We start from the raw sequence: 72,089 nt of genomic DNA on the forward strand, positions 1-72,089 counted from the left end.
GTGTGCCCTTTTTAACTTCTCTGGCCAGCTTTTTAATTAGCTTTTTCTTTTCGTATACATCCTTGTTAAATACGTGTTTCCTTATGAAAACACTTTTTAAGCCATTTCTAGCTTTGACCTGAAACATTTTCAGGGCTGCTGGATAATGAATTGGGTGTATAATATTGCCAGAAGCATCTCTACTTTTGCCATTAAACAGGGACATAGTTAATTTACTGATGTCTTTGGGAGATATTCTTAGCCGGTTAAGGCATGGTGTGACCTCTATGTTGGTAGTATTAAGTAATTATAAAGGCTTCCCAACCTTATCTTTGACATGGCTTCCTACCATCTCCAGTAGGTTGTGATCACTATTATTACATGTTATCACATTTAAATCACTCATCTGGGCTGATCTAAGATCTTAGTGTGGGCACCTCTTTTTCATGTTGCTTTCGGCGGAATGTCACCCCTTGTATTGCCGTTCATCCAATTTATGTTTCTTTTTTGCAATTCTTCTCTCAAGCTTATGCCCCTTAGTATCTTCGGGTTAGCATTTTTTTGGTGGGTTAGTTATCAGTTCATTCCTGCAGTCAAAACATTCCATGTTCAAGTCCCCGCATACCAGGACATCAATAACGTTGTAAGTAGATCTTGCTTTGTTGATGTAATTCGTGACAGTATCTAGGAGGTTGGCTGCAAATGGTGATGCAGGGTTCCAATAAATGTTACATATCAAAAGATGGCAAGTATGTTGACCGTAACATTTTATTAGCATCACAAACTGAGTCAGTGGCGTGGGATTCTGGGCCCAAAGTTTTGTCCAGCCATTTGATCTTTTACATGCTGTGATCAATCCTGCCATGGGTCGCCCAAGGTTCCCCTTAACCGCTGGATTCAAGTGTACTTCATATCCCTCCAGAGAGGGTTCGTCATTCAGCCAAGTCTCCTGGAGGCACAATATGTAGTATTTCTCAAATACGAGGCCCCCTTCCCCAAACAGGTGCGTGAATCCCGTGGTGTTCCAGGAGCAGATGGTCAAGGTCTGAAAGAGGACAATTTCTAAGGGCTTTTGGTTTTGGGAGGTTATGTCTGTGAGGCACAGCTTACTGCTCATGTACTTTGTAGATCCCACCGGACACAGAAACAAGTCCCCTTCTCTAGGGGTCCAATAGGAACAGAACACAGGCATCATGACTTGGGGTTTCACAGAATATACTCAGAATAGCTCTAGCACAGATCACCAGTGGAGGTGAACAGCAGCCGCAAATCCCCATCCACAACCTCAGCCTCCTGCACTCATGCTGGGATTACAAGCGCGCACCACCACGGACCAGGACGACTATCTAGGGTACATCTCTCATGAGAGCATCACGCTCAAACAAACTCTAGTCTCTCCCTCCTCTGCTAACCTCTTTCTATACAGTAGACCTATGTTCTGTTCTAAGGTAGAGTACTTTAAGGTTCTGGAACGAAATGGGACGAAGAAGAACAGGAACCTAAGTAACCCAAGTTGGCCCCATGGAGCAATAAAGATAAAACATGTGGAAGAAATGAAGGACTTATACAATGGGCCCGGACACTGCCGGCAACACTCTATAAAAAGTGACAATGGACTAAACATTGTGTCTCGTGCAGCAGCGGTGGACCGCAGGTGTGTTGTGCACCAAATGCAGAATATTCCATCCTGTGTCGCTGATCTGGAGGGAGAAAACACCAACGATGCTGGCAGTCTGCTACACCTGATGATCAGAGCAGACTGGCACATAGAGAGATCAAGAGAAGGAAGGTAAGCAGAAGTCAGCCAGGAATGCTGTCCTAGAGCTGCAGGGAAAGCAAGATGGCAGGCAAGCCGAATGGAATCCCTGCCATCAAAGGTGTCCCCGGCAACATGCCAAAACCCTCAAAATGGTAAAGGGTGGCACAGCAGAACCAGAGAAGACATGGGCTAGCTTAGCAAGAGAGTGCATGCAGTTATCCTCAGGCCCCTTTAAAACCATAATGCTTAGGTGGCAAGGCAGGGGCAGAAAGCCTACACATGTGTCCTCCTCCTCATCGCAGTGGCGGAAAAAGCCTGTTGATCACCAAAGAAAGGTTGAGTACCCCACTTACCATAAAGAGAGCTTGAGAGCGAGAGACCCTCACATCAGAGTGGGGATAAACCAACTAAACGAGATACAAGTCAACTTCCTCGTGGCAGTACTTAGCAGGGAAGTAAACCAAGTAGGCCAGCACAAAGAAGAAGAGAAACCAGGGTCCCGGAAACTACTGCCACTCAGAGTGTGTGTTGTATGTGTGAATCCTAAGCAGAAGAAAGATCAGGGGAAAGGAGTCATTCCCCCTGGTTGTAAGGTACTGCTTATAGGATACCAGGAGAAGGGAGTCATTCTCTTGGTAACCCATACCAGGAGGAAGGTCCACAAGGTATGGGGAAGGGAGCCATTCCCCTGGGCTATTGGTCAGGAGAAGGGAGACATTCTCCTGGCCCAAATAAGAAAGTATTGTGTGGAACTTTACTATCAGGTGAAGGGAGTCATTTCCTCTGACAACGTGTGCTGAGACTGGAATTGATAGCAAGATCAAGGAAATAGGAGTCATGCTCCTGGAAACCTGGACCGGCAGGAAGGTCCACAAGGCCTGGATAAATTAGCCATTCCTCTGGGCTATTGTCAGGAGAAGGGAGACATTCTCTATACCCACCGTGAAAGTATTGTATGGCCCTTTGCTATCACGGGAAGGGAGCCATTCCCCCTGACAACGTGTGAGACACGAGACTGTTCTAAGATTAGGGAACTGTTTCAACTAACCAGGAACCATAGCCCAGTATAAGAGAGTCATTCTCCTGGGGCCAGAACAGAACTGCCTTATTCTTTAGTTTCTAGTGTAAGGAACAGAAGCTGTGTTTTCTTGACAATTTTGAGTTGACAAAGCATCGTGACAGACACCTTATCTTTAGTTGAGACAGGGGACCCCAACCCATATTAGGAATGGGATAGACATGTTTTCTCTTGCTTTCCTCTTTAATGAACGTCTTTAGCCCCAAATATGCCACCTTCGTGTCAAGTGTTAGGGAGAATTCTCATTTATGGCTAATTTCCCTCACCTAGTGAGTCCCTCAGCAGCTTTGCTGGATTTCTGGGGTTTATTTTTTCCACCTGGTAAGAGTGTGAGCCTTTTTCCACTCTTACATGTGTTTTGCCATGTATATTTCTACTGTTTATGTGATCTTGGGCTCTGGAGCACACCACTCCATGAGCCCCACTGTTTGCGTGTGTTACACAGCACCTTCAGTACAGTGACACAGGGGTTGTCTTTTAGACTTCCCACTGACTCCATTTTTCTGGGGCTTACTGCTGTCCCCCAGAAACATGTAAAGCTGCCATTGACTTTATATAGTCACTTAAAAACTACAGACCCAGTACCCCCCATCTTACATGGAGTATTGGGAAGGGTTAATTCCTACCCCTTTTTGTCTGTGCCTCTTTGAGCTTTGTTTTGCTCTTTTAACATTTAGACTTGGCTGGTGGCAGTGGTATCTACCCTAACTTTTCTACCGCGATTATACTATATAAACGTGGTACTGTTCCAGGCTATTGTGGTAGCCTCGAACTTAAACCCGCTTGCCCAAATACTTTTCATTTCAGCTCCGGTCGGATTTAGTCGCCATTTCTTTTTGTTAAAGTCCTTCTTGTGTCTTACTTTGCACGGCAAACCAGGTTTGCCTTCTTTATTCACCGTCTTTTGGTGGGTTTATACAGAGAAGCCCTCCTCTTGGCACCTGGCTGTCTAGGTGGGCTGAATGTGAGGGAGGGGTGTAGTCACCCCCTGCACAGGGACTCCATGGAGACCCACGTCACACTTTGTGATGATTGGCTGAGGTGGTTGTCCGGGCCGGACAACCCCCCTGCTGAGTGATTGACAGCCAGGCTGTGTGAATTGGGGATTTTCGCATAAAAGGCAGGACTCTTGGACTGGAAGTCAGAGTCAGTACTGGAACTGCAAGGAACCGAAGAGAAGTGGAGAAGAAGACGGCTGCTGCAACCCTTAGTCCTGGTGAAGCCCTGATGCAGTCCTGAACTATCTACCCTTCAACTACCAGAGAAGATCCAGTCCGGAGTCTTCTTCCCTTGAGCCTGGTGGGGTCAACCAGCTCATCTTCCACAGCCAGAGGAACCTCTTTGTGGTCGAAATCGCTGCACACTGCTGTAGTGGTACAGATAGCCATCTGAAGAGCCTCTCCTGTTTTAAAGGAGTGCACCTTGTATTCACCGTCGCTTCTGCCGGCCTCATCCCTGGGTAGTGCACATCGCTCCACACATCCTCCTTCTTGTCTCCACGACTGAAGCTCCAGGAACCATGAGTCTGCAGGAAACTACCAGGAACAACTGCTGTGGCACCAGCTTCTTGAAAGAATAAGGTACTGTGTCCGACTTCGAGGAACTAGGGTGAACCCTTTTCTCCTCACCAAAGGCTTGTCCTTTCTTCCTTCCCTCTTTTAACTTTTGCCTCCTCTCCTGACAATATCTGATGACTCCTGGCAACCTTGAATCGTGAACTATCTGACTGTGTGATCCTCGACAACAGGAAACCTGTTCCACCACCTAACACTGGCGCAGGCCTATTGACTTTTATCTTTGTGTTAGAAAGTGTTCTCTGATTCTGTCTGCCTTGACAAAAGTATTGCCTATGATTTTGTCCCCAACTCTCTTGTGTTAACTCAGGCGCTAAGTGTGTTTTTACTCCGGTAACATTTCTTCCCGCGGATACGCGTATCTTTGGTAAGACTGAACTGTCATTACTGTCAAAAAGTGATTGCATATGTATTCCCGGTAACGTCTTTTGTTTCATAACACCGGTCTGTCAAATCCTAAGGTACTTACCTTGAGTTGTTCTGCACAAGGAGAATTGGTTGTGTGTAGTGTATTTGAAGTGTGGTTTTTTTTCTAGAAGTGAAGTGTTTTGTGAACAGATGGTTTAAAAAATAAATGTACTTATATTTTTTAACCAGAAACCTTGAGTCAGTGTTTGCTTGAGTCACAGTAATTGTAGTCATTTGTGTAATCTCTACTACTGCTCATTTGCTCTTGAGATAAGTCTGGCTGCTCAGTCACTGCTACCACTCTAACTGTGTAGTACGGGCTTGTAACAAAGGTGAACTTGTATTACCATTTGTAGTCTTAACTCTGTGCAGTGGTCCCTAAGAGCACTGCATTGGATTCTGCCTAACATCAGGCTCCTTCCTCTGCAACATTGCAACAGTTATTAAACTCATGTGCTGTAAAAGGGGTTAGCACTTGACCACAACGGTGGTATGAAAGCTTAAAGGTTTCAATGTGGGTACTTAAAGATAATAGGCTAAATGAGGTAGGCCACTGTAAAGTTGCTTTGAAACTTGTTGCATCAGCAGTGATAGTCATTTTCTATTTTATTGTTAGCACACTTGTCCCTAATGACAAAGTCAACTATTTTTTTTTATTTATTTGCTTTTATCAAATCAATGATTTTGCAAAAAGAGAAAGTCTTGAAATGTATTTATTTATTTATTTATTTTGGGGAGTTTTCTGTCCAGCCATGTATACATTTTTTGAGCTTCGCCTTCTTTCTTTTTTCCTTTTTTTTTTATTCCTCGTGTTCAAGAAAAGTTCAAAAACCTTTAGTTAGTCAAACCTGGTCACTCGTCTCCATTGTGTTTGAAGCACATTTTTCTAGGGCTGCCTTTAAAACGTTTGCAGTCACTATTGACCATGTTGTCCTCGATCCACTCAACAGGCGGTTCCACCAGACTTCTTCTTCGTACAAGAGGCTATGTTGAATCAGCGGACCCAGGTACGCTCTTCTCCATTTTTTCGTTTGAGAAAAATGCATCAGGAGGTGCTTTACTGATTAAGGCTCGTAATCCGACTCGCATAAGCGACAGTGGTCTGTTTGTGACTGGCCCCTTAAGGCCCTTATTTCGTTAGTCGGAAGTAGGTTGAGACGGGACCTCAAAAAGATGGATCTTAAGGTTTTGTCTGGGAACCTTTTTAGGACTTCAGTGGTTGAATGCAGTTTTTTGGGCTGGAAGTTTAAATGCGTGAGAAATGTATTTTTTCCTGCTGATGTTAAAGTCTCTATCCAGTCCAATTGATCAATTTTCCGTTTTATTTTTGTGGGGTTTCGGATCAGTTCGTCTTCAGAACAACCAATGTCATCCAAGTGAGCTCGCTGCTTGGTCGCCCAAGTTGTGAGGGTGTTGCCCCTTCTGGCTGACATTTCGGTTTTGATTATGTTGTACAGGGGAGGCGAGTCCTGCGTTATTACTTTTCTGAACAGAGCCATTTCTCCTGCCTCGATGTCGGCTTTCAAGGAAAGTGTTCCAAAGTTCTCTTCTAATAACCGAGACCGATGTGGAATTTGGAAGCTGAAGAACTTTCCGCCAGAAGTAGGCCTCCAGTTTTGGCCATATTGTCGTGGGAATCGAGGGCATTGCCTCGCATCTATATGCCAAGCTTGGAACTACTTTGCCTTTATAGAATTTTATGGCTGGTAGAAGCGAAAAACGACCGTATTTCCTATCGATTATTTTCGCCTGGGTGGTGAGTTTTCGGACCTTGTCCCACAGATGGTTTTGCCTCGATGACTCTGACTTTGAACTGTCTATCATCACGCCCAGGTATTTAAAGGACTTCACCACTTCTATGGTCGAGTTTTCGATGTGCCATCTGAAGTTTTTTGAGTTCTTTTTTCGAGATTGTCCGAGAATCAGGATTTTTGTTTTCCCTTTGTTGATCTCTAGGTAGTTTTTTGAGATGTATTTGGCCAGATTATCAAGCTGTCTTTGAAGGCCAATTTCGGTCTGGTCAAGCAGGATGATGTCATCAGCGTACAATAGACGGGTCACAGAAGTCTCGCCTATTTTGTTGGGGAAAGATCTTATATTGCTAGAATTTTCTTTAAGGTCACCAAGAAAAGAGATGAACAGAGCCAGGGCCAGTGGGCAGCCCTGTTTGACCCCTCTGAGTGTGGAGATTTCTTCGGACAGTGTACCTGTTTCGTTTAGCTTGACCCTGATTGACGTCATGTTGTGAAAAGCCTTTATTGGGTCAAGGAGTTTGTTTGGACATTTCCATTGTTCCAGTTTGGACCACAACAGAGCTCTGTCTATTTGATCAAAAGCTTGGCTGAGATCTATAAACGCCAGGTGTACTTTCCCAGGCCCTGACGTAAGTTTGTTCTTTATGACACTTAACATCATGATGTTATATGTGGTCCATGAATTTTTCATAAACCCTGCTTGAAAGGGGTCCTGGCAAGGGGCTGATTTAGCCCAGGCTTGGAAGCTCTTTAAGAGAAATGATCCGTGTAACTTGCCGATTGTGTCCAGAAGTGCAATGGGGCGATAATTCCCCGGATCAGCTCTGTCGCCTTTTTTGTAGATAGGGCCAATCACTGCTGAGCACCAGGACTTCGGGATCGATTTCATGAGGCAGCATTTTTTGAGCACCTGGCCAATGAAGCTCGCCCATTCCTCTGGTGATTTTTTAGGTCTATGTTTGTAATTCCGTCAGGGCCAGGAGCTCTGGAGGATTTAAGATGCCTGATGGCCAACACGATGTCCTCTTTATTTGAGAAGTCTTCCCATGTTGTTCGTTTTGACTCGGACCCAATAAAGGGACTGGTTTGCCTGGGGAGCTGGAATATCTTGGAGAAATGCAGTTTCCAAGCTTCTTCTGAGACGTTGTTGGTCCCTATAACGGTTGAACCGTCGTCTGAATTCCTGATCAGTTGCCAAAATGCCCCTGAGTTCTTGTCTGGCAATTTTCTAAGCATTTCTTTTGCATCGCGTTGATAGAGAAGAACTCTTTGGAATCTTAACCAGGATTTGTACAGTTTTTGTTTGTTCAGGTAAGTTTTCATTGGACCATCAGATTCTGAAGTTGCTTCCTGTTTCTTCAATTTTCTCAGAATCCGGCGTTTCATTACAAACTCCTTATCATAAGTGTGTAATGGTTGATTGTCATGATGCTTACCCCCAAGGAGCCAGACCGGGCCCAGCAACCCCAGAGGCAGACATGATGTTCCCCAGGGAAATCCCAGCGGCCCCAGGTAGGGGCCCTTTGGACTCAGTCCTGGCGCCTTTGGCGCCGGCTCATGTAGAACAACAGTCCAGGTGCCATAGGCGCCAGGCTCATAAAGGATGACTTTGTGTTAAGAAGTGCTTGGTGTGAACTTACCTGATGCAGACCGTGCTGCAACATCCAGGCCACCTAGAGGCCTGAATGGGACTATTTTACCTATGGAACTACTTTACCACACGGGTGTGGCCGGAGGAAGAATACATACCTTAGAGGAAGAATACATACCTGGAACTACTTTCAAGGCTATTTAAGCCACGCCCAAGCAGCAACTCACGCTTCGCGTTGTTCTGCACCTAGCAGCTGGACGCTCACCGTGTCTGCTCCTGCATCCGGACTCCAGCCACGCCCAACAGCATCCTGGAACACCTGTAAAGGGAGAAGAGAGGAGAACAGGAGAAAGAAGAGACATTACCTGCTTAATCCGCATTCCAGAGTCATCTCGCCGACGATCCTAAAGGGAAGACATTCATTTTTAAAAGCACGTCGCATAGCTCGCTGCAGCGCAGCATTCCACTCACCTTTACTAGGCGCCTTCTTGCCCATCAGCGACCATCTGGATCTTCCGCTGCATTTCAGTGCCTAAAGGAGAAAAAGACAAGAACAAAGGTGAGCTAGAGAAGAGAATAGGAAAGTCTTAATTTCCACCATAAGACTTACCTGTTGGGTCAATCCCTCTTCACTTCGGGTCAGCGCCGTTTCTTCGGCATTTCCGAACCCCAGCCCCTAAGGGGAAAAAGACATTAGCATTAGTGAGCGAATGCAAGGACATTAGCGGAACGCTCATCAAAGACTTACCTGATATTTATTGGGACATCTCTTCTCCCTTCGGGTCGGCGCCGTATCTTCGGCATTTCCGAACCCCGGCCCCTAAGGGGAAAAAGACACAAGCATTAGTGCATTAATGCAAGAACACTAGAGGAACCACTCATCAAAAACTCACCACAAGTTTCCTTCGACGGTTCCATTCCCTAACTCGGAATCTTCATTCAGCACCTGAAATAGAGAAAACAGACAATGATTATTTAAAGCTTGAACTTGCAACAGAATTCTTACGATACCTTACCGGAAAAGTCAAGCGAACTTGAACTCTCACCAATCCGAGATCCAGTGAAGTACCTGGATAACAACGCGCCCCTGCATCAGAAGCAGGATGGAGAGCTCGTCCTTTCAGACCCTAAGGTGAGACTTCACGGGGAATCGCAGAAGGGTTTCGTGGAGGGTGAGAAGGGGAGTGGGAGGCCTACGCATTATCCCGCAGATTGTTAATACTCCCTTTTCACACACAGAAGGATATTTCCACGAGCCAGACAAGCCAGATTTGGGGGTCCGGTCCATTCCATCTTCCGAGTCCTGCGCATCACCCAAGAAGAGGCCACAGCAATCCAAACCAGGCCAGCGCCTCCGTGGGAGTCAGGTGAGCGTTACAGAACGCGAAGCCTACCTACAATTTCCTACCCGGGCGCTATGGATACTTCCGAGACAGACCAGCTGGCCCAACTTTTGGGGGAATTACGGGCAGAAGTACATTCCGCCTGCCAGGAGACTAACGCTCTCAGGAGAGAACTGATCCTATCCAAGGAACGAACTGATGACCTGGCCAAACAGCTGTTGCAAGGTCAGGCAGGACAAACTCCGTTACCTGGTTCCGGGGGTAATCCTACTCCTGTGGTTTCGAATAACCCGGTACAAATCAATCTACCTGGAAATATGCCACTGGCCCCGCCTGAATGTTTTGCTGGGGACCCCAAGAAATATGCCGTTTTCATGAACCAATGTTGCTTACACTTTCTATGCAGACCTGGGCCTTCCCTAATGAGCAAACCAAGGTAGCTTTTGTATTATCTTATCTCAGCGGCTGTGCTGCCAATTGGTCAGTTCCTTTGGTAAGTCAAGATGACCCAATTCTCCAGGATTTTCAAGGCTTCCAGGCAAGCATGGAAAGATTATTCCCTCGACACTCCCAGGGACAGGCCCTGGACAACAAACTGCTATCCTTACGACAAGGTAACCAGGATCTTTTATCCTACATCGCCACCTTTAATAGGTTGATTGTGGAAACAGGGTGGTCAGAAAATAAATAAAAGGATCACATTATTTCATCGAGGCCTGCGCGGAGAACTTAAAGACGTTCTAGCTCAAATTGTAAATCCGCCCCACGCCTGCGCGGAATACATAGATTTAGTGGTCCAACTTGATCACAGACTTCAGAATAGAATAGCAGATCGGTCTAAGTTTGAAACCCGAGTGTTGATCAAAACTCACACTAACCCCAAGGGTTAATGAGGCAGAACCGACGTTTCAGAACCTATGCAAATCGGTGGGGTTAAAGGACCGTTAACTCAGAAGGAACGAGAAAGAAGGCGGCAGAAGCAATTATGTCTTTATTGCGGGGCTTCTGCCCACTTTTTATGAGATTGTCCGGTAAAACCACCCAAGAAGGTGGTTGGAGCCACTGACAACAATCTAAAGGAACCTGATTCGGGAAACGACCTTAGAACTTGTATTGACTACCGCGCCCTAAATCAAATAACGATTAAGAATCGTTATCCTCTGCCCCTGATCCCTGAACTTCTCGACCAGGTAAAAGATGCTTGTATATACACCAAGTTAGATCTTCGGGGAGCTTATCACCTGGTGCGTGTAAAAGAAGGCGACGAATGGAAGACTGCTTTCCGCACCAAATATGGACTCTTCCAATACCAGGTGATGCCTTTTGGATTGTGCAACGCACCTGCTGCCTTTCAATACTTTATGAATGATGTTCTTCAGGAACTTATCGATGTTTGTGTCATCGTATATATCGACGACATTCTGGTGTACTCCTCTTCGGAATCCGATCACAGAAAACATGTCAAGGCAGTTCTTGAGAAATTGCGCCAGCACAAACTGTTTGCAAAACTCGAAAAATGTGTTTTTTATGCCACAGAAGTCGAGTTTCTTGGATTCATCCTGACACCAAAGGGAGTCCGAATGGACTCACGAAAAGTGGACGCCATCCTCAAATGGCCATCTCCTAGCTAGGGTGAAGGGTATTCAGAGCATGCTTGGTTTTGCCAATTTTTATCGAAGATTTATCCCGGAATTTTCTCGGGTGGTTCAACCCATCACTGCACTCTTACGGAAAAATAAACGCTTCGAATGGACTAATGAGGCAGAACAGGCCTTTCAAGAACTAAAAACTAAATTCACCTCCGCACCTGTGCTGAAACATCCGCGCCCAGATCTCCCTTACATTGTTGAAACCGACGCATCCAGCTTAGCCATGGGAGCTGTCCTGTCTCAAAGGGATCCTATAACTAACCAATTGCACCCTGTAGCCTTTTGGTCCAGAAAATTCTCGGCTCCTGAAGTTAATTATGCAATCACCGACAAGGAGTTATTAGCTATTAAGTCCGCCTTCAAGGCTTGGCGTCATTACCTTCTCGGCGCAAGACACACCATCACAGTGATTACAGATCACAGAAATTTGCAATATTTAAAAACGTTCAAAGCTCAATCATCACGTCAACTCCGATGGGCTTTATTCTTTGCGGGGTTTGATTTTGTAATCACATACCGCCCTGGCTGCAAGAATGGCAAAGCGGATGCTTTATCCCGGATTGGGATGGGAGAAACAAATTCAGGCTTAGAACCAGTACCGATTATAACTGAACAGAGAATTTTGGGGTTGACCTCTTTACAAACTATTGAGGACATTCAAACTAAAGTTAAACAACTTTTAGACCCTACAGCCTTGCAAGAATGGAGTCAAAAGGGTTCACACTTTTCTGTCATTAATGATCTACCCTACTTCCAGGGGCGATTATTTCTGCCTCATAAGGAATTGCAAGAACTCGTTATTGCCCATTATCATGATACATTAATGGAAGGACATCCTGGTATTGCTAAAACTGAAGAAAAGATTACAAGGCAATTCTGGTGGCCCTCCTGGCGAAAGGATTTAAAATCCTTTGTGATGTCCCGCAGAGTTTGCGCCCAAAATAAAGGTCAAAAGAAAAGACCAGCCGGCCTTTTACAACCCTTGGATATCCCACCGGCACCTTGGCACACCTTGTCGCTGGACTTTATTACAGACCCGCCTCCTTGCTATGGATACAACACTATCCTGGTGATTGTGGACCTCTTCTCCAAAATGGCCCATTTTATCCCATTAAAGGGGTTACCTTCAGCCTCCATCCTGGCCAAGGAATTTCTTGAGAATGTCGTTCGTTTACATGGTTTTCCATCCATACTGGTCTCTGATCGAGGAAGCCAATTTATTTCCCATTTTTGGAGAAAGTGTTGTCAACTGGCACAAATCGATGTACGACTATCCACTAGTCACCACCCCCAGACTGATGGTCAAACCAAGAGAACAAACCAGACCCTTGAACAGTATCTTCGGTGTATGTTGCACCAATCTGAATGCAATTGGAAAGACATTCTTTGGATTGCAGAATATGCATATAACAATTCTGTACATTCTGGAACGGGACAAACCCTTTTTTATACCTTATATGGCCATCACCCCCAAACCTCTGACCTTGACTCCCCTCAAAGTCTTGAAATGCCCGCTGTAGATCATTTGCATTCCACGATAACTCGAGCCTTCAAAGAAGCAACGACTCATTTACAGCAAGCCAAGAAAAAGTACAAAGAAAATGCTGATTTACATTGTAGTGAAGCACCTCCGTACCAAATAGGGGACCAAGTGTGGCTAGCGACTAGACATTTACCACTCAAAGGACCGCGAACTTTCAATCCAAGACATGTAGGGCCCTACCCAATAAAAGCTATAATCAACCCGGTGGCCTTCAAACTCGATCTACCAGCTAACATGCAAATCCATCCCGTTTTTCACGTATCACTGTTGAAACCAGTACAACCTGGAACCAGACTAATTAAATCACCAGAACCAATTCAAGTAGATGGGGAGATGGAATTCGAAGTTAAAGACATATTAGATTCCAAGGTGTCAAAGTCAAAACTCTTCTATTTAATTGATTGGAAAGGATATGGGCCTCAGGAAAGGTCTTGGGAACCAAGTAACCAGGTACATGCACCTCGGTTAATACAGAAATTCCACCGGAAATTCCCAAACAAACCGAAACCTCCGGAGAGAGCAACCTTGGGAGGGGCATTGGGAGGGGGCACTGTCATGATGCCTACCCCCAAGGAGCCAGACCGGGCCCAGCAACCCCAGAGGCAGACATCATGTTCCCGAGGGAAATCCCAGCAGCCCCAGGTAGGGGCCCTTTGGACTCAGTCCTGGCGCCTTTGGCGCCAGGCTCATGTAGAATAACAATCCAGGCGCCATAGGCGCCAGGCTCATAAAGGATGACTTTGTGTTAAGAAGTGCTTGGTGTGAACTTACCTGATGCAGACCGTGCTGCAACATCCAGGCCACCTAGAGGCCTGAATGGGACTATTTTACCTATGGAACTACTTTACCACACGGGTGTGGCCGGAGGAAGAATACATACCTTAGAGGAATAATACATACCTGGAACTACTTTGAAGGCTATTTAAGCCACGCCCAAGCAGCAACTCACGCTTCGCGTTGTGCTGCACATAGCAGCTGGACGCTCACCGTGTCTGCTCCTGCATCCGGACTCCAGCCACGCCCGACAGCATCCTGGAACACCTGTAAAGGGAGAAGAGAGGAGAACAGGAGAAAGAAGAGACATTACCTGCTTAATCCGCATTCCAGAGTCATCTCGCTGACGATCCTAAAGGGAAGACATACATTTTTAAAAGCACGTTGCATAGCTCGCTGCAGCGCAGCATTCCACTCATCTTTACAAGGCGCCTTCTTGCCCATCAGCGACCATCTGGATCTTCTGCCGCATTTCAGCGCCTAAAGGAGAAAAAGACAAGAACAAAGGTGAGCTAGGGAAGAGAATAAGAAAGGCTTAATTTCCACCATAAGACTTACCTGTTGGGTCAATCCCTCTTCACTTCGGGTCGGCGCCGTTTCTTCGGCATTTCCGAACCCCGGCCCCTAAGGGGAAAAAGACATTAGCATTAGTGAGGGAATGCAAGGGCATTAGCGGAACGCTCATCAAAGACTTACCTGATATTTATTGGGACATCTCTTCTCACTTCTGGTCGGCGCCGTATCTTCGGCATTTCCGAACCCCGGCCCCTAAGGGGAAAAAGACACAAGCATTAGTGCATTAATGCAAGAACACTAGAGGAACCACTCATCAAAAACTCACCACAAGTTTCCTTCGACGGTTCCATTCCCTAACTCGGAATCTTCATTCAGCACCTGAAATAGAGAAAACAGACAATGGTTATTTAAAGGTTGAACTTGCAACAGAATTCTTACGATACCTTACCGTAAAAGTCAAGCGAACTAGAACTCTCACCAATCCGAGATCCAGTGAAGTAACTGGATAACACCGCGCCCCTGCATCAGAAGCAGGATGGAGAGCTCGTCCTTTCAGACCCTAAGGTGAGACTTCAAGGGGAATCGCAGAAGGGTTTCGTGGGGGGTGAGAAGGGGAGTGGGAGGCCTACGCATTATCCCGCAGATTGTTAATACTCCCTTTTCACACGCAGAAGGATATTTCTACGAGCCAGACAAGCCAGATTTGGGGGTCCGGTCCATTCCATCTTCCGAGTCCTGCGCATCACCCTAGAAGAGGCCACAGCAATCCAAACCAGGCCAGCGCCTCCGTGGGAGACAGGTGAGCGTTACATTGATGGGTTCCCTTCGGGTTTAACTTCCTTGGCAGCTGATATGGAAGCAGTAAGGATTGGTAATCAGCTGAGTATATTAATACCCCTCTTTCATTCCGCGAGCAGTGTGTAGCATAGTTTTTTGAGAGTTCTTTAATTCTCTCCGCCGTGAGTCTTAGGCGGTTTCCTCGGGAGTTAGATTCGATTTTTTCAGGCATTTGCAGTCTGCCTCCTCCTTCAGTCAGCCAAACAATTTGCAGGATGTTGTGGTCACTTGCCTCGGTCCGTATGACCTCAAAAGAAATATAGTCAATCGTCCCTTCTTGTGACCTTCTTTCCCATGTTGGAATGTACGAGGTCAGAGGTAGGGTGTGGTCGATATTGTAGAGATTTCTGGAATCCATGAGCGATTGCCATAATTTGCCACAGGATTCCAGCTGGCTTGTCAGGCGTGATGGAAAGCTTCTTGGAAGTCCATTCGGGCATTTGGCATTCAGGTCCCCACTTAAAATTATAAGAGGGTTGTTTTGTGCGTTCATGATGCCGTCAATCTCGGATTCGATGGTCGCTAGAAAGAGCCTGTCTGAGATTACTTGAGGGTTCCAATAGGTTGTGATTATGGTGATCAGAGAGGACATCATGGAAAGAGTCTCGGCGTCCAGTCGTTCCCACTTTATTAGTACTGCAATATGTGTTTGAGTAGCAGTGAGTATTTTCAGGATTGAGAGGCCTGATCCGGATCGGACTGCCACAAAGAGGCCAGCTGATGGGCGGCTCAGACGGCCTTTATTTGCTGGTGAAACCACAACCGAGAAGCCGTCAATTGTAGGGGGAGCGAGAAGCCACGTTTCTTGAAGGGTATGATGTCAAATTCCCCTAAATTTACTCCTCCCGCTTTTGTGAGGTGAGTGTAACCCCTGGTGTTCCAGGACATCATTTTAAGTGTTCGATTTTGGTGGTCTGGTTCTGAACTGAGATCTTTTGTGCTTTCTGCATCTTTAAGAGTCTTCGGCGTTACACCGGATGGTATTTGTTGCTATTTGTTCGTGTGGCTTGATGAAGTTTTCAGAAGCCAAGCCAAGAGCTGCTTGATTGGGGCAAATGTTGCCAAGTTGTTCTGAGTAGAAGAAGATTCCACGTGTCTCGGGATATTGAGGTTTCTGTTTAACATGTTTTGTTAGCTTTTAGTTTCTGAGTGAGACATAATCCTTGATGGGGGATCTTTCATCTTGGGTGCTTCTTGGTCTGTGCTGGTTTCTTTCAGTGTGTCTCCTTGTCGGAGAGTGCCGACTCTCCCGCTTGCCAGTGATGGCCGACATTCGGACCCGGCCCCACTTTGGTGTTTGGGTCAGATTTTGGGAATTGAATTCTGTTTTTGACCTGTAGTGGGTTTTCCCTATTGAGTAGGTATTCCCCCTGTGTTGAAGTTGTTGGTCATTTGTTACTCTTTTTACCTCAGTGATGTAATAACCCCTTTTCAGGAGGTCCGCTTCACCTTCTTTGGACCATCTGCCTTTAGCTTTCACTCTCACATGTAGGTAGGCCTTTGCTTTATGGTCTTTGTGATAAGTTTCTACTAGTAACAAATCCTCTGTCGTCAAGTCTTCAAGGTCTCTGATGCGTTTCAAAATCTTTAGAACCGTTCCCCTGTTTAGGGTTATCTTCTCAGAGTTTTCCGGGATCTGTTCCAACTTGAAAACTGTAGCCAAAGCTAGCCTTTGTTGTTTTGCTATTTTTTAGGCTTAAAGTTCTATCTCTAAAATGGTTGTTTTCTTTCTGTTCAGTGGGTTCCTTTGATCTTTTGTGCGGGTTAGGACTGTGTCTTCGGTCTTCGTCGGTTTTGTTAGGTGATTTTATTTCTATGTAGTTTCTTTTTAGTGTAACAGGTTTCACTCTAGAGAGTTCCGCCCCTCTGGGGTATCTCAAGTTAGATCTTCGCAAGTCCGTCTTCGTATTATCGCTGGTCTCCCTTCGTTTTTTTGATATTGGGGAAGTGTCCCGGTTGGTGTTCGAGGACAAGCTTTTGCACTCAATTTCATCATTATAGCTTTGGGTACAGCTCCCCGGGATGAGTGGAGGGTAATGTTCATAGAGGCCTTGTCTCTCAGGAAGTCTTCCGTGGTGATTGGCGAATGCATTGAGGAAGTCTGTGAGGGACTTCTAACGAAATGACAAACCTGGATGGGAGAGTTTGAGGATCCGCTGGGCTCACTTGGTTTAGGTGCCGACTCTCTTTTCCTCAACTGTGGGACTGAGTAATGCTGGTTCTTTTGGATCGTTTTTTTTTTTTACCCCCATTTGTTTTAGTTAGTTGGGCTGGTGTTCCTTTGGACAAGCTTTTAGCTGTGTTCACCAAAAAAGGGAGGTGTGTTTGTTTTGGAACAGACTCTTTCAAGCATGATTTGGCCGCTCCCTTTTTGGCCCCTTCAAATAGAAATTGGCGGGTTGGTTCCATGGTTTCCTTCCGTTTTTGATTTTTTGTTTGCTTTTTTCTGAAATCAAAGCAAATTTTGTTGGCAGACAGCTTGTCTGCTGATTGCGTCAGGTCCCTTGGGTCAGTACCTTTTGGGGTAGTAGAGTCTGTTTGAGACACACTATCTCTTGAGTCTTTGATTAGAATTGGTTGGGCCAGAGGAGTTGCAGTGGCAAGTTTGGCTCGTGCTGGGTCTCCTATAATTTTGTTGTATATCACGCTGTCTACTTTTTCTTTAGCAGTTATGTACCCCTCAAAGTATGTCATCTTCGTGTGGATCATTGCGATCAGAGTGGTTTGGTCCTTCAGCGTGTCATTTATGGCTTCATACAATTTTCCAAATGGAGCAAGCGCAATCGTTAATGCTGACATTAAAGTTGTCAGGTCTAGTTTTTTGGGTGGTGTATCCTTTTGAGCTTCCTCTGTTTGGCCCGCCCCTCCGCTCTTCCTGAGAGGTGAGATGTGAGAATGGCTGTGGGGGGGGGGTTAGATGGCTGTTGTAGAGGCTTAGGAGAGCGCTGTTCTTTGCCCAGCAAGGAGGCAGAGAGGGCGGGGTTTGGCTGAATTTTAGCTGGCGACCCGGGTAAGAGGGTGTTCTGCCTCGGGGCGTGGGGCTCTTTCGCTCCCTCCTTTGTTTTAGTACTGGCTGAATGGTCATCAGTAGTTTGGGGTGCAACGGGGGGGCACAAAGACCACGTGGGGCTACACCCCTGAGATGTTTCAGAGGACGAGGGAGATAGCCCCATTGAGGAAGGATTGAAGTGGGCGGCTCCCGGGCCTTCAGGCGGTGCTGGTGTAACATCTTTCGAACTTTGAGGTGGAGTGGAGTTCGGAAGAGTATTTTCGAAATCGTCGGGGTGAGAAGGACTTGGTTCATTTAAAGTTCCCTCTTTTGGAATGCAAGGGAACTTGCAGGCTTTTGGACCTCCAGAAAGGTCGGACATTGCATCCAGCAGTTCTGCATCTGTCAATTCAAGGAGGACGTCATATTTTCGTTTTCCTTGGCTGGCAAAGTATGCTTATAGAGAATTGCAAATCGCTGAATTTGCCAGGAGTTTTTCCGAAGATTTCTTTTGCTTATTATGCAGTGACTGGCCAGCTGTGCCTTTCTTTTTCCTGTGAGTTTTTTGATTTTTTGAGGAAGAATTGTTTTGGGAAGAGTAAATCTGGGGGGAGAGTCAGTTAAAAGTGCTTCACTTTCTTCATTCGACTGAGTTTGTGGTGTTTTAGATTGTTCGTCGTCTTTTGATCTGGTTCCTTCACTGTGCTGATCCTTTGCTCCACCCCATTGAGGAAGTGGAGCCTCGGTCTCAGCGGCGTGTACCAGGACGTACACACCCTTCTTCTCAGATGACGCGCTCGGAGTTTGTTGGGCTTCCAACGTGCTCCCCTGCGGACTCGGAGCAGGGGAGTCGGGCAAAGGCGACTCCTCATAGTCGCTCGAGGGGCAGGCCTGACTGAGGCTCATCGCGTGGTCCTGTGTATTCGCCGCCGTGCGGGACTCCTCATTCCCAGTAAGTGTTGGAGAGCTGGTCGGGTTGATTCTTTGTGTGCCCTCTTTGTTCATTGCAGGCGTCCCGGGCCTGGGAGCCCCATGCAATTCCCTCGCAGCCCACCCTTCGGTCGGTTGCACTGGGAACTTTTCCGCACGTGGATTCCCGGGCTCCCGCGCCAATTTCAACTCGCGGACCTCCAGGTCCAATACGGATGGATTCTTCGCAGGGGTGAAACAAGTTGGCTCGCGGACCTCCTGGTCCACGGTAGATGAATTCTTGACAATTGTGGAACTAGTTTGCAGTTCTTTATTGCTGGCCGCGTCCTTTCTTGGGCAGGTCGTTAAAAAGTCACAGGCGACCTGGGACGAGTCTTCACAAGGCGCCGCTTGTTGAAATTGTTGGGAAATACTAACGTGGTCAGACCCCATTTTTGGTGGAAACCTGGGTCGAGATGAGGGGCGAACTGACGGGGGGCGGGGGAGATCGAATCTGTGGAGAGCAAGCCTGGAGCTTCACATGCACTGCACCTCCTCGTCTTCGCCACCCAATGATGGAGTAGAGGGCGTATCACCTCATCTTTCTTCCCCGCCTACTCACAGACTGCCAAAGTCAACAATTCCTTTTCAGCAAGGAAAATCGCTCACCACAACAACAGGGTGTTGTCGGGGGGGTTCATTAATTTCCTATAGCTTCTACTGAGGACCATAATTTTAGATATTTTGTATTTATTTATTGATACCACATTTTAACCCATACATCTGGAGAAGGATGAACATTCAAATCTAGCTCCCAGTGTTCAATAGTATCAGAGTTGAGAAGAAGTCTAAAATTAGATTGATTAAGAATTGAGTACAGCATGGCTGCTTTTGTTAATGGGGAGTGTATTAAGAGCTCAATACATTTAAAGGGAATTATTTGAGAAGTAATAGGCATGGAATTGATAAAACGTTTAGTAAGAAAGGAAAATAATTTAAAATCATATTCAATAAGGTAAACACAAGCACATAATTGTGGAAATGGTATAACAATATAATTTTAACATAAATGATTAACTTGAAAAATACCAGTAGAGTACCACTTTAGAAGTAGAGAAGCTTTTGGTTTGAAAGGAAATCATGTGTTAAATTATTCTAATGCATTATGGAATTCCACTGCAATATGTGAAGCCTCTAAAACAAATTCCATGCATTTTTGAAAGAATGTAAAAAGGGATATTATTTAATTTCAGGACAAGACGTAGTTCAAAGAAAGTGAAGAAGACTGATGGGTGTTATTAAATTGGATCCCAACTACTCAAGTAGGGCCATTCATCAATTGTGATTCATTATTCAAAGAAATTACAGTCTGTCATAGTAAGAAGGCTTTATGGTAATTTGAGAAATCCAGAAACTACACTTCACCATTATCTTTGGCAACTTTAAGTTTATTTAATGCTATTTGGGGAGTCTTATTATTCCAAAAAAATGGTGTAAGTAATCTATCAGGTTTTTGAAAAAACAAAGAACGAAAATATACTGGGATCGTAAAAAGGAACAATAGAACCATAAGACTCAAAGTCATTTTAATAGACTCCAGACAACCCCACCAAGTTAACAATAAAGGGCACCTTCGAGAGATGAATGAATTAACATTATTAATAATTATATTTTCATTAAGGGAAATTGTAGTTGAATTATCTTTAGTAATATGGCTACCTAAATATTTGATGGATGAAGTACACCATTTCATGCCAAATAAAGGACTATCAGATGCTGGTCACTAATTAGTTAACTGCAAAATCACAGATTTGTCAAAATGTAATATGTATCCAGTAGAAAACAACGTTATAGATTTATAGATTTACTGTAATAAACACTTGTGTCACGCCTAGAAACACTTGTGTACAGGCACGATATGATTTACCTATCACATCATATCATAGTATTCATCAGAATAGGAATAGACAAAGAGGGTTTGGATATATAAAGTGGAATATCGTCACCATAAACCGAGCATTTTATACAAGTGTTATTTATGGATATTCCAGAAATATATTTACTTAGTGTAATATTTTGTAGGAGAGGTTCGAGTGCTACAATAATTAGTAAGGGAGATAAAGGACAGCCTTGACGACTGCCAAGTAAAATACGAAAGTATTGAGAAAAGGTGTTATCAATAAAATCTCTAGAAGATGATGACAAGTACAGCATCTTTACACATTTTCTGAAGATAGGGCTGAATCCGTGCCATTTTAATGATTCAAAAGATAAGGACCAAAAAATATGATCCAGCGCTTTTTCAGCATCAAGGGTAAGAAGGATAAGGGCTCAGAGGATTTTTGTGCATACAAAAGTACAATAATCAGGAGTCTTGTATACAAAGCAGCAAATCTACATTTGACAAAGCCTTTTTGATCAGTATTAATATGTTTAGGCATTCATCTAATATATTAGCTATTATTTTGGAAACGTTTTTAGAGTCAGAATTAATAAGAGAAATGGGGTGATAATTCTTTATCAGGTTTGGGAAAGAAGTTTAGTAATGCTTCACCAAAAGTGCCTGAACTGTGACCTTGAGTAATTAATCACATTTCTAAATCTTCAATCAAAAAATATTTTTATTTTCAAGTAAGAATAAAAATAACATTTTTCCACCAAAAATAGCAAAGCACCAACGCAAACTTGTCTGAAGTGAGAACAAAGAAATATGGAATTCTTAAGCATTAGCGTTGTTTGTCTTCGATGTCATTCTTTCTACAAACAACACTCAGGCCGATTCATGGAATTAATGTGCGCCGAAAATCACAGCGCAAGCCGTGCACATTGATTCATGGAAGTCAGTGCGCGTGTAAATCCTGGGATGTGCGCTAAAATTGTGGGTGGCGCACGCGGGTGCACACGTCATCAAACGGAGTGCGCTATGCGCACAGCGAAAGCGCACATAGCGCAGAGCACATAGCACAGCGCACACAACAAAAGTGGGCGGAACACAGGGCGTAACACGTGGAATGGGGAACAACGCATGAAAATGTGGGCGTTACGGGGGACGTACAGGAGGTAAATGCTTGCAACGCCCACACGGGCGCCTACGACACGTATTCATGGAATCGAACAGGGGAAACATGTGCGACAAAAAAGACGCGCTAATCCGGAAACATGTACGCCAGCAGCAAGCAGGCGTTATCGGACCTGCGCAGAATAAAAGTGCGCGCAAACAACAAACAAGCTCAGACATTACGATGAATATACCGTTCCTCGCAGCAGTGGTCGTGGGACACCGCAGGAGGAGGAGGATAGCCAGGCCCCACATTTTTACACCCAGGACCAGCCTTTTTGGGATGCCTGATGACCAGGTGTATGGGAGGTAATGTTTCCACCACACATAATACTCGACCTGGTGAGTGAGTGGGAGGATGACCTCACATCACCCACCCTGTGCTCCCAAGCACTGAGCCCCTTAGAAAAGGTGCTCAATGTACTGCACTTCTTGGCCACTGGTTCATTTCAGCGGACACGTGCCATAGTGGGGGGGTTGTCACAGGCCACGCAGTCACGCTGCCTACACCAGGTGTTGGACATCATGACTGCACGCTCCTCAGTCCGCAGGCACATATACATGCCCAGAACACCTTCAGAAAGGCAGGCTGCCGTCCAGGACTTTTACGGGGTGGCACACTTCCCCAAAGTGCTAGGTGCACTTGATAGCACCCATGTGGCTCTTCTCCTCCCAGGGCAACTGAGCACATCTATAGAAACCGCAAGCACTGGTATTCCATCAACGCGCAGGTAATATGTGATGCCAAGGGAATCATCACCTCAGTATATGCCAACTATCCAGGGTCCACCCATGATAGTTTCATTTTCAGAATGTCACCCCTAAACCGGGACCTAGAAGCTGGGCGGCATGGTGATACATGGCTGCTTGGTGAGTATAAATGCCTCTACACATGCATGTATGTCAAATACTGAGTAATGTGACAACCCCACTAATGATACCCATCATCACCTCCCCAGGGAACAGTGCCTACCCTCTGAGCACCCACATGATGACACCAATTCGGAACCCCAACACACCACCGAGGTAAGATACAACACAGCCCATATTGCAACCCGGGGCATAGTGGAGCGCACATTTGGAGTGCTCAAGTCACGATTTCGCTCCCTTGACCGCTCTGGTGGGCAGCTGCTATACACGTCCCCAGTAGTGTGCAGGATCATAGTCTCAGCATGTGTCCTGCACAACGTTGCAACCCGCCAGGGCCTGCGGGTGGACATGGTGGTGCCCCCACATCCCCAACCACATGCACGGCCGCTGCGCATGGGAGGTGAAAGGGCACGTGGTGAGGCAGCCCGTACACAGCTGGTGGCTAATTACTTCACCTAAAATCCTACCCCTGTGGAGTGCACACAGCCCTGGCACATACCAGCTGACAATCAATGATGATGACATAAGGGACAGTCAACTGTCACAACCATACCAGCCTGAGATTGGTCACCTGGAAGTGTTACATTTTGTGCATCCGTACCTACTTAAAGACAACCAATGCTGTGTGACAAAAAGACACACAGTCATGCTGCATGAATGACTACCCCCTTGAAAAGTACAACATGAAAATAGTGCCATGTCACCCAACCCCTCCCCATCTCAGCTACCCAACACACCATGGCATGTCATGCAATGTGCAAGCAACAAAATGAATGCACAACACATGACACAAGTGTCACAAAGTGCACTGTCCAAAATGTAAACAGGCCACAGACAATATGCTCCCAGTAATCAATAAGAAACAGCACACATGAACAAATACTTACCAGCGACACAGAACAGCAACACAGGATGAAACAGTGTCAAAATATGACAGTACAAAATCAAAGTAGTGCAAGTCTCACAACCTGAATAAGCCAGCAAATCGACCCCTTCCAACTGCAGAGTGTTGTTGTCAGGCAAATGTGTCAGTGTACTGCAAACAACATGAACTGCATCTGCAAAGGAGACGACCTTGTGAAGACTGGAAGAAGGTACATGTGAATAAGGAGAAAGACATGGATGCACAAGCACATATCAATACACCATGCAGTGTTCAATCCAACAACAATCCCCACTAGGGATGTACACACAGTTTTGACTACAGACTGCCCACACAGCTCATGTGAGCTCAATGTCACTGTGTAAGTTACTGTCACTTGGTCACACCCTTTGCAAGCCCATGGAAAGGGGAAGCAGGAGGGGTGTGAGTGTCCGGAACCCAAGCATCTAACCCAAAGACAAGCCTGCATGTGCCCCGTCTGGAATACACAGTGGATGCCCACGGGAGCCACACAAGGCAACACACTGTAAAAAAAAAAATACAAATATCAAAAATGGCCATGTGTGGACCAGGGGGGGGCACCCAGGAGGTTCGAGGACAGGGTTCACCCCAACACCCACCTGCGTGGATTTGAGAAAAAAAAATACCTCATGGGCTCATGGCCTGTGCGGCTACGCTACTGTGGGAGAACTGCTGTTGCTCTCTTCACCCTCTGCTGCTACATCAGGAGGTGGCCGTGCTATGGGAGGCAGCCCACGCAAAGCCCTGGTATGGTCCTCCATGGCAGCAAGCATGCGGGCATGGAAGGTTTCGTTCTTGAGGAATATTGGTGCGGAGATCCCCATGCAGCACCTCACGGGTAGCCCGCATTTCTACCTGCATGGCCTTGCGTGAGGCCGGGATATCCGCATGGGTTGCCTGGAGCTCTGCTGAGAATGAACATGTGAGCTGCTCCAGCTGCTGTTCTGACCTAAAATTTCGGGAAGCCTCAAGTTCACCCAGACTCTCCCTGAGGAAATGATGTTCTAACCTCAGGGCTTCCCTGTAGCCTTGTGACTCTACAGATATGGCTTTGCGCAGAGTCTCCAGTGCTGCCCATCGGTCCCTGTTGGACGCCAACATGTCCTCCCTGTGTGATTGGCAAATGGAGTCTGTTGCCTGCTGTTGGAGCTCCATCTGCCTTTCAGGGGGGAGAATGGAAGTGGCCACCCTATCCATTGCTGAGCCATCATTTCACATGATGATCCCTGTTGTGCTGCTATACTGTACATGGAGTTTTCCCATACAGTATTACCTGGTGGCGCACGGCCACCGCGTCGGCGGGCACCACACCTGTTTGGGGCAAGGCGATCTGCACCTTGCTGTGCTGGCACTGCCTGAGGCTGCAGGACTGCATTCCCCCTTTGATCTGCTGGCCCAGGAACAGAATCAAATGTTGTGGAGTGTGACCCTGCATCCGTAACCGCCAAAGGCGGAGTTACCAACACTGACATCCCCATAGAGGGGCCTACTCCCGGTGCAGGTGGGTTGGACAGAACAGCATCCCTGCCAGAAACACTTACCTGCGACGGCACATATGTCTCACTGTCCAATTCAGCACCTGAATCATAGAGGTCTGGAGAGGTGCACCCAGAGACACCCGTGGACAGAATGGTCTGCAGGAGGATTGGGTTTACACCCACCACCGCCCCACGTCCTCCGCTGGTGCCCGGTTGTGGCTGAGATTCCTCCTGGGTCTGCACCATCTCCTCTACCTCAACAGCATCAAGTGTGTCATCACCTGCAAAAACATGAAAGACAACAAATGGAAACAGGCATGAGCACCATAGCACACACAAAGGCCTGACAAGCCAGAGATCCAGTACATGAATTACACATGTCCCACATGACTATAACCCTGGCATGCATGCACTGTCAATGAGTTGGAAGGGGAGGCAAAAAGCAGACACTGAGGACTCCAAGATCGAAAAGCAACACATTTGCTGCATGCTGGATAGCACTGGCATCGCCTGTGAGTGGCATGTCCAATACACATACATGACACATGCCAGCACAGAGATGGCACGTAGCATAGCCATGGTACGTTTGACAAGTACAGCCATATGTTAGTGAATGAGTACTGTCACCCATCCATGTGAGATGATGTGGGCCATTGTGGGGTGTGACCTATGACAGAAGCATGTCACATATGTGGCATTAGGGCAGAAAAATGCATTGCAAAAATGGGAGGATTGAAACAATCAGGCTGAATGAACACTGAACATGTTGAACAATGTTGTTGCAAGATGACAGTTTAAAGGCAACTGCAGTAATGTAGTGCTAATTGGCTACTGTGGTCAGAAGGGATACTGTCATACCCAAATCCAAAGCCGGTGAATGGTTTGGAGGAAGCACATGGGTGACCCATACCACTCAGGAGTACACACCCTCACCTGGCACTCAATCAGAAGACATCACCCAAGCAACATACACATGGATTACACACACATGCATGGGCACTCACCGGACAATGCTTCATAATCTGGTAGGTCTCCAACGCCTTGGATCTGTTCCTCTGTGACGAAGGTTCCAGCAACAAACTCATGTTCAGTGAGTTGGTCGTCCTCTGGTGGAGACCCACCGCCAGTCTCCAGAGTAGAGGCATGATTGGAAGCCAGCTTGTTCTTTGCTCTGCGTTTCAGGTAATTCCACCACTTGTAGCAATCATCAGCTGTGCGCCTCACAAATCCAAGGGCACTAATGTGGTCCGCGATGGTCTGCCAGTGGGCCCTACGTTGAGCAGGCGTACTCTTGCAGCCTGCAGTCACCAACACATAGGCCACAAGTGCATCAAGTTCGGCGTCATTGAAGCTAGGCTTCCTTGACGTGCCGGAGTGTGTAGCCATGTCTGGGGTCTCAGCCTGTAGTGCAAGAGCACCCTTCTTCTTCTTCTTGGAAGGTGGTTCAGATCCTGAGTGGCTTACGCCGCTCTGGTCAGTAGGGGCAGAAGTGCAGGTGGACTGGGTACTTGAAGACCGTAAAGGCACAACGTCGGTGTGATGGACCTGGACCGACACTGTCCCGGCTGGGAGACTCGGTGCTGGGGTGGATTGAGCTGCAGCTGCCCCTGCAACCTCCTCACTTTGACAAATGACATTGCTGCCCCAGATCCACGTGGCCTGGTGACAGGAACTTTCACCGCCACACGTGGCTTAGACTTGGTGACCTGGAAGTCAGCCTGGGAGTCATCCTGTGCCGGTTCAGTTGACAAAATGGGCCGGTTCAACAAGGGCTGAGCTGGGATAGTGTCAGCTACATTTCCCACAACCATTGGGGGGGTATAGGTGGCCCCGATTGGTCCGCCACACACTGGGCTCTAGGGGCACCCTGCAAGTCCTGGCCACGTCCCCTACCGCGCCCACCACGCCAACCTCTTTGAGTTCGGCCACCTTTGCCTCCCTTACTGCTTGGTCACCTCACAACCATGGCACTGATGTTGTTGTGCATATGGGAGTTGTAGTAAACAATTGTCCTGGGCAATTGGGGTCAAAGGGGTAGGGTAATAGATGGAATTCGTACCCTAGTGCTCTAGCAAGGCTGTCTGTGACCCCTGGGGGAAGATGACGGGTCACGCAATGCACAGGCACCCCAAAAACAAAAGTACACGTGCACACAACCCCTGGTAGACCACGTGCATGGATAAATGAACCCACACTATGCTGTGGCATCCAGAAACACAAAAATAAGCGTATGCATGTTACACACAGCCTACAATGACCACTGAAGGGGTACGCGACACACGGGGGCAACCACAGTTGGAAAATACGTGCGCAACTCACCGTCTGCCTTGAAAAAGAATGTGAAAAAGACGTGCATGTGCGCGTTGGCAACACCCCTGCCAAAAGAAGAAAAGAATGCAGTCTGAGGAAACAGGGAGTACGAACTGGAAACGTTGTGAAGTAATCGTGTGTGAACCGACAAGAAGTACAAGAATCACCCGCTCGCTCTCCACAAAAAGCACGTACAAGAAAATAGCGTCATACTCGTACCTTTTAAGCCAGCCCAGACGTGCAACGTCACTTACGCTCTTACGTGCTAAGGCCCTTTCCTCCAATAGCATGGTGACGTGCAGTTTTCTCACGTGCTGATTCACTATGCACCCGTGTTGTGGGGAACGCCCGCGTGCGTAAGGTCACTTACGCGCTTATGCGCTAAGGGCCTTTCCTCGAATCAAACGCTGACATGCACTTTTTTCATGTGCCAAATCACTCCGTATCAAGCTGGCCACACGAAAACACACGGAAGACCACGCTCCTGCCCAAAAGGCAATTTTTCTGCCCCCAAGAGCCCCGAGCACGCTCCCACCTGCCATCTGCTCCTGCCTGCCTGCTGCCCACGTGCCCTGCTATTTGATGCCTGCACGTCAGCCATCTGCAGGGGCCAGTTGCTGTGTCCACCCCTGCTGGAACGGAAGACTCCCGACTGGGATACCATCGCTCCACAGCCCAGCCCCAGGACCCAGTTGCCCACCCACACCTGCCTCGGGGGGTCACCATGTCGGGGCAAACACCATCCGAGACCACTGTTGACCCCCAGCCAGAGAGGCAGAAGGCCACCAGCTTCAGTGAGAAGGAAGTTGGTGTCCTGGTGGAGCATGTCCTGGGGCATTATAATGCCCTTTTCACACCATCGCACGCCAACAAAGAAGGACGGGAGAAGATCTGGGAGGACGTTGTGGTTGCCATCAACACGGAGGGGGTGGCAACCCATGACATCAAGCACATCCGGAAGCGCTGGGAGGACTTCAGGTCCAGGACCCTCAACAAGGCCCGGCCCCTCGTGAAGGCAGAGGATGCAGAGGGGTGACGGGTCCACCTGAGCAACATCCAGATGAGGGTCTCGGAACGCATAAGCCCAGCGCTCCACATCCAGATCCTTCGGAGGAAGACCCGTCCGGAGTCGAGCGGTAAGTGGCCATGCATTGCTGTGTGAAACAGGGCATGTTGCAGTGTGCTAGTAGTCAGCTACTTGCCTGTATGTGTAACATAGGCCATGTATGGATGTGTGTGCGCCGGGACATCATGGTAATGCATGTAAGACCAGTAATGCGTGAACCACATGGATGGTGCATGTATTCCAATGAGACATGGGGAGATGCATGTGGAATGCACACATGAATGCATGCCAGTCCCTATTCTTGAACATGGATGGGGGGTGAGGGATGGGTGCTGCTCTCATGTACATGTATGGTGTGCATGTCTGTGTGTCTGAGAAGTGTGTGTGTGACTTTGAAACGCCATGCATGCATGACACACAACCCCTGGTAGACCACGTGCATGGATAAATGAACCCACACTACGCTGTGGCATCCAGAAACACAAAAATAAGCGTATGCATGTTACACGCAGCCTACAATGACCACTGAAGGGGTACGCGACACACGGGGGCAACCACAGTTGGAAAATACGTGCGCAACTCACCGTCTGCCTTGAAAAAGAATGTGAAAAAGACGCGCATGTGCGCGTTGGCAACACCCCTGCCAAAAGAAGAAAAGAATGCAGTCTGAGGAAACAGGGAGTACGAACTGGAAACGTTGTGAAGTAATCGTGTGTGAACCGACAAGAAGTACAAGAATCACCCGCTCGCTCTCCACAAAAAGCACGTACAAGAAAATAGTGTCATACTCGTACCTTTTAAGCCAGCCCAGACGTACAACGTCACTTACGCTCTTACGTGCTAAGGCCCTTTCCTCCAATAGCATGGTGACGTGCAGTTTTCTCACGTGCTGATTCACTATGCACCCGTGTTGTGGCGAACGCCCGCGTGCGTAAGGTCACTTACGCGCTTATGCGCTAAGGGCCTTTCCTCGAATTAAACGCTGACATGCACTTTTTTCATGTGCCAAATCACTCCGTATCAAGCTGGCCACACGAAAACACACGGAAGACCACGCTCCTGTCCAAAAGGCAATTTTTCTGCCCCCCAAGAGCCCCGAGCACGCTCCCACCTGCCATCTGCTCCTGCCTGCCTGCTGCCCACGTGCCCTGCTATTTGATGCCTGCACGTCAGCCATCTGCAGGGGCCAGTTGCTGTGTCCACCCCTGCTGGAACAGAAGACTCCCGACTGGGATACCATCGCTCCAGAGCCCAGCCCCAGGACCCAGTTGCCCACCCACACCTGCCTCGGGGGGTCACCATGTCGGGGCAAACACCATCCGAGACCACTGTTGACCCCCAGCCAGAGAGGCAGAAGGCCACCAGCTTCAGTGATTAGGAAGTTGGTGTCCTGGTGGAGCATGTCCTGGGGCATTATGATGCCCTTTTCACACCATCGCACGCCAACAAAGAAGGACGGGAGAAGATCTGGGAGGACGTTGTGGTTGCCATCAACGCGGAGGGGGTGGCAACCCACGACATCAAGCACATCCGGAAGCGCTGGGAGGACTTCAGGTCCAGGACCCTCAACAAGGCCCGGCCCCTCGTGAAGGCAGAGGATGCAGAGGGGTGCCGGGTCCACCTGAACAACATCCAGATGAGGGTCTCGGAACGCATAAGCCCAGCGCTCCACATCCAGATCCTTCGGAGGAAGACCCGTCCGGAGTCGAGCGGTAAGTGGCCATGCATTGCTGTGTGAAACAGGGCATGTTGCAGTGTGCTAGTAGTCAGCTACTTGCCTGTATGTGTAACATAGGCCATGTATGGATGTGTGTGCGCCGGGACATCATGGTAATGCATGTAAGACCAGTAATGCGTGAACCACATGGATGGTGCATGTATTCCAATGAGACATGGGGAGATGCATGTGGAATGCACACATGAATGCATGCCAGTCCCTATTCTTGAACATGGATGGGGGGTGAGGGATGGGTGCTGCTCTCATGTACATGTATGGTGTGCATGTCTGTGTGTCTGAGAAGTGTGTGTGTGACTTTGAAACGCCATGCATGCATGACACATGTCCGTGACGATGTGTAGATTCACTCATGCAGTGCGGTCAAAGTTGTATCCACTGTGTGGTGTCCAAGCCATGATGCATGACCCTCCGGTGATGTGTGTGCGTGGGATCAGTATGAGCCATGATGCATGTGAGTTTTAAGCCAACATTTTTGTTAACAGAGGCCCTTGTACATGGATGCTGATGTTGATTACATGTGCCGTGCCTGTTTCTGCATGTGTGTTGCGTGCACTGACCCATGTGTTGTGGAGGGACAGGATGGAAGTGACGTTTGACAGTGCCACTCATGTGTTATTGCTTCCTGTCTAGGGGACTATTGTACAGTACCATGATGCTTGTGTTCTATGTCTCCCTCTACGCAGTGTCGAGTGAAGAAGAGGGTGGAGATGGCGCTGTGGAGCTAAACGGCGGGGATGCCTCCACCGGGCGGCGACGCAAGGCCCAGCCGCCCTCCCAGGAATTGCCATCATCCGGGAGAGAGGGGACTGGTGCCGCGTCTGCCACTACGGCTGTAGCGCAAGGGCCGGGTGAGCCCCCATAGGGGCTTGCAATGGCAGAAGACGGTGCGGAGACATCCAGGTTGGTGGTCTCCACAGAGGAGGAGGAGCCCGCTACTGAGCCGCACATGGGGCCTGGTGGAGGTAGTACCACTGGCGCGAGTGGTGCAGTCCAGGGCCAGGGTCAGGAGGCAGCACAGGTCGCCGCAGAGAGGCCTGTGCATGTCGCTGTCCCTGACCCTGTGACTGCACCACCATGCACCAGCAGGGATGCCCCGTCCCAGACCCGTCCGCAGGTAGTGGGGAGGCCCACGTCATCTGCCTCTCCACTACCTGCGGACGAGGAGTCCCATAACCGTATGGGCTCTGTCCTGATTGATGTCGCATTGCGCACGCGTGTCATTCGTGATGAGCTGCGTGGCAACGTGGCACAGTTGGGAGGGGCCATGGTCGGTGGGTTCCTACATGTGTCGTGCACTCTGGTGGACCTCTCCTCCTCTCTGGAGACTATGCACCAGTCGTTCTCCCTGCCGTCTTCCAGACCAGATTCCACCAGGGCCCCCTGTGGACCTGGCCTGACCAACACAGCCAGCTTGGTGGAGATCCCATCCCTGCCACAATCGGGAGTCGGCGGTCCAGCAGGGGTGGACACCCCAACAACTGGAGACCAGCAGATGGAGGATGTGCAGGCATCATCGGACAGGGCACATGGACAGCAGCAGCAGCAGGCTCTAGGTGGGAGTAATGATAGCTCGGGCCATCAACATCAGAGGGGCAGGCATCGGCCAGAGGGCAGGAGGACCCTGGAATGGGAGTGTCTTCTATGAGGCAGCGGTTGGGCCAGTGGATAGATGCGGAGTGGCAGTGGGCGGAAGAGGCACGACTCACCATGGTCAGGGCAGAGTTATCCATGCGTCGGGTGTTGAGGCGGGCTGAGTGCCTCGAGGCAACTCGCAGGGAGTTGGAACAGGCCATGGATGCATCCCTGCGAGACCTCGAGGCCAGGGCAGAGGCCTGCCTCCAGGAGATAGACATGGAGTTCGCTGATGCCCTGGCCCACAACATCACAGAGAGAGCCGCAGGACTTGCCCGCCGCCATTGTATATAGTTAGTTGGGACGCTTGGACAATGCCCCACATTTTTGTATATAGTTGTAAATTAGGTAGGGTTTTTTTATATAGGTTTCATTTCATTTGTTGGGCTCATGGACCCTTGTTGCAATATTTGTACATAGTTGGACAGTGGATTTTTTTAAAAACATCATTTACCCTCACCCTGGATCAAAGGATTTTTGAATTTTGATTTCCTTTGAATTTACTTTGTTGGACAAGGATTTTTGACAAACTTTATTTTGGATTCATTTGGATTGTGTCATCATTATTATTATTTTTTTTGGACATGCCTTTTTTTCTTGTTTCTGATTATTTACATGCTTTGAAAGTGTTTTGATATTTTTCTGCACAATACATTTTGATTTCTTACTTCCATGTGTGGTATTTGCTCTTTGGTTACAATGTGGGTTTACCCAATCACTCGCACCCAGTGTGTGTGTGTGACAGACATGTGTTGATGTGCATATTTAACTTTTGGTTAGTGACAAGTAATAGGCCTTTCAGTGTGGGGTGGATGGGAAACTTGGTTGTGTCTGAAGACTGGGGTGGCGTGCAGTGGGATTTTGTTGGACATGAGGCCCATCAATGTGCATCTTTATGACATGTGGGGTGGGGACCTGAGTTGGGGCCTGCTGGCAGGTGCCCGTCAATGCTGGGTGGGTGGGGGTGCTGGGGGACATGAGTCGGGGCCTGCTGACAGGTGCCCGGCAATGCTGGGTGGATGGGGGTGCTGGGGGACATGAGTCAGGGCCTGACCCTCAATGCTGGGTGGGTTGGGGTGCTGGGGGACATGAGTCGGGGCCTGACCCTCAATGTTGGGTGGGTGGGGGTGCTGGGGACATGAGTCGGGGCCTGCTGGCAGGTGCCCGGCAATGCTGGGTGGGTGGGGATGCTGGGGGACATGAGTCGGGGCCTGACCCTCAATGCTGGGTGGGTGAGGGTGCAGGGGGACATGTGTCAGTGCTCACTTGTGCGTGGTGACATGTGGGATGGCTGGGGGGCTTCGACAGGGTGGATGGGCTGCCCGTGGGGCATGGCCAGGGGTGCAGTGTGTCCCCCTGTGTTGTGGTCTGCCTGCAGGGCCTGGGGAGGGGGGAAAGGGCACACCTGGGAGGACACACACTGGCAATTCGTTGGGGCACCCCCTAAATACACGTACCCCGCTCAGACAAGGCCAATCGCATGTAGAACTTCCCGCGCACCCCCGATATACCCATACCCCGCTCGCACAGGGCCAATCCCGTGTGGTTCTCCCTGCGCACCCCCGAAATACACGTACCCCGCTCGCACAGGGCCAATCGCGTGTGAAACTTCCGGCGCACTCCCGGCACACATGTACCTCGCTCGCACAAGGCCAACCACGTGTGAAACTTCCCGCGCACCCCCGAAATACCCATACCCTGCTTGCACAGGGCCTATCACGTGTGGTTCTCCCCGTGCACCCCCGAAATACACGTACCCCACTCGCACAGGGCCAATCTTGTGTGAAACTTCCTGCGCACCCCCGGAATACACGTACCCCGCTCGCACAAGGCCAATCGCATGTGAAATTTCCTGCGCACACCCGAAATACCCATACCCTGCTCGCACTGGGCCTATCGCATGTGGTTCTCGCCGTGCACCCCCGAAATACACGTACCCCGCTTGCACAGGGCCAATTGCGTGTGAAACTTCCCATGTACCCCAGGAATACACGTACTCCGCTCGCACAAGGCCAATTGCATGTGAAACTTCCCAGGCACCCCCTGAAATACCCATACCCCACTCGCACTGGGCCTATCGCGTGTGATTCTCCATACGCAGCGGGGTACGTGTATTCGGAGGGGTGCGCAGTGAGTTTTACAGACGTTTTCATGGTTGGGGGTGCTGTATGCTGGTCCACTGGCCTGTGCGCCATGTACGGGATTTGTGCACTGTTCATGGCGCACGGGGAGGGTTTGGGGGCATAACTGGCACTGCTGCAGGGCCGCTGCGCCACTCTGTGCCACGGCTGGTTATGGATGTTAAAATCCATGAATACGCTGTGCGCGGAAATGGATTTTGGCGCACACGGCTGGCGCAGACTGTCGCACACGCACACTGTGCGCCAGCCGCGTGTGCCACTTGTGCGTTGAATTCTATGAATTACCCCTACTGTCTCTTGTGAGGTGGATACACTGCATAAAAGACAATTGTTTGTGCCAACCGTCTTCAATAACGAGCAATTCACTTCAGCGATTCAGTGTTCCATACAAACAAACCTCCCACAGCAGGTGCACTGCATGGTGGTCGTTTGTTATCTACTGCTCCAATGCAGAAAGAGGTTGCATTACAAGTAGGTTTGATGCAGGTAAAAATAGCAGTAATGCGGTGGGAATTTTGCATTACTGCACTACTGTACTACAGGCTTGGTGGTAGGGTAAAGGATTTACCTCCAGCAAGAATCTGGAGGTAAATCCTCCACCTTATGGATAAAAAATGGCACAATCAGAAAACATTTCCGCTGGCCGAATTATTGCCAGCGTTAGTTCTGCTGAGATCCCCATGGAGTCCTGTGGACTTCTAAAATGGGGAATAACACCACCCTACTATCACTTGCAATCCTGCAGTAAAACCACGGGACCAAGTATTGGTAACAATAATTGATTTTGGTAGTAATTCAGTGGATTTACTGTAATAATAACCATAAACTCATAATAGGGCCCACTTATCAGCTGCAGGCACATTTTTGTGTACAAAACCCAGAGGATGTGCATCAGTTTTGCACCTTTCACTGTGCCTCAGTTATTGTCCATTCTTTCCTGAGTGCTGTTCAAAACATCCAATTCTTCACCCTGCTCACCTACTGAGGACGTGTGGGGATACATAATCATAGCTGGCAGAGACTGCAATAGATGCCCAGTCATTTTACTGAAAACAAAAACAGAGTGGTACATTTCACTGAAGTACATAATACCGAAAACACCAAAAATATGAATTAAATATATATTGTGTGGTGGTATAAGGGGTTAAAATGATTCGGGATGGGTTTGGGGTGGTGTTATAAGGGTAGAAAAATGTGGTTCTTTAGGAGACCCCCACAAATAGAATGAAACACGTTTTTCGGTTTTATGGTTACAGTGAAATGTACCACTGAAATATGGGTTGGTAAAATCACTTATAATCGCTGCAATGTTCAGCAAATTAAAGAGAAACACCATTGGCCACATTATAATTGTATGCTTCCAGGTATAGATGGACTGAGCAGAGGATAATGAAATGTTTCCCTTTTTTGGCAGCATATAATACCAAAATATATTCACGATCAAAACCAAAACGTGAGGACAGCAGCTCAGTGACAGAATGCCATCTGTGTGGGTGGGCAATCTCAAACTGTTTTGATTTTTGTAACACACATTGATGCAGGTAATTCTGCCTCAGAAACTGAGTGCTGCTAAACAGGCTCTCTTTCACTATGCTCCATGCTGAAAAGTACAGGGAAAACATGTGACTCTACTGGGCATGGGTGACACAGAAGCAGCGCAGTCTGCCATAGCAAGGACAGCACCAGGGGTGGTCTAGCCCCTTAGATGCAGTTACAAGGTACTGGGGCTAGAGCTCCAAATACAGCTGGAGGGTTATGTTGGGGTAGCTGAATGCAGCCACCCCAATGTATTTATCTAAATAATTAGTTATACATATATATGTTTATATCTATCATTTGTATGTAAGTATAAAGTGGGTATAGTTGTGAATGAAGGAGCTGGACTTTAAAGACGCCTTTGTGAGATAGCCTATGGTAAGGATCAGAAGGTGTGCCTGTCAAAGGCGATGTTGGATATTATTTCTGAATATCAACTCAACATAGTCTTAGAAAAGGGGGTAGTGTTTAAACAATGTAGACCATCCATGTGATCAGGTAAATTCTGAGGGGTTAATCTAAGGATACAGTTATATGGGGTGAACCTGTTTGCGATGTAGGGTAGTTGTTTGATTTTGACAAGTCGAGCTTTAATTGGGGTTGGGCCGGTGTAAGAATATACACTGGACCAAGGAATATGCCATTTGGTGCACACCACTCCCTTCTAGTGAGAATAGATTTGGGGCCTCTTCACAAGTATGTAGGCAATGGTAGTAAAACTGGTGGTTTTTCCAAATACTGACAGCTTTAAAGTTTTGCCAGATTATTGGTTTAGTAACCATGTTGTCAAAAACGGCCTGCTTAAACATGGAGATAATATGAAAATGCTAGGGGGATATATTTTTCCTCAGTGTGGCCAATTTTTTATTTTTTTATTTTTTATGCAATTATTTTAATTCGTCAAAACTTTAAGCACATTTCCTATCAAAATACATATCATAATTATCCACATAAAACAGCATTCTACCAATTTCTTCACATCAAAAATCTCATGGAATTAAAACATTTTCTTGTACCTAAAAAAATTCAATTTGCATACATGATCTCTCAAGGTGTACAATTGGGACTTCATCCCTTTTTTTTTAAATCTCCTTCCATATGTTATGTGCTGCTGTACTTGCCATCACAGAAGTTGCTGTTTGTATAAGTGACCAAAACTGGTCTCCTGAACTGTCCTCGATATTGCTCAAAAGTTTTGTGTAGCCCTTCACATACATAGGTAACAGGGCTTTTCATTGAGACAAGATGTGACAAGTTGTTTCTATTTCTTCGTTACTACATCTGCATACTCTTTCTATATAAGGAATATCCAACCATGTTCCTGTAAATTCCCTTGTATGCAAAATGTGCATGCGCAGGTGTAATATATAAAGTGCTTTGGCTCAATGCTGGTTATCTTTGTTAGGTAAAGGGACGGTACGTGTCTTTGCCAACCCTGTCAGGCTAAATCCTGATATTGCGTCTTCGTGTGTGAGGTGTCCATGTTGTTTGCCATGTCTCAATCCTTTGCATTCTTTTTTATTTAACTCTCAGCATTAGGGTCCTGTTCTAATATTTCCGGCTCTAAGTTCAGCTGAGCTATAAAGCATTCTGCAGATTCTTTCAATGATGTCAAAACAATATTTTTACATTGTTTATCTAAAGTTTTACCCAACAGCCTACACAAGTAGTTTGACTCTTCATTGCTGCATTAAAATTTTGCATATAACAACGTTCTTTGTACTCGCCAAAATGTTTGTAGTGAGGTCACCCCGTACTCCAGACGTAGGGCCTCCACTGGTACTGATCTTGTAATATTTATCAAGGATCACAGCATTGTACCTTCCAGTTGTTCTAGCCAAATTGTCTGGTCAGCATCTAGTACGGACAATCTGTACAATATGGTAGGGATTATGCTAACTCTGTATATTTCTAATAGCCCCTCTATTTTATTTCCCCCAGAGTGGCTTAAGTAATGCTTCATCACTAGCCACTTCTTCCAAACTTTATCAATCACTTTTTGTGATAGAATTTTCTAGAGGTACTTGCTGTTATACAGAATTCCAAATAATTATACTCCAATATGTTTACTAATGGAGCTTCATTAATTTGCCAGATTAATTTTGTTCTTATTGCCAATATTCTTCTTACTTAGACAAAATGTTTTGTTTTCTCTATATTAATCACCATTGTGTTCTCTGTGGCGTATTGTGCCAGAGCGTTTAAAGATCTCTGTAACCCAATCTGGGTGCAATCGAATATAATAATATCACCCACATAAGCCATCATTGTGATCTGCACACCATTTACTCTGGTGGGAAGTTTTCTGCCTCTACGAATATGTTTTCCATATCCGCAGTGAATAGGTTATATAATATTGGCCCAAACATGTAACCCTGTTTTAATCCTAGATTTGTTCCTTGATATTTCGTACAGTGGCCTAGTACGTTTAACCTGATTGCGATACATGTATTTGTGTAAAGACTTTGAATGTAATACAGCAAATTTCTGTCTATTCCCCAGTTGGTTAATTTTTTCCAAAGGATTGTGTGTGGTACCAAATCAAATGCCTTTGAAAAATCAACACAACAGACATACACATATGGGGTGTTTGTGTTCTTTGCTTCAGCCTTCAAGTATTGAACCACTGTTATGTTTGTTAGTGTATTATGGTTCTTCCTAAAGCCTGTTTGAAAATGGCTAAGTATGTCATTCTCTTCAGCCCATTTCATCAGATTCCTCAGGAGTACACTAGCGAAGATTTTTTTGACTGGTATCCATAAATTCTATTAACATATAATGTTGAGGATCCTCCCTATTTTCTTTTTTAAAGATAAGCAACAATATCGCTTTATGGCAACTTTTTGGCAAAATCCTGTTGTTTTCAATGCGTTTGAACATTCGTACTAGTACATGTGCCCATAATTCTGGTTGTGCCGTCATAACTATGTTTAGTATCCCATTGGGATCCCACGTCCTAGAATTCTTTAAATTCATTATGATTTTATGAATACCTTCTTTGTCAATCTCAAAACGTGACATACTAAATAGGGTTATATCCTCCATCATTGGGCTATTTTTAACCTCTTGAGTGCAGTACAGTTCTACTATATACTCTAACCATTTTTCCTCAGAAATTGTGGTCAACTCGCTCGGTGATGTGTCTTTCTTATAAGTGTGAAATTGAGACCAGAAAGATTTACTATCTTGCGTCCACAACCATCGGAACAATAATAACCAGTTTGAATTTTGTTTACTAGACCTATGTTGTTTTAGCCAATTTCTGTAACCTGTAGCTTGTTTTCTTATCTGAAGATGTTTTACATATGGACCTGTTGATACATTTCTTTTAACTAAGATCCTCGCTGTTCTATAGGCTCCCTTTCTATCAGCGATACTTACATCAAAGGGTTTCCTACTTTTCTTGGTGTTGTAATAGCTTTCACTACTTGTTTTTAGTCCGCGTGATTTTGCATACGATTCTAACTGGAGTATTATATCCCCCTGAAAGTCTTCTAAGACCTGGTCAAAACACTTTTTTTAATTTGCAATATTTCATTAATACTTTAAATTTATTCAGCGGACCAGTTTAATCTCAGACCTCTGGTGTCACAACACACACCCACCACAGTTCTATCACTGTTTTTTAACTCTTTTACGAGATTAATCGTTTTCCAACACAAACTTGCATGGTCACTCAAAGTACTCGGATGTATCTCAACTTCTTCACATTTCTTTGATGTCTCTTTGTCCGAAATTATGTAATCTATATGTTACCATGCTTTTCCATTTGACCAGGTGAACATGACCTTGTTACCCTTCATGTCCTTACATTTTAATAATACCAAACCGTGCCTTTCCAAAAATTTCGCCCAATCCTTATTTTGTTTGAGATGTAATTTATCGTCTCAAATTCCCATGTGGTTACATTTATGTTGGGCATACTAGCACACGTGCCTCAATACATATTGTAAAGCTCTGCTCATGCATCCATTGTGTCCATCCTGTACTTTCTTTGTTGTGCCCTTTGTAATGGCACCCTAATTGGGGACTGATTTGAGATGGCAGTAATTGATCGGAAGGGGAATTTGGAAGCTTAGCTGGTTAAAAAAGAAGAATATTGTATAATCACACTTCAAGCCTAAGATAAAGGCCTTAATGAAGAGCTAGATATTACATTGTATTGATTCTTGCAATAAGCAAAACTGCTACTTATTAAATAGTAAAGAATTTAATGAATCGTTCACAAAAATGCCTTTATCATCTGTTGCAGACATGCATACTCTTTCAGTCATTTCCTAAACATGTCAACACTTGTGATCAGACCCTGTTCTTTTAACAGTTTAGCGATAGTTGTTCGCAAACTACATTGTCTAACATCTCCCAAGTCATTAGGTGGTAATGACTCAGACAGGAGCAATCACATGACTCCGTCGCAGATCAGACAATCTGTTTGAAATTACACAGGATTTCTTTCCTCCTAACATTCAGTCCCAGTAAACAGCAAATGAAAACTATGGAGCACAGAGAACTTGTTTCTCAGATTTACCTGTTCTGAAGGGTTTTACTCCACTCAGCTAAATAGTTTCCATTCCCTTCTCTCTGCTTTTGGTTTCATTTTGTGGACTTATACCATTCACTAACTTTGGCTTAACTTAAGAAAATGATGTCGATTCCTTTTTAATCATATAACCATCTTGGATCATAGCTGATTTGTAATTGTTTGCTCTACTGAAGCATCTCTATCATAGATGCAAGGTAATGGCACACAAAATGGGAATTAACCAACAACTCTATAATTTTTATTTTTTTCTAATCAGCTTTTTAAAGACAACTTTAGTCCATTGGTTGCCATAGCACATAACATAACACAGGATACCAAAATGCTGAATGTTGAATGTTGAATAGTCCTCATTGGATTACAATGGGATTTAGCTATTTTTGGTGAGCAAATTGAGGGGCATTCTGAACCTGCATGAAATTGGTGTTTCTCTGACACTATGTAGGCTACTTTTTACAGCCCCGCTACACAGTTAATTAATCTGTTATCTGTAGAAGATATACTTTTATTTTATACCAGTATGCTAGTGATTATCGGTCCAACTATCAATATTTGTATGTTTTATATTTAAAATATTTGGATTGCCCTACAGTTGGGAGCAACATTAACATTGCTGCCTAAAAAAGATGAGGAAGAACTGAGATGCTAACTGCCAATATCGGATCATATGATGACCAGTTCTTCAATGTCCATGCGTGGAAAATACTGAATATTGATTGTTACTTAAAGGCCGTAATGAACTAAGTAATAGTTGCAGCTCCTGCTCTACATTTATTATGATTAGATTATATGTATGTATTCAGCTGAGTCCACATTTCTTGTTGGAAAGAGAGATCATTGGATGTCAAGTCTTTCAAATAGAAGACATTAATTGTTTTTAACTTATACTTTCTGTTATAAGAATATTTCTGACCACACGCTTGTATAGATGTAGATTCTTTTCTGTTTTTGATTTCATCCTGATCAATTCTTTAGGATCTTAAATTCTGGTTGAACATTTGGATGATCAGTAATTCACCTGGATCCCAAGCCTTTTTTTCTTTATGCTGATTCGGCCCCATGACACAGGTAAGAGGGACTCTAATAGCTGTTTTATTCACATGGAGGTAATACCTAATTGAAAAGCGGTGGTAATGTTCCAGGCGAGTTACCACATGCCTGCCTATCTGCAATGGAGTCATATGCTGCTCCACGTTTGGGGAAAAAAGCAAACATTTAAACGTACTGCATGTTATCCCAGTGGCAGAATTAGCACTGATATTGCCTTAACACGTAACATACTGGGTTATTGATAACACACATAATACCCTTGAGATTTCTAAGCGCGAAGCCGGGGATCAAACTTGTGTTGCTCCGCATCGTCTTGCTTCAAAGACGAGCGTGTTGAACTATCCTCCCGAGATGTGTAGTTAGGCCATTGATATTTAAGGGCAAAATTGACACCCCTATGCTGGTGACGTCCTGTTGATGCCCAGTATTTCCTTGTAGTAGCCATGGCCCTCGTGGGATACAGATATACTGAGTGTTAAGAAGTGTGTTGAAAGTGAGCTAGTGGTAGAACAGAACGTGATGAAAAATGGTACTGCCACTTTCACTTAAATTTGATGCCTACTTGCAAAACAGCTTTATCTCGTGTGACAACTGAAAAACTCCCTAACATTGATAAAACATCGAAACCTGTGGCCACTGGTTACAAGTTAAAATAAGAAACGGAAGTAAAACAGAACTTCCTAACCAATTGATGAATTATTAGCCCCATTGTAATGCCAGATACGCTTTTCATTGCATTGTTTATTGCATAAAGCGTGGCACCTGTAAGGTAAAAATGAGATTGAGAAGGAGCACCCTCAAAGCCTTGCCTCCAGTTATATATTTATTTAGTTATAATTAAGAACCTGGAGCATTATGGCACTGATTGAAGACCCTTGCCATCCATGACTATCATGCATATTTAAAGTGTTGCATTGAAAACTTTTGCACGATGCACGACAGGTGCTTACCATGATGCATCACATTTGAGATGTCAAAAGATCGCCTTCTCCTTAAAAGTGCCCCCAGCTGACTCATTCTGCACAGTGGCAGAGACATGCTGACAGCCGTAACTAGCAGCATGTCCACGCTGCAGCCACTCTAACGCTGTATCCCTTGGGGTAGGAGCTCTCTGAGCCTTTGTTAGTATTTTGTTTGGCAATATTTGTGTTTTTTGTGTTTTGATGAACTGTAGCATGCTCGGTCTCCTCCCAGCCACCTAGGGCATCCCGAACTTCCGTGTTGCAGGGCCCGCCTCCCAGCACTCCATTTTCCCTGATATGTTATATTGCTATTCTTTACCAACCATCCCAGTGCAGCCCCCTTCCCTTGCAGCCCCTGCGGCTCAGGGCCCCAAGCAAAAGGGCGGTTCCTACATTGGCGGCTCCAGCAAGTGTCTGCAGGTGTCCGCAGGGGAAGCTAGTTGCCAGCCGTCAACCAGCAGCGACTATGGAAGGTAGGATTGCCCCGGGTTAGGTTTAGAACCTCACTCTACCCTGCAAACCTGTCCATTTAGCCGACTTTCAATTTAGGTGTGTTTTTCTTTTCCTCCTGTTTTTTTAAATTATATTGTTGATAATACTTAAAAATATTGCACTGTGAAACCTAGGCCTTTCCCCCACTATTCAGGACTCTCAAATTTAGGTGTGTTTTTTCTCCGGTATTTGAAATTACATTGTTGATAGTATTTTTAAAAAAAATGACTATGAAACCTAGGCCTTTTCCCCACTATTCAGAACTCTCAAACTTAGGTGTGTTTTTTCTCCTGTTTTTTTAATTGCATTGGTGATAGTATTTTTAAAAATTGCATTGTGAAACCTAGGTCTTTTCCCCACTCTTCAGGACTCTGAAACTTAGGCGTGTTTATTCGCCTGTTTTTAAAATTGCGATGTTGATAGTATTCAAATTTGCATTGTGAAACCTAGGCCTTTCCCCAATATTCAGGACTCTTAAACTTAGGTGTTTTTACTCCTGCTTTAAAAAAAAAAACTCATTGTGACAGTAGTGCCATTCTGTGGCTTGCCTCCTAGCATAGCACTCATCTAGTGACCCCTCTACCACCATCTAAGCGCCTGTCGTCCTGTTCAATTGTTAACATATCTCGTCTCTCTGTCTTGTCTGCTTGCTCCCTACCCTGTGTCCTTCCCTAGTGTTCTCCCCTTCCCACTCCACTCTGCTTCTCTCCTCTCCCTACCTACCTATGGTGCTCTCTGTCTCTCCTATCTTTCCTAACTGCTTCCCTATGGCCTACCCTGCTCTGCTCACTAAATCTGGTAGGAAGAAGTTCAAAAAGGACATCCTGGTCTCCAACCCAGGCATCCCTATCGCTGACACATATACCAGTGCCTCCTCCAGGCAAACTTTCACCGACATCCTCTTTGTCGTTCCCTCGCCAGAACTATGGACTCTACATATGGTCTCTGTGCACTCTCCCTTCTCTTGCTCTCCCATTAATGGTGGCACTCGGTGGGAGGCCCTCCTGGCCTCCTTCCACTCCTCTAAGTTCATCATTAATGTTTACTTGAAGCGTACCGTCTTGGTCCAAGGCCCTCCAGCCAACCTTTTCCTCTTTGATAGATGCTTCCTACGCCTCATCAATTTTGTTTCTTCTACTGCTGTCCCCTCTCTCCCCTCCACGTCTTCCTTGCCACCTCCTGCTCTCTCCTCCTTGGCTACCTTGACCTCTCCTCCTTCCTCTTCTGCCCCCCCCCCTTGACTGCTTCTACAACCCTGCAGGCCGTACCTCTGGTTTGTACCCCTCCCCGGAAGTCTTTTAAGGACGGCAACCTTCTCCACATTGCCACTCTATACTCTCACCCAGCTGTCAAACACTCGTCTGACATCTGCTGCCTCCTTCAGGGACTTGACCTTAGTGTCCTCGGTCTCACCGATACATGGTCAACAGCCAGCTCTGTCAGAGGCTTTGACACTCTCCTCCCTGATGGCTACAATATCCTCTCCGCGCCCAGATCCAACCGTTCCGGACGAGGTGTAACCCTGATCTTCCCTGAGTGGATGCCTGCCTCTGTCATTCCTACGCAGGCCTATTCCTCTTTCGAATGCCTCATCTGCAGGCTCTCTCTCTCTCCTGGCCATTCCCTTACTGTGGCTACCATCTATCGGCCACCTGGTCAGATCTCCTCCTTCCTCTCTGAGTGGGTGGACCTCTCCTCTTCCCTCCTAGTCTCAACCGCTCAACTCCTCCTTCTTGGAGACTTCAAGATCCACCTGGATGCTTCCTGTCCTTCTACTGGACTCTTTTGTGACCTTTGCGACTCTCTCTCACTCTCTATTCTCCCTTCTGGCACAACTCACTCTGCAGGGCACACTCTGGATGTTCTGATCTCTTCAGACCTTCCCCTTTCAATCCCTCTCACCACTCCTCTGTCCTGTAGTGAGCACTTTCTCCTTCCCTCCCATCTCACCCTCTCTACCCCTCAGGCCAAGCCAATTCCAGCACTGCCATCTACCTTCTTGGTTATTCAACCCATGAAGCGTGTGTCAGTTTAGGATTTCGCCACCATTTTCTCACCACCTCCTCCCCCACTTGGCTGGCTCACTCCCTGACACAGACCTTTCCATGCTCCACTCTGCTATATCTGATACTCTCGATGTTCTTGCCCATCTCATGAAGATCCGCTTGAAGCCCAAAGCCAAGTGCAACTCTTGGTACGACTCAAACCTTGTCACCCTTAAATGCAAGTGCAGGGTGGTTCAGAGGAAATGGCATGCTTCTGGTAAATCCTCTGACAAACTGGCCTGCCGTCTGCTCCAAAGGCAATACCGGCTCTCTGTCTGCACTAAGAAGAGAGCCCACATCCAAGTCCACGGCTCTGTGGCATTTAACAACTCGGTCGAACTCTTTAAAATCTGAAAGGAGCTGGACAATCCTGCTGCAGTCTCTACCTCTCCTGTCCCCTCCCAGGCTCTCTGCACAGCCCCGGCTTCTCATTTCAGCTAAAAAACTTGGGCATCCTGTCCTCTCTTTATTCCTCTACCTCTACTCCCTGCTCTTCCTCTGGCCCTTCTTTGGCTACCTCTCCTCACTCCTTCTCTGCCTTTCCCCTGTTCTCCTCAGACAAGGTTTCTAGACAAATCCGATCTATGAAAGTCTCGACATAACAGGTTCACCCTGTTCCTCCAAACCTATCAAGGACCACATTGACACCCTGACCCTGCTCTGGCTGATTTCTGCAACCACTGCTTCGCCACTAGAGTCTTCCCCTCCCCACTGAAGCACTCCCTTGTGCACCCTCTTCTTAAGAAACCCTCTGCTGACCCTTCCTATATGGCTAACTATAGCCCAATCTCCATTACTCCTTTCCTAGGCAAACTCCTGGAAAATCTAGCCATCTCCCAGCTTAATCTTCACTCTGAATCTGTTAGCGGTCTCCATGACCATCGGTCTGGCTTCAGAGCTGCCAGAAGCACAGAAAGTGCTCTCCTGAACATCTGTGAAGACATGCTCTCCAACCACGATTCCAATACTCCTTGTGTCCTCATCTTACTTGATCGCTCTTCTACCTTTGACATGGTCAACCATGCCATCATGCACAACCGTCTATGTGATAACCTGGCTATCACTGATCAGGTCCTGGCTTGGCTGACCTCCTTCCTCTCCGATCGACCCTCCCAGGTCCAACTTGGGTCCTTCCTCTCCTCTATCTCTATCTCTACCTGTGGTGTTCCCAGGGGTCTAGCCTCTCTCCCTGGGTGTTCACCCAATACCTTGCCTTTCTCGCCCACCACATTGCTGCTCACTGCCCCAACTTTCAGTGCTATGCGGATGACACTCAGCTCATTTTCATGCTCCCTTCAGCCACCTCTTCTCCTTCTCTCATCTCTGTCTGTCCGCCATCCAGGAGTGGTGTGCCACTAATGATATCTGCCTTAATGCCAGTAAGACCGAGATTCTCTTCATCGGCACACCTGCTCCCTCCTTTCATGTCACTCTCTGGCCGGCCTCTCTTGGCCCTCTTTCTGCTCCCACTTGTGAGGCTAAAACCTTGGGGTCATCTTCGACTACACACTTTCCTTCTCCCCTCACATCTCTGACGTCTCTAAGAAGTCACACTACCAGCTGCACCTTGTCTGAGGTATTCTTCCTTTCCTCTCCTTCCCCCAGAAGCTCACTGTCTCCAGAGCTCTGGTTCTCTTTAGGCTTGACTGCTGCAACAGCCTCTTTCTAAATATGCCTGCCTCTACTCTCTGCGCCCTGCAACTCATCCAAAATAGGACTGCAAGACTTGTCCTTGGCCTCAAGCCCAGGGATCGTATCTCTCCAGGACTGAAATCGCTGCACTGGCTCCCAGTGGCAGTGAGGATTAAGTTCAAAACCCTCTGCATTGTCCACAAAGCCTACTGGGGTCTGGGACCTCAATACCTTCAACTCTCTCTTCCTAAATATCTTCCTTTGCGAGCTCTTCGCTCTACCACCTCCAACTCCCTCAGGGTTAGTTGCTTCTCCAAGCAGCAAGTTGGTAGATCTCTTTCTTCTGCTGGGACCTCCCTCTGAAACAGCCTCCCTGCCTCTCTGAAACTTTAGGAGAACCAGCTCCGGTTTCGGAAGCACCTCAAGACCTTCCTCTTTGCTTCTGCTTTCTCTCCTCCACTCCCCTGCTGATCTCCTGGCTGAATCTGAAACAGCACTGGTTCCCTGGCTACCCTCTGATCTCTGGCCAGGTCTCCTCTCCGCCAGTTGCATACCCGCACTGCCCCCCTGGCAGCCCTTGCATGCAGGGACTGTTTCTGTAGCCCTACAGCCCCTACTAGCACTTGACACCTGATGTCTGCACTTACCCTTGCACTTGACCTGGCCGCGCTCTTAATTATTGTCTTTATTTATTTACTGTTATCCTATGCACTGCACTGCCCCGTCCCCTTTCCACTGCACTTCTCCCCATCCCACCTCTCCTGCATGTGTGCGATCTCAATTTCACTTGGCCTAGTAGGATTGATGTATTTGTTTTCCATCCGTTTCCCCTCCCTTGACTCATCGCGCCTTGAAACACTTGTGTATAGGCATGTTATAAATGCCATGTCATATCATATCATACATTTAGGGGTCCTTGTAGAGTAATTGCCAGTGAGTGCTTGTTTAGACGAGCCACTAAATGCTGTTTTCAGTTATAATTCAACGAAAACAGCACTAGTTAGCATCCCTTGTTTAATCTTAATTAAAAGCGATGCACCATTCTCCCTTCTCTTTCTAGCAGTCAAACGGAAAAGCCGAAATCGGAGTAAAAAGCTCGAATCAATTTTCTGTTCGTGCAAATGTAACATCTGAAACACCAGCTAAACAGGGGTCTAAACTGAAGGGATTGTTGCTCAAGCCAGGCATGTTCCTGAGTAACATATGACTTACAGCGCTCAACAGGAAGAATACACATTAGCATGGATTTAGAAATGGGTATCCAGTGATTTTACAGAAAATGTGTTTCCGTTGGATTGTTTTACCGCAACAAATCCATCGAAAAAACACAGATTTTTAAGAAATATGCATATGGGTTGGGGCGTAAGGGGTTCAAATGGTTGAGAAGGGGTTTTGGGTGAGGTCAGAAACAAATGGAAAGGGGATCTGGGGGAGGGGGAACCCCCAAATAAAATTGCAAAAATAATTCTGTTTTTTCGCTATAATCACAGTGAACCTAAACATGTGCATTGACCATAGCAGTTAGGAAAATGTGCTGCTGCCAAAACACAAAGGCACATTTTCATCTCTGTGCCTGTTTGGACTTCAGGACTAAACATAACGGGCCTCATTACGACTCAGGCGGTAAGGGGTTTACGGCGGCGTAAACAGCGCCGACCCTTACCGCCTGATTCCGAGGTCCCTTAGCGCCATGGAGGTTTTAACACCTGCTTTTAGCAGGTGTTAAAATCCATGGCGCTAAGGGACCTTGATGCTAATTACGCCACCGTAATTTACGGTGGCGTAATTAACGCCTTCCCCACTCCCATTATGCCCTATGGGGCAAAAATGGGAATGGGGAAGGGTAAATGGGGATTGGGGACTTACCGCCCCGCCAACCTCGGAATGGGGCGGTAAGTCCGCCAACCACCATGGCGTAAACATAGTTTACGCCATGGTGGTAAAGTTACGACCCAGGCGGTAACTTACCGCCTGGGTCGTAATGAGGCCCAACGTTTCATTACTTCTCACTGCAGGGTTTTTATTACGTCTAAAATGAGTGTGCTTGTTTGCCTGTTCTGTTAAATTCATGCATGCATACATTTTGGACTGGCAAAGACTGCCCCTAAACCTGGCGCATCTTCGCCACTATGAGTAGCAATTATGAATCTGCCAGAAATAAGATAAATCCGCAGTGAACATTATTTTAATGACGCCTGGCTCGAAAAAGCAGGCAAGTAATCACAGATAGCAGAGCAGCAGCATATCCATGGACATGGAGGGCAGGAGAAGGCTCCTCCACTGCCCTTATATTCATGGTCATCCACTGCTGCGAATGCGATAGTTAGACTTTAAACACCGATTTTGAGGAAGATATCAATTCTGATTGCCTGTGAGGCTGTCTTCAAAGGAGCATGGATGAGGCACACACACACAGTGTGTGTTCTGTTCACTCACTTGGTACCCCTAGAACTTCCCTTTGGACAACTGATACAGTGACGTGTGTTTTCACCTTGTCCTGCTAATTTGAATTTGGTTGTGCCCAGTTGCTGCATATGTTTTCACCTTGTCCAGTTTAAAATTGAATTTGAATTCCAGCTGCAGCCTCTACTTCCTGCCACCTGTTTTTCTTCATCCACCCCCTTCCCACCCTCTCTGCTAGCACTCTCCTCTTCTTCTATATTCCCTTCAATGTCAGTTTACTGTCCCTCCTTTGGTTTTCAACCTCGCCACCCCGTAATCCCCCTACTTTCCCACTCCCTTATACCTTAAAAATGCTGAACTACTGTGAGCGTAGTAGCCTACCCTTCCTACACTCCTCCCCTTCCCCTCTCACCCAACCACCCCTCCACTGGATTTTTATCACACCCCTATATAATTGTATGTAACTTAGCATTGTATAGTAGCCTGTATAGTCTGTTCTACCCTACCCCTACCCCCACCTTTACCCTATTTCTGTAAGGCACTTTGAAAAACTAAGGACTGTCGTCAGACATGAAAGAATTATAACCACTGTTATGTGTACTTTTTGCTCTTATACCTGCACTTACCCTGCTCTATGCAGGCCTGTTATCATTCAGAAAGTCAAGGGCTCTGAATGACTGTTGTTTTCTCCCACTGTTCCCTTCCTTCTTTGAGCTCTTTGAAACACTTGTATAGGTGCTATACAAATAAACAATAAATAAATAAATAACTTGTGTGTAATAAGGCATGCTCAGTATGCGTTGGAGCCAGTTTACTTTGCACCTGCATCAGAAATCTAAGCAGTCCATGCAAATTGTTACTTTATGCACACAAAAACCAGAAGCGAGGAGCCTGGGACTAGCAATTCGACCCTCATCATCCGGCATGGGGCGTTTTAGTGGCATGCATGGGCATGTATAATGGGCTCACAGCGGCTACGAGGAATGCTGCTTGGAATCCTGTCCTGCTGCTTTGCTCCTTACCACCTTCAGATGCCACGTCTCTTGTTCGGCGTGGCTTTGGCAACCGTTAGTAGCTTGCTGCCTGGGTGAATATTCCTCACCTAGATTGGTCACGAACAAGCTGGGCAATTTGCAATTTCCCCAAACTGTCGGCTAGAGGTCGCTGCTGCACCAATGGCCCTTAAATGAGTGTATCATAAAAGAATCATTCAACGAATTAACAAGGGGTACTGTTTTTGCAAATCGGAAAAGTGTGCAGCAGCGACAGCCATGAATTATATTAGAAGTTAGATTGAAAGGAGACCAGCTAATAGTAAACTAAAAAATACCCACTTATCTCAAATAAAGAAGAGAGGCAACCACAGAGGAGAAGGAATGCCTTGGGCATTAGGAAGTAACACAAGCGTTGGTTTCCCTAAAATACACCAACAGGTAGAGCATAGATAAAAGCAGTGCATGCGTCCTCCATGCAGAGCGTCAGTGCAAGTCTCGACCACAAAGTGCATTGACAGCATTGTCCAAACCACAATCCTCCCAATTAAAGTATAGGTACAGCTGGAGGAGCATCTTCTGTAAAGGAGTTTGTATTCTCTCAAACATAGCTTCAGAATGTCTGTATTTCTTTACAGCCTTACTTCAGTAAGATGGATGCATACTGCAGATTGGTAGATACATGAAAAACTTTAACATGGGTGAATTTCAAAGAGTAGGGCTATCCTTACCAGGCAAGGGCGGCTGAGTGGGTTATGAGAGGGGGCCCAGCTGATGGAAAATGCCTGCCTGTGTAAGACTGCAACTTACATATAGTGTGGGGCTGGCTGGGCAGGGAGTCGAGGAAGCAAAGCTGATGGACATTAACTGGCATAACTGCAGCATTTGAAGCTGAATTTGGCATACTGTTGTGGTTCCTGCTTCTGTGAGTCTGCACCTCACATATGATGACTATATGGTACATAAGAGACATTGTCGGACAATTGGCTGGTATTATTGGGACATTTCAGGCTGCACAGAGCATATGATGGCAACACATTAGGTATGAGTCCACACTATAGAAACTATGGACCAGTGCAGTGTAATGTTGCATGGTGTTTGCACTGGCACAAAGGTAACACTGCTCAAAATACAAAATCATTGAAACAGATGCATTTGCAGAATAACAATGTATGCCTTGGTGCAAATGCTATGGCAAATTATGCTTGCACTAGTGCAAATTCATGTTTTACCCCTCCCTAGATATGACATGAAAGTGAGGCATTTGACCATATGGGGGCATTTGGTGCTGCACATTATATTTAGCCACTATACCCTGTATATGAGTAATTTCTGGAGCTATTGAGGCTGAACTTGGAATGTATTTGGAACTTGCATTTTCTGGCGGCAGCCACTGGACATGTGAGACTGAACATTACACATGGTGTCATTGTCTATGCCATTCGTGTGAGGAATTAACTAGCAATACTCGGTCAGATGAGACTGCGAGTTACATATGATTATTATAGCATGCATATAATGCACACATTGGCCTTGGTAGGGCGTTTCAGAATTTAACTTGGCATATGATAGTGGTACTAGAACTTGTGAAGATATACATTACATATGGTGATGGCAGTGTGCACATGAGACATCAGCTGCAAGCCGTGAGGCATTTGAGCATTAACTTGGCATGTGATGGTAACATTTGAGGCTGCACATTTCTTGGGTTAACTATTCAACACATATGAGGCATTAACTATCAGTACTGGGAATTTGGTGGCTGCACATGGCATACAATAGCAAAATCTCGACATGTTAGGCTATATATCAGATTGGGTGATGGGGCCATGCATACAGGCATACATTGCATTTATATGGTATTTATGAGGCTTATAAAGCTAACTTGACATGTTATGACAGCACATGGACAGATGAGGTTGTACCTAATGTATGGTGACTATTCCAGCAATATGAGACCTTAACATACATTACGTGACATTTCTAAACATAAGCTGGCAATGTAGAACTTGCATATGTCGGGCTACATGTTACATATTATGTTTATGCATCTCGGCCTATAACATGCAGAAATCGCACTATTTACCTATACGAGGTTATAACTGGCACAGCATGGCAGCACAAGGGATGGGCGTCTGAATTTAATATATAATGACTGTACTAGCTGTGCAAAGCTATAACTTCAAAAGGGTGGCATTAAGTGGGTCTGTACAGGCACATGGAGGAAATGCCCCAGGTTTATGTTGGATGTAAAGTGTGTATCCTGTTCACGTCATTACCCTAGGTAGGGCATATTAAAGAAGCACTGTAGTTAAAAGTGGGCTGTGAAATACAAAAGAGCTTTGTTTGCTTTGGTACCTAGTTATAATTGTATCAATCCTAAACGTATTTAATGTTTTTACATGTGTGACAATCTGTGATGCCATTAGGGCCAACCGTTATGCGATATCACTTCCCGCAGTGTCTTCAAGGTCAAAGATCATCTGACATTACTTCCGAGAAGTCATTGTGAAGCCTGGCTTTTTGGTGCATTGTTGTTGATGGTCAGACTTTACAAAAGAGCAGCTAGAGCAAATAGTGGAAATAGCTTACCAGTGGGGCGACCCTTTTTATACATGAGACAAAGAGAGAACTTTTTTTTGTAAAATGGAAACCCTCAAAGTAAGTCATCAAAGTCAGGCCCTAGTGGTTGCCATTCAACAATCGCAGCAAATTTTGTAAAAAGTTGTATAAATTCAATAACAGCGATAGATAATAATATTACACAGAACGTTTGCTGAAACATGCCATTTATTTAAGCAGTCAATAAATCAAGGATAGTTTATGCATAAAGAAAAGTATGTTAGATAAGAAAACGTGTGCTCTGTGGTGGGAATAAAAACTGGGATGAAGGGCTTGATTTTCAATAGGAGAGAAAGTTGGTAGCAGAACGTTTGTGTCTACCTCGCTATTGGCTGTTTGAACGTGAGTTGTCTGTCGATGTTGAACCCAAGGGACTTTGACCAGGGTAAACCCCTCAAGGTTCATAGCTCAGAGCCAGGTCTGCATGTCTTGGTGTTTGGTATTGTTGATCAGCAGATGGAATTCAGGTTTCTTGTGGTTCCATATAAAGATTGAAGATCAAGGGGGGGCAGGATGAATCCTTCCAGGACTCCACTTGTGATGGGTAGAATTGGTGATCTGGAAGAATCCATTTGCACAAACTGTTGCAGTTCCCAAAGTAGGATTTTAACCAGCTGAGAATGATCTTGTGGATCCCTATGCGGCGATGTAGATTGTTGGTGAGTGTCTGGTGGTCTATTGTGTCAAATGTTGCTGAGAGATCAAGGAGAACTAGGAGGCAAGGATGTCCATCATCGAGGATTTTAAGTACATCATCGATCACATTGATGGTAGTCGTTTCTGTGCTGCATCTGGGTCTCCAGCCAGTTTGGTAGGACTAAAGGAGGTTATTGGCTTCAATGTGTTGGAGGAGTTGTGTGGCTACTGCTTTCTCAAGGATCTTTCCGAGACTAGGAAGATGGGTAATGGGCTGTAGTTGCTGAGATTGTCAGGGTTCAGTGTTGGTTTCTTAAGAAGCGGGAGGATTTGTCTGGTCTTGAGGGTCAACAGGAAGGTGCCTTGAGTTAGGGAGCCATTGATGATTGTCATCTAAGGTAGTGCTTCAGTTGGAAGGGTCTTGAGTAAGTAGGCAGGTAGGATGTCATCTGCATACGATGTGGCCTTCAGGGATGCTGAGGTGGAAGTGAGGTCTTCCATAGTTAGCATCTTCAAAGTTGTCCAGATAGATGTGTTTTTTATAGATAGGATATGTAGTGTTCTGTCAGTTGTGGCATTTGTGTCTATGTGTTGGTGGATCATGTTGATCCTGTTGATGAAGACAGAGTTGAAGGTAGAGATTATTTAATGGAGTGTGCTATTGGTGGATCGGGCAGAGGGTTTATGCAGTGCTTGGTGGCTTTGAAGAGGGTTCTGCTTTCATTGTTAGCCTTGGCTATTGTGTTTTGGTAGTAGTTGGCCTTGGCAGTGTTGATCAGTCGCCTGCGTGTAGCACAAAGTTCCTTCAGCAGGGCCAGGTCAGATGCACTGCAGGATTTTCACCAATTATTTTCTTGTTTTTTGATGGCTCGCTTGTTGTGGTTGAGTTCCTGAATGTACCAGGGTGCTTAAGGTTTAGGCTTGAGGGTGCCCAGTTTCACTGGGGCATGGTGGTTGATGTTATTTGTGAGGGTCATACTGAGTTCTTGGAGAAGCAAGTTGCTGTCCTGGTTCATCAGAGGTACATCAGCACATGTGAGGTGGAGTTTGGTGAGGTCTTCTGTGAGAGCCTCCACTGGAAAGGTCTTGAAGGATCAAGGCTTGATTGTTTGGTTTCCAATGGGTTTTGTTGGGAGGTGTGGTGTGACTAGTCTCTAAGGGGATTTCCAGATGATCCGACCAGTTGAGCAGAATAGGAGGCCTGTGATAAAGGGCAGTCAGTGTGGTGATGATGAGGTCAAGGATATTACCTTTCCTGTGAGTTGGTTCTTTTTTGTGCTGTGTGAGGTTCAGTGTGTCGAGTAGGCAGTGGAAATCTTTCTTCATTGATTTGTTTGCTGGTTTGCCAAGGATGTTGAGGTCGCTGAGGAATATGTTGTTGGCATGCGTCAGAGAGATGGTGATTAACAAGTCCATGGTGAAGTCTTTGATGAAGGTTGTGCTGGGCTTGGGTGGTCTATAGATGAGATGAAAAGTGACTTTGTCCGTTCAGTAGAGTGGGAAGTGTCAGGATAGGTTTTTGAAAGATTCAATGGTGGCGATGTCCAGTTGGTTGCATGGCCATGATGCCATGTGAATGATGGTGAGGCCTCTGCCGATCTTGTTTGGATGGTCTTGTTGTACGATTCTAAAGCCGTTGGGGGGGAGGACATCTATGAGTGGATGTGGATGTCATCCAGGTCTCGGTAATGAAGATGGCATCGAAGTCATGTGTGGTGATGAGGTAGGTGATGTCAGCTGCATTGTTGAATACTGAACAGACATTGCCAAGCATCAATTTTCATGCAATGTTGGATGATGGAGTGGTGATGGGGTGTATGGTGACATGGGTGAGGATGCTGTGATGCGGTGCCCATGATGTTGCTGGTGAGTGGCGTGGGTAGCGATGAGTGGTGATGGTAGGAATGGTCTGTTTGGAGAGAGGAGTGAAATACATGTTCAAGGGAACTTATCTGATATTAAGTGGGTCAGGGGTTCCAGTCCTGGCTCTGCCTGGTTACGAACAGGTCCAAACAGGAATTGTCATTTTCTTCGTCTGCCCTTCAATCAGACACCAGGGCAAGAGACACCCTTGATCTAAGAGTTAAGAGCAGAAAAGAATAGGTAGGACTAAGAAGGTGGGTGGGGCTTAGGCCACATGACCTAGTTCCAATTGCACTTGAAAAGTTGCTGGAGTGATGCTTAAGTAGGGAAAAGGGCAGCTACAGATTAGCAGTGATTGACAGGTGGGAGTGGCTTAGGCCACGTGGCCTCGATCCACTTTCACCTACTCGCCAACCATTGCAATGCCTGAGGATGACAATTGGGCCTACATGAACTTTTCGAAAACATGATTTGCTAGTTCCTATCAATTTGCAAGTGACATTCACATTGGTTCTTGGTGCCATGAAAACATTTCATGTGGCCACATGCGCTTGAATCTCCTCTCAGATCCTTAAATCTCCAGAACGTTCAAGTAGGTTTGATTGGATTCAAAGTCTTTTGTTCCATGCCATAGATGTGAATCTTGATGGGGATGACCCCGTCTTTTATAGTCTATATTTGATAACAAAAATAAGTACTGTTTATTTATTTTTTATTTGGATAGCACACAACAGCCCATAGGCATTGTGGTGCTGTTACAGATGTATGTAGGCTACTTAGTTATAATGGTACAAACAGAGAGTGTTAAAGATATAAACAACTGTGGTGAATTGGTTACAGTGATACAAGAAATAGTTAAAATCGGTGCATGACAAGACACGTGCAGTGTAAACAATTCAAAAGGTTGCAGGAGACGAGAGTATGCATGCGTGAGGCACAAAGCGAGGGTGAGGCAGAGGTTAGTTAAACAACTTGGGTTTGCATGCTTAGCGGAATGCAGGGTGTGAGGGTTCATTTCTGAGGGTGAATTGAAGGGAGTTCCATTGTCTGGCAGCAATGAAGGGGAAGCTGGCGCCACCTGCTTTGGCTCGTTTGACTCTGGGGATTACGAGTCATTGGGAGTTAGGGTGTTCTCGTGGGTCTGGATGAGCCTGTTCTCATTACTTTCAAAGAAAGGTAGGGGGGCTGTGTGATTAATGCACTCGTGAGTGATGATTAGAATTTTAAATAGGACGCGTTCTTTGATGGGGAGCCAGTGGGCCTGCGTCTGGCATCAGATATGTGTTCTCTTTTGGGGATGTGGAGGGCAGCACAAAGTGCATTGTTCTAGATAATTTGGAGTTTATTTAGAATCTTTGCTGTAGTGCCAGCAAGGAGGTCGTTGCAGTAATCCAGTCTTGAGCCTATTATAGCTCTGGCGATGGAGAGGCAATTCTCAGTGGATAAAAATTATTTGGCTGCATTGATCAGCTTGGTGTAGTAGGCCGCTGAGGAGGCGATTGCGTTGACTTACCGTGACATAGAGAGGGTGGCATGCAGGTAGACTCCTAAGGTTTTGACCGATGGGGAGACAGGGATCTGTATGTTGTCGATTGTGAACATTGTGTATTGGTTGGAGAGTTTTTTTAGGGTTTCTTGGGAACCTACTAGGAGGGATTACAGTCTTATCGCCTTTGAGGCAAAGGCGGTTGACTGACATCCAGGCCTGAATTGTTGAGGAAGGCTATGTTGAGGGCCTTGGCGTCAGTTTCATAGTTACCTGAGAGTGGAAGTAGGGCTTGGGTGTCATCAGCATACTTAGTGTAGGCTATGCCAATGGAGTGTATGATGTCAAATAGTGGCTTGGTGAAGATGATGCAGAGAGTGGGCGAGATATAGGATCCCTGAGGGACTCCACAGTGGATGATGGTGGGAGCTGCGCAAGCCTGATCTGAGAAAACTCTCATGGCTCTACCTTGCAGAAAGGACCTGATCCAAGCTGTGGTATTAGGTGAGAAGTGAGAAGTGTTGCTGCAATACCCATGCAGTCTAGCTTTTATGAGCCGTTCTGATCCTGGGTCATTACCCATGTCCCCTTTTGTGATGGCACAATAGTCACTAAAAATAACAGTTATTCATACATGGCTAGGTGGCAATGCAACATATGAATATCTAACTTGAATATGATTCAAGGAAAGAACGTTCTTCAATTATGATCCACAAGTAAGCTCACTGAATGCTTTTCCTATTTTCCGGAATAATAAGGACTGTTATTCATAGCACCTCTACATTACTGCAAGATCCAGTGCATTATGTGCCCATTTCAACTTGTTAGTGTTAAACTGAAATTCAGACTAACTTGGCCTGTATCATATTTAGTATAAACTACTCTCAGAATAACAGTTTTTCATACCAGTTATAAAGGAATAACCTAATGTAGCCTATTTCCAACCGTGTACCTATCACGGTCCTTTTTTATTTGTTATCTTGTATTCATCATGTTTCTACTGGATCTTTGATTTTGTGTTTTATTTGACACATCTAAAGTGTTCTTTCTCTTGTTTCGACTGAAGAAAACGCTTTAGGTGCACAACATTTGATAGCTGACATTGTGATCAGACATTAAAAAAGTCACTTTGGATTTGATCTCAATCATCTCCTCTTCTGTGAATAATCCCTGTGACACTGCTCAAGTGTATACAATGTACTTGAAATACTGCAGTGTTGTGAGTAGGATAGCAGTGCTGTACTTGCTTAAGACCAGTCGGTGTGCTCAGAACAGGGGCAATAACAGCTGGTATTAATTATAACTACATAATTGTTCTTTTATAATGCGCTTATTACCAACCAGTGGTTTCTAAGCACAGAATTGGGATTCAAACCTGTGTTGCGCTGGGTTGTTTTACTTCCAAGACAAACGCGTTGCCCCTGAGCTTTCCTTCCTCCAATAAGGAACTATTGCCCATTTAGTTCAGAACAGCTGAGAGTGTTGCTCAGTCCTTTAACATGTGTTACCAGACATTAACAACCATTATATTAGCAGCTGCTGGCTAAGAGGCTACTGTACATTTTAATGTTTATAGTTTGTAAAATTTGTATTTGAAATAATACAGTAATACAACAATGTGTAGAGTTTGTGGATGAAAGAAGTAATTACTTTATTCCTAAAATGAACAGGATTAAATGATTGCTGCTTTTAATGACTCTTCCTTTCTTACGTCCGCGTGTGGGCATAGTATTCTCTGTTCACATACAGCAGTGTATTACACAGAGCTGTATTTGAAAAACAAAGCACCTGGGTGATTTTACAATGTATGAATAAAACATTTTAAGAAAAAAGAGAATGACTCACTTGTAAAAAGAGGCATGATGAATCTGAAGTATTGATACCTGATATGATCACTCAGCGTGAATAAGTTCCAATGCTATGCCATGCCGGGAGGGTTTGACAAGGGCTTTGGTCATCTAGATAGGCCACTCCAGAGGGATGTGGGGCCATATTACAGAAACGTTACACCAGTGCAAGTGCAATTACCACTAAGGGAAAACTCACACTATTATTTCAATTCATTTTGCACCAGTGATATAGGACTAAGACAAACATTTCCCTGGTGCAAAAATAAATTGATACAAATAGTTTTTTGCACTCGGGTAATTTCTACCCTTTTGCTAATTGCACGTGCAGTGGTGCACAGTTTCTGTATTACTGCCCCGAGCGTACATTGTCTAGAACATTCCAATTATTCCCGTGAGCAGGATCTGATGTCAAACTTGAATGCAGTCAGACTTGGCTCACCTACCATGAAATTGCAGGTCTGAACACAGTAGAAACAGAGCAAAGGAAATATTGTTTCGGCACCCAGCCTGGTGGACAGATTTCTACCATCTCGAAGTTAATGGTGCTCATAGTGCGGTTTTTAGCAGCAGCGTGTACAATATGCTTCGCCGTAAGTCTCCAGGTCTCCCAGGAACCAAAGAGTGATAAAATTCTCAATTTCAGCTTTTCTGCTCTCACAGTGGCTGCCAACTGCCATCTCCTGCACTGCTGGGATCCATTACGATTCAAGCAGTGATGACCTTTAGTTGTTATCTGGTGAAGCAGCGTCAATCTAACAGTATTTAGAGGAGCGATCCGATCAACCTTTCGCTAGGGAGCCAGAATGATCCGACACCATCCCGCCCCTCTGGCTCAAGAATGCTTTCAGAAGCTGTGCTTGAGAGCTTGTAAAAGTGAGGAGTCTGCTGGCAAAATGGCAACGTGGTAGCAGTGGCGTCGTTGGGGGGGGCTAGGAGGGCCCTGGCCCCCCCATGAAACTCTGTGCCCCCCCATGTGCCCCTCCTACCTAAGATGAGCAGTGACCATGTTCTCCCGTACTTTTGTCTCTGCCCCCCTACTTTTGTCTTTGGCCCCCTCTGTGCCCCTCCTAAATTTGAATCCTGGCGACGCCACTGCGTGGTAGTCGTTCACGCAAGTGCGCATGATATCTTTCACTGTGTATTCTTGAACTTTCACAGGGAGTTCTTTCCCTGTACAGGAGTGGCTTGTTTGTCCAAGCAGTCCCACAAATCACATATAGTAATCAGGGAAGGCATACGAGCAAGACCTACCCACGTAGGATATAGTTTAGGCAAAAGTGTTTTTTTTTTCAGATGTTCTCCTTGGATAGATGATTGCACTACCACAAATGAATTAACAGTGACCTAATAAACATAACCGAGAAGAAGGCATTTCAGTGCCACACATGAAATCCTTTCAGTTCACCATAACCTCACGGGTGTGTTGTTATTCGATGTATTATTTCCCCTGATTCCAAATTAAAATCATTGAACTCAAAAATGTATATATGCAAGCACGCTGCTTTTATTCTTTTCATACTGTATATTCAGTCAATTATGTAACACACTTAAAGACAAAAGTAGTCATGGATTAAATAGGCAGTTTGAAAATAATAATGATGATAATGTTTTTATTCCAGGCACCTTGAGAGTATTTGTTCCAAGACAAATGCAAAAGAGGCATATTGCAGCGCATTTAAATGGCGTAGGCGACTGACTCCCAGCTGCCAAATGTTGGTCATTTACACGACCACCTCTGTACACAGCCCTTTGACCTTCACATTTTCCCTCTGCTGTGCAAAAGAGTAAACGCTGCCTACCATGCAAGCACGGCAGGCAGCATTTGCAATGGATCCCTTTGGACTCTGCATGCTTTATGCTGGGGCATGAAGCCAGGGGGCTCCATGGGAATAACCAGCATTTGTACCAGCCTGAAAATGCATGCCGGTGTAATTGCTGGGGCATTTCTATGGCAGAGAGGAAAGGAGGCGGCAGAAGCACAAGTTGGGTTCTGCCCCTGCTCTCTACCGCACACATGTCTGGTGTGGCGTGAATGACAGGAGTAAAAACATTAGGCAAGGCTTTTACACCTTTTGTTCCCATTTTGCTTGGACAAAATGAGTTAGGCACATTCAGGATATTTGCATGAGAAGCAGGAGGAGAGTAACTGGCACCCCTTATCATGCTGCCTTTGAAGCATTGCAGGATGTTCACGTTAGTAAGTAATACACTCTTCAAAGGGTGCTTCTGGTGAATGTATCCCTTTACATTGGATATCTGCAGTGAAGATCGGGGCACATCTTGTTTTGTATAGAATGTTAAGAATGTAAAAAATGCCAGAACCCAATTTATAAACACACGTGTACATTGTTTAGCCCAGTATGCTCCCTAACAAGGGTGCGATCCCTATTTGCACCCTGAGGCTCCTTCTTGGGTGCAAATAGTGAAATAATTTTTTAAGGGGAAGGGCTCCACGCTTATTGCACAAGCCCAATCTCCCATCAAAATAACAAGGATCACCACTTCCCTATTAAATACAAAAGGGACAGCATGAGAGAGTGCAGCAGATGGAGCAGGAATCCCCAGGCAGCAGGTAAGTCTGTGGGGACATCAAGGAAGGGATGAGGGTGCAGGATGTCATGGGGGTATGGGAGGGTTGGGGGCTAGACAGAGAGGTTGTGGAACGGGTTGGGAGGGGATTTGGTCAATAAAATTGTGGCACCACCTAGCAAAGAGGCTTGGTTGGCTGAGAAAATGGGGGTGGACACTGACAGTATCCACCCATGTACCCAACCACTTGATTGACTGAGTGCCCATTTGTAGATGCAAATGTGGGTTCAGAAAATGCTTTCAAAACATTCCTAAGAGATCATGGTGAGAAGTCTGAAGGTCTGGATAGGTAGTGTGATGGGACGAAACCTACATAACACTTGAGGCTCAGGTTTTGAGTTCACAACATTTTAATTGTACACAAGTAGGGATTGCAGAAGGCCCAGTGGATGAAGGCAAACTCAGGTGAGGATGACCTTGGTCAAATCTGTCAGGATGGAAAGGTACATAGATAGGCACACAGGGAACCCTGCCTAGGCTTTCTGCCTAGATTCCCAATCCCATGGTTTAAATACAAATGTCTATAGTCTAAGTAGGACCTCATCTCTCAGCTTTACACATGTTAGGTGCAAAGATTCCGGCTTTTCCTCACGATTTGCTCAGAATACTCTTGAGTATCCTCAATTCACCTGCCCAGGCTCAATGTCTACCACACCTACCTGCAAGAACATAATATTACCCATTTACCTGAAGAAATACATGTTCCCTCCATTGAGGGTGCACGCCAAACTAAAGTTATTTTCAGCCACCAGTAAAGGTTCCCCCTGCTGGGCCTGAAGCTAGAGCTGCACTCTCCCCACTGCACAGTTCCTCTATGGTATGACATTAAAGCACAGAGAAAGGTTTGCTTCTCGTCCTGCACCGCCACTGTTTTACCTGTTCCTCGTCCTCTCTGGACTTTTATCCCAACTCCCGCTCTATGGATCGCCTCACCTATTTTTATCTTTTTATATTAACATGAATGTGATTGGTTGAACCCTCCTCTTTATTTATGCAGTGTTTCTTTTTGCTTGATGTCTCTTTCATAGTGGAAAATAAAGGGAAATAGAGATTGGCAAAATCATATCGCGAAATGCTGAAAAGGTGCCTGGTTCATTAGAACTGTGGTATATTTTTTCTCCAATCATGAACAATGTGGCACTTTACAGCATGACAACACATAAGTACTTTACTGAACTCTGCAAACAAGAAATACATAGCATGTGAAGTTAGGACACAGTTCAGATAAACAATAACAATACTATTTCCTGTAAATAATTTGGAGTAACATGTGAGAAAGCCGAAGAACTGGCACCTGTTTCAACATATTGGGCCTCATTACGAGTTTAGCGGTAGCCGTGTCTGTTTTACAGAACAGCTACCGCCAAACTCGCTACCGGCACCGCCACCTGCAAATGGGCAATTACCGGCCCATTATGAGTTGAATGGGCCGTTAATTGCCCATTCGCAGGTGGCGGTATTGCCGGACTCCCCATCCACATTCTGCCCGATAGCAGAATGGGGGTGGGGAACATGGATGCACTGGCACCGTTAATAACGGTGCCAGTGCAATTACGAGTTATGCTCGTGGGTGCCGCACAGACCTGGCGGGCTGTCAATCACCCGCGAGCAGAACTTGTAATTCGACGGTACGGTATGAACGGTGCTGATGCACCGTTCACACCATACCGCCAACATTATAATGAGGCCCATTGTGTCAGAAATGCTACCAAGCAAATTGCCCTTCAATTTTATAAGCAGAGATGCCATGTGTTTTCAAGTGAATCATAGCATTGTACAAGAATATGCTTTAATCGTTCAGTGTGTCTCATTCAAAGCATGTGGCATAATTGTGAATATAAAAATCATGCAACTATAAATAGAAACATGTATTCAATGCATCTAATATCCAGAGTTACATGTTAGACTGTTAAAAGTTATACAGGGAATACATTATTGTTTAGTGTGCTTGGCCAGATAGCACTTCGTATTTTGGCTTGGCATATGATTGTTGTTGCTGATTCTCCAATGAGTCTGATCCAACCTGTAAGAGTATTTAGCATTATTTTTATGCAGCACCACTGCATGGGTTTGGTGCATTGCTATAATGCGGTACAGCAAGGCATGCTTTGCTGTACCGCATTATAGCAATGCACCAAACCCATGCAGTGGTGCTGCATAAAAATAATGCTAAATACTCTTACAAACCTAAATTTCTGTTCAGCCTAGATGAAAACACATTCCTGATGAGGGAAGGCCTCAGGTTGCAGGCATGAACTCGGCCCATTGGTGAAAACAAGTATTTTTTATCTTTTATCAAAAGAACACATTAAGTTAAACACATCAGTTGAACAAAAGAATCCCATGCACACAGCCTTTCATTAGTGAGATTCCCCCACCCACCTGGCATAATTTTAAGAGAGTTACTCTTAAATTTGCATTGTAATACATTCCAGTAATTTCAAATATATGATCCTCAAACTGATAAAGATCTAACTGCTCATAACCAGAGCTTCAATGGAAGGTTTTGGCACTTAGAAATTTCAACTCCGAACTCTACCTCACCATCAAATCCACCATATGTCCAGATATTCAAAGAACAAACAAAAGGGGCATCTGGCAGCTGCTCCCATTCATCGTTAACTGAAAGACAATCCTGGGCATGAGATTTCACATCCACAAATTGAGAGCAATGAAACTGCTCATTTTAAAAGGGGGACCAGAAATGCAAGGCATACCCTTCAACATAACTCCACAATGATATTACTTATAGCTACAGGAAGAAATCTCCTGATATTATGAGACTATTCTGCATGCTAGAACAATAGACCAACTATTATTCTATTTATCCAATATTGATGAAATTATAGATGTTATGAATGTAATATTTCATTGCACAAAATCATGTTACATGTCCCTGAATTAATGCTTAATTCATGGGAGAGATTCCTGCCACAAGAAATGGTTGAAAGTATGATTATGAGTCCAAATAGTTCATAATATGCCCCTGTCAGATGCTTAAATATTTCAGACCTATACAAATAAGGGGTGTATTCTCTGGGATAAAGCCAATGGGAACTTTTCACCAGTCAGAAAATGAGATGTCAATGTGACATAGTGTAAGAAAATCAGAGGGTATTTAAGATGAAAGACAAATGAAATAAAAATAGCTATGGGATTGTGAAGGATGCATAATGGCAAACCTCTGTCCAATTGGATGAGTTCTGAGCTGGTATAATAACTGGTGATAATAAAGACTATGGGCCTTATCCAAAAGGAAATCTGAAGCAGATTTTACCTGTGGTACACATGATTCCAGAGGTGGATAGAGATGAGACCAGAGGGACCTAGCTGAATGGGAGAGTACCTGAAAGCTCGGAGGGTCCATACTGGCTCTGTGTCTCAAAGAATTATCCAAAAGTAAGTATAAAAAGTCCCACTGCAATTAGTCATCTATAATAGTTTCCCAGCCAAGTCCCTTGTGAGAGAATCTGGCATAGGGGGTAGTGCCACTAAAGGAGGATGATTCCAAATTGAATGCTTTAATATTTAGTGTGAAATTACCCTTAGTTTCTCGCTATATTCAAACCAAAGTGAGATCTGATTTAGTGTAGAACAAATAGCATTGTCCTGCCCACAGTAAGCCGTGTTTGATACATCATAACTTATTGAATGTAAGTAGAATGTTGTAGCATGCTAGTGTGGAATGTGCACTGCGTTCTGAGCATATTCAAAGACCAAGGAAGGGTAGGTTAAACTGGAACCCAATAGCATTTCTGCACAAAACTGCAGTCTTTTGTAGATCATAGCCAATTAAATCAAGATCTGCATATTTTCACAGGTGTAGTGAACCCTGGGACCCGGGGCCCTTTAAGACAAGGTAGCAATACTTAGAAATGGATGGGGATGCAGAACGTACTCATACATCAATAATCAAAAAGACTCAGGAAGTTGGCAAAACTTAGTACTGTTTTATTAACAATTATCTAAAACAAGGAGTTCGAACGGACATCAACAGACGTTCGCTTGATTTCTCTGAACGTATTACATGAAAAAACACACATTTATAGTAAAAACTCATCATCATTGATGTCATACTACATGGCAAACTAAGAAAACCTACTTGGGGATGTGATAGGCTTAACAGGAACATCTAGGTATACGTTCCATACTGAAGGGGTTGTGATTGGGTCTCTACTGTCAGGTGGGCAACTAAGCCCATCCAAGTGCAAGTCATCTTGCACTCTGTGTCATACTAATACTTGACACCTTATTGATTACACAAACTATAGGGCTCTTTGATACAAGCCCTCTATAATTGGTTGGCATGCTTGTACCCTTCTGGAATATTCCACTTGCTAGCTGCATGCAAGCTGGTTACCCCAGGTGCTGGGAGGGTCGGCCTGGTCACGCCTCCCCGCCCAATTAGCGCAACATCTATCATCATTTCTGCTGTCTGCCATTCAATTATGTTTTGAACTCGGCCTTGTAGAAGCTCACTGTGCCTGAGAATAAAAGGGAATGTGGCATGTTCTAATCTTCTGGTTTCAGCGTAGCTTGACCCAATGCCTATTTGTGGCTGTAGACCACATTTTTGAGATTTTCGTTGCATAAAACACCATTAAATGATGAACTCTTAACACCTCCAGTGTTTTTTCATTCTACCTCAAACAGAAGTTTGTTTCTTTCTCATGTTAATGTAGCTTCTTGACAGACAAGCAGGCTCACAGTAGCCTTGACTATATCTTGAATTCTCCTTTACCATCATCTATTTTCAACTGTGCCACACTTCAAGCCCTTTCTCTTCACTGGGTTTTAAGTTTGCTAAAGTGTATTGTGGAACATCCAGATCCTATATATTCCTATTTATATACATTAGCGCATCTCCGCAATCTATTCACTACACAGCCAGCCTCAGGATTACTTTGACTTCTTGCGTTACAGCATCTGTATAAAATGACTTTGATTTTCTTCTGTGTTTCTTCAAATGAGCATCTTCATTTCGATCCCGAAATGTTGCTTAAATTCGACACCTTCTCTTCAGATCTTATAGATTGCTTATGTTTGTTGTTAATTTTTGTATTTTCTAGGTGTGTCAGTTCTGCTTTAAGTGACATCACTAGTCCTTTTCCTTGACCATTACTTCTTCATGAATGCATATAGGGTTTTCTCAATGGATACATTGTCTCAAAAATTCTTTGCGGTACAGGCATCCTCAATGGTACTGCACATGTCACAATTTCCGGTTGACAACATATAGGCAACATAGGGGTGGAGCTTCTGGTAGGGATATTTGGACCCTCCTCTGCACTAGTATGAAACAGGCTATCTGGATTGGTGTACAACATATCCACAGTTGCAGAATGGATTGATAAATTGTGACCTTTGAAGCCACATCTATGGCTACCCAAATATATAGCTAAGCCATTTCTATAGACACGCTCATTTTCATCTCAATATCTCTTTTTATAAAAAGAGATATTGTGACAAAAGTGAGTTTAGCTGTACCACTTCTGTTTCCATAGCGAATTATGCAGTTTCAAATAAACAGTCACATTTAACCAATGACAATGTGTTGAAGTGAGATGATACTGAATTAGATCTACCCAAATCATCCAAATGAATTGGGGGGATAGTTGTCCTTTCAGAAAATCATAATTTGGGGTGATACATAGTGTAGATAAATCAATAATCTGTGCATTCTAAATTGATAGCATTGATTCCCTGAAATCACGCCTATAGTTTGTGATACAACTACCCAGAGTTTGTATTTTATTTTATTTACATATACATGCTATAAACACATCACACCACATATCACATGAGAACACATTGCTAATGGGAAACATCTAGCACATTATTTTTTATGTGTAATATTTCACTGATACCAATACTTCGTGTTTTGATATTGGAGAAAATAAAGTGTTCTAAAGAATCTGTATTCATTAAAGGGATGTGTTTGTACATAAATATTATTTGAAAAAATACAAAAGAGTTACGGTGAAACCAACAAAAACTTAAAGTATATAAACATCAGAAATAATAACGTTAAGGTAACAACATAAACTTTCTTAACACATTAAAATATATGTATACATCAAAATCAGATATCATGGTAACCTTAACTCACCCTATTTTGTTTTGCAATATTTTGGTTTTGCTCTAAAATGCTGTATAGTCAAAGCAATGTAATGTGCTGTGTCAATATTTGTTTTTAATAGAAATGTCAAACTCTTTTTATGTATTTATGTTTTAATACATAAAAAATGTGTGCTGCTTTTGTTAGTATTTACAGCTTGCATTATTTACTAAATGTAATGTAGCGCACATTACATGTTTGCATTTCTTATGTGTAATGACTATAAATGTTGTGTAGGTTTTGTTATTTGTAGAAGTACATGTTACTAAGCTTTATTGTGTATGATATTTTAATACTTTTTTAGTTGTTTAGTGTATGTTTTATTTTCATAATGTGTTGTTTATTGTTAAGTAAATTATAGGTATTTACCATTATAATATGTACCTTGTTAAGTGATATTGTTGTACATGTAAAATATGACACTAGAATGCTTATGTATATTTAGTTATTGTAGATTTTTAAAAATATCTTGTGTATTTTTTTACTTGTAATGTTTGGGAGGAATTATGTCTGTTTATATTATAGTTTAAGTTTGTTGTTATGTACGAATTCTGTATTAATGTACTTTTGAATGATTTTACATTTTATACAGTTACTTATTTTTATGTGTGAAATTTGTATCCATTTATGGTTATTTTGTATGCCTTTAAGTGTGTGAGTGAGTTAAGGTTACCATGACATTATATTTAATACATTTTTTAAATGTATTGATAATGTTTATTATGTTGTTAACGTTATTATTTCTGATGTTTGTAGACTTTAGGTTTATGTTGGTTTAACCTTAACTCTTTTGTAAAAACAAAAGGAAACATTTAAATAATTTCTGCTTTTTTATGGTTACGTTATTGTTGATTTTGAGTCTTTGATATAATACTAGCGCATGTAGTTGAAGTGTGTTGTGGGATACGAGCATGTTGCAAAACAACACGTGGCATAACTCTTAGTGTCATAATTGCATGTTTTGTATGTTTCTGTGTTGTATGAGTGTGTGTTGTAAGATTGTGTGTAGTTTGTGTTGTTGGTGTATGTGTTGAAGAAGCACATGTTGTAGGAGCATGTGTTGAAGAGCGTGTCTTGTAGGAGTGTGTGTTGGCACATGTATATTTTCTGTTATAAGTGTGTGCGTAGTCAGATGGCGTGTTATGAGAGAATGTGCCATAGGAGTGTACATTGTACATCCACATGTTGTAGGCGCATGTGTTGTAGGTGCATGTGTTGTAAGTGCAGGTGTGATATGTGCATGTGTTACAGGTGTGTGGGTGATAACAGTGTGTGTCGTAAGAGTGTGAGTAATAGTGCATGTCATTCGTAGATGCGCATGTCATCGGAGTATGTCCCGGGAGGATAGCACAGCGGCAGCGTGCACGTCTTGGAAGCAAGATGACACGAAGCAACAACAGGTTCGATCCCCGGGTCCGCGCTTAGAAACCTCTGGGTGTTAAAGCGCGTTATAAATACGTAACTAAAAAACAAAAAAAACAAAAAAAACCCACAATTACGCAACTAAGAAAAACAAACAATTCCTGTAACAGCGCCTCGATGCCTGCGGGCTGTGTGAGCGCTTTAGAAATGTAAACTAAAAAAATAAATAATTAAGAGTGTATCAAAGGACCATGTGTTGTAGGAGCACATTATATTTTCTAAACCTTGTTCGCACAATTAGCTTCTGGAAAGCAAGAGCCAGGCAGACATAAACTACCCTTTATTTCTGTCCGTGTCGGCATGCTCAAAGCTGGCAAAAACATTTAGCTAAGCATTCCTCACAGAGACAAGTTTTCCAGCCCTTCAGGCTAAGAGCATTTTTTACATGGAAATGAAAACCCATTAGAATGGGTGAGAAAACAAAATGGAATCTGAAAGTGAGTTCCAAATGAGCCAGGTTAAGCTAACACAGAATGAATGCCTTTCCACAAACCCTACTTTTAGCCTAAACTAACATATTCCAAGTCACTCATAATCATAATCATTTATATCAATGGCTATAAATTGTCTGATCTCTTAATCATGCATAATCAATGCATTAGTCACATTAACAGGAGGACAAGGTCTAGGTTTTAGTTTATCCAGGGCCCTAGAGCAACAGTTAGTATAGAATCTAAAACTGGTACACATTGTATACATCAACAACAAAACAAGATCACTTCAAGGAATATTGCAAGCACAGAGAATATCTTCCAACCCCAGGATTTGAACAGGTTCCAAGCCCACGTTCCAATTTCCTAATTACCTTCTTCGACATGTATTTCAGAACCTAGTGTGTGTAATCTTTTGATAGCCTGGAACACAGTAGGGGAGGAGTCTGATATATACACGCAACACGCTGACCTGACCATTTTGCAAACTCCACCTCTTTCAGCTAACATGATGTCTAACACCATTCTATTCTGAAGAGCAACCAGTCTAATAGCTTTTGTTCTAGTGTCAAATTAAACAGTCTATCAGTAGTCTCATTAATTGTTTTCTTCAATGCTCGGGCCAACCTTCTGGTATCTCGAGAATTTATCACTTGACCCCAGAATGGAATCATGGATTTTGCCACATCCCCTAATATTTGTAGACGGGGGTCATCATCGATCCCCCTCCTAGGGCGATGTTTCAATATTTCAGCAGTTGTAGTTAAGTAAACCCCTGGCAACAGTATCCCCAAGTAACATGTTCCCTTCCAATCTCTGGGGATCCATGGATACACTTGTTTCCCACAGACACAGTAAATGGATCCCCCAATGTATAATGGTCTTGTCTCGCTCACCAAAACCGCAGTGTGCATACATTTGTCGTATGTACCCATATACTGAGAACCTACTTTACTCAAACAAAATGGTACTGTATCAGGATTATGGTTGATGGTGTAAGATGGGGAAGTTGCTTCCCTATTTCCTACTGGTGACAGTCGGATTGATACCATTGATTGGTATGGCCTAGGCCTCTTATCTGTATGTTTGGTAGAGGCGACATTGGCAGAGCTTTTATTAGCAAAGATAGAGCATCCTAACGGCAGCAATACCTGTTGATCAAATTCATTGATGTCTGTACCATCAAAGTTACAATTGGTACTATCATTCCATTTACCAAAGAACAAATCCCTAATAGAAGCATAGCAAGCAGTTGATAATGGAAGTGGATATATGTACCAACCTAAACCTTTCTCACCGTGTTGTGGGAGGTTAGAACATACCCGCAATTTGTCCTGTTTAGGATCGCATGGGTGTCATTCATAATTCGTATGAGTGTGTTGTTGAGATACCCTTCTTTGTGCTTGAGATCAAGGGGATGAAGGGTATGTGTGTACATGTCAAAAAGAGACAAGGTAGTGGAGCTGACCGTAGGCAACAGTGAACTAAGGGGATGAGAACTTTCTAAAAACCTGTCAAGGATGGCACTCTGTCAAGAGTGGCACAGGGCCCCCAGGTAGGGTTTGGGTGGCTGTGCTGATGTAAGGTGGCAGATAAGTACACACACAGCAGGAAACTCAACAAGAAAGAAAAGTAGGCAACTGTAGTTGTGAACTGAGAGGGGCAGGAAATACAAAGAAACAAACAAACTGGATTCCCTCTCGGGGTGTATGCAGAAATTGAAAAGAGAATTCCACTGACCTTTGGAAACTCCAGCCTTCTGCACACATTACTATTACAGGGGCCCACTCTGTCTGCTCATGGCTGGGAACAACAGCTGTGGGTGTCTGTAACACAGAAAACGCGACAAGCGAAGGGGCAGAGGTTGCCTGCCGGAAACCAACAGTCAAGCTCTGTACAAAGGATCAACATAATACACAAGAGAGACAAGAACAGAAATAACCAGGTAAATGGAAGTCTAAGAGAAATCCAGCAGAAGGGAATGAAGGAAAAAACAGTACAATAGAAATGGGTAAACTAAAGGGGAGGACAGAGGACTCAAGGAAGAGAAGGATAGGGATCAAGAACAAGGAGTTGCAAACAAGGAAGAGAGTAAGGGAGCAGCAGCCAGTAAATAGGGGGGCTGCAAACAAGGAAGCAGGGCTGCAGTAACGGATAGCACAAGGTGCAGAAAAACTGTAGTGGATTGCAGAGGACTGCAGTAGGCTGCAAGGCAGAGAGTCCAGAGGAGCAGGACTGAGAGCTGTAGTAGGCGGCAGACAGAGAGCCCAGAGGAGTAGGGCAGTAAGGAGCGAACCCAAAGAAACAGGGCGTCGAGGCAGGGAGACCAGAGGGTCAGTGCTGAAAGCAGAAGAGAGTAGCAGGCTGCAAGGCAGGGAGCCCAGAGGACCCGGGCTGTAGGCAGAGGAGGATTGAAGGCTGTAAGGCAGGGAGCCCAGAGGAGCAGGGCAGCGAGGCAGGGAGGCCAGAAGGCTATGGCTGTAGCCAGCGGAGAGTAACAGGATGAAAGGCAGGGAGCCCAGAGGACCAGGGCCGTGAGGCAGAGAGCCCAGAAGGCTAGGGCTGAAGGCAGCGGAGTGTAACAGGCTGCAAGGCAGGGAGCCCAGAGGACCAGGGCTGTGAGGCAGGGAGCCCAGAAGGCTAGAGCTGAAGGTAGTGGAGTGTAACAGGCTGCAAGGCAGGGAGCCCATAGGACCAGGGCTGTAGGCAGCGGAAGGGTTGCAGGCTGCAAGGCAGGGAGCCCAAAGGAGCAGGGCTGTGAGGCAGGGAGCCCAGAAGGCTAGGGCTGTAGGCAGCAGAGTGTAGCAGGCTGCAAGGCAGGCAGCCCCGAAAGAGCACTGGATCAAAGCAGGAAAATGCAGCAACAGGAACAGCATACAAATTCGAGTCACAAGGCAAAAAGGGGCTGGGAGGACTCTTGATGCAAGAGACTGAGCTCCTGCAGGCAGCTGCTTAAATAAAGCCCTGCCCTGTATTGAGCCAGGCTAATAGGCAGTACCTGGAGCAGCACACCTGAAGATAATCTGCCTCCTCCCTCTCTGGTCCTGAGATGGTGGAAGCAGCACTGATTGCTAGGGCTTCTGGGGATTGTGGTTCCAAAACAGGCGAATGTGAATGGCCAGGAATTGATAGCTAAAGCAAGGTGCATTATGGTACAAGTAGTTAGTTGAATTAAATAGGAAAGTACCAATGTTGCGCAAATGGGAATTAAGGACCAAAGTGTGAATAGGGGTTGTTCAAAGAGTATTATGAAGATGAATGAATACAAATTAGTCCATGATGGTTGCAAATGAGTGCGCCCGTGGCGCAGGCATGACAAAACCGTAACACAGGTATCAATATGAGCACAATACATGCTACAATAATCATAATTACGCATTTGTCCCTAGTGGACCATAACCCTTTAGATTTTGTTTCTCCAGTAGCAATACTTTCCATGTCCTTGCTTCTATGTGCCCCAAACAGAGGCATAGTCTTTCAGTGTCTGTTAAGAAGCCTCACTGAACCATGCTCTATAAGT

This window comes from Ambystoma mexicanum, chromosome 2q (genome assembly GCF_040938575.1).
Source record: "Ambystoma mexicanum isolate Mex_15411 chromosome 2q, UKY_AmexF1_1, whole genome shotgun sequence".
Lineage (NCBI taxonomy): Eukaryota > Metazoa > Chordata > Amphibia > Caudata > Ambystomatidae > Ambystoma > Ambystoma mexicanum.